This window comes from Gadus macrocephalus, chromosome 5, assembly GCF_031168955.1.
Source record: "Gadus macrocephalus chromosome 5, ASM3116895v1".
Lineage (NCBI taxonomy): Eukaryota > Metazoa > Chordata > Actinopteri > Gadiformes > Gadidae > Gadus > Gadus macrocephalus.
The window spans coordinates 9,052,025-9,115,885 of record NC_082386.1 but is presented as its reverse complement, the minus strand read 5'-3'; the positions used below and the strand labels follow the sequence as shown (position 1 = coordinate 9,115,885).

General features: G+C 44.5%; 2 protein-coding genes across 3 annotated transcripts in view; one reads left to right on the top strand and one right to left on the bottom strand.

The window, feature by feature from the left end:
* Positions 1–5,502: 5,502 nt before the first annotated feature.
* kiz (kizuna centrosomal protein) lies at positions 5,503–40,871 on the top strand. Its single transcript, XM_060052344.1, is given in 17 exon segments — positions 5,503–6,168; positions 6,646–6,708; positions 7,015–7,177; positions 8,741–8,815; positions 10,561–11,176; positions 11,394–11,652; positions 19,814–19,933; positions 21,132–21,299; positions 22,747–22,897; positions 25,588–25,780; positions 26,434–26,496; positions 28,169–28,185; positions 28,187–28,219; positions 28,254–28,287; positions 28,553–28,622; positions 37,021–37,058; positions 37,575–40,871. Coding segments are annotated over 17 exon segments (2,298 nt in total). The 5' UTR covers positions 5,503–6,040; the 3' UTR covers positions 37,682–40,871.
* Positions 40,872–62,479: 21,608 nt separating this feature from the next.
* The window catches only part of nkx2.4a (NK2 homeobox 4a), a 4,748-nt gene continuing 3,366 nt past the window's right edge, over positions 62,480–63,861 (bottom strand). Inside the window, exon 2 of one of the 2 annotated variants that reach the window (XM_060052048.1) lies at positions 62,480–63,586. In XM_060052048.1, the coding sequence (XP_059908031.1) occupies positions 62,853–63,586 (734 nt within the window). In that variant the 3' untranslated portion in view covers positions 62,480–62,852. Of the gene's footprint in view, positions 63,614–63,861 lie in introns of both variants that reach the window. The other variant, XM_060052047.1, reaches the window with a different exon arrangement.

Sequence of the window (63,861 nt, the reverse complement as noted above, 5' to 3'; positions counted from 1 at the left end):
AGAGCAAGAGAGAGAGAGAGAGAGAGAGAGGCTGTTGCCCCTAAGGGGCGTGCAATGCAGTGGGCACAAAGACAGAGAAGAGAAAGTTTGTTGTAGCCAAAGGAAATAAGGCAGATCTGGGCCAAGTACGTGCAAGGTAAAGAGGCCACATGTGGAAAAAAACGGCAGGGAAAATGGATGATAACAAATGTGCCTTCAGTGCTTCAAGTCACTCTGGTGCTTTGTTAACTCAGAGCTAAACCGCTGCTTGGCACTTCAGCTACTGCAATTATAGCTATAGTTTGATAATTGCACCAATTCAAAATATAAATTGGAGGCATCACACATCACAGGTGTAAACAAAACAGTGACGATGTGTTAACACGACAAAATCAAACAAGGGCAAAGGGAACACACATACACGCACAAAACTCATGCACAGACGAGCACGTATACATACACATACAAGGAGTAAACAAATGACATTAAAATCCCCTCAACTATAAACTACCAACTTAAGTATGCAGAAAGTCAAGAAAGGAAACCTTAATTGCATATTTTTAACATAGACATGCTATGTAAGGGAGCTTATCATCGAATGCTGAATGCTTTTATATCAAAATATGTTACTGTATACAGTGAATTTGGTTGTCAACTAGCGCGTTTACCTCGAACCCAGTAGCATTTTCAAAGATTCCGCTCAGTCAAAAATCATTCTGTGTTTGGAATGCACAAAACAATTCCTTTTGGCAACGAGAGAACAATTAAACGATGTCAGTCCTATATCGCTAGTAAACAACCAATGCTGGCAAAGCTTCCATCTAAAAAATACCCAGTTGGGACACATTTAAATTCTTCTTTTTTCCACCGCTCCTTCAACACTAATAAATGCACAACAAAACAACAACGTATGCAACATAAACATGGGCAACCTTCAGAGCCGTTCACAACCGCCATGCAAATACTGTCCGGGTGCCAGCGGTTCCTAATTGTCCTCTCTGCTTTGAGCAACACTGTCACCGTTATTACGGCCCCACTGAAGTCCTAATGAGGGGAATTGTAATCTGAAAAGATCCCCCCCCCCCCCGCTAGTTTGAATGCACATTAGATCCAGACAGCTCATTTCCATTCCCCCCGTCATCTCTCTAGAAATGACGTGCAGTGCTTCAAACTGTTTATTTCCAAATTCAGACCTCCTCCGCGGCAGCCGTCGGCTTCAATTACTAGTTTTTCCTGAGCGGAGCCATCAGGCGGTGTGACACTGAGGTCCAACCTAATTCCCACCTTCTCCAAAGTCAAGAGCATAATGTGCAGATAAAAAAGGTGGAAAATAGCTCGGCGCTCATTAGCATGCGGCGGCGGCCTGTTCATTTGCTCGCCGCGAATGAAAGTTCTGACACTCAGAGCCTTGTGCTGCGCGAGAACAGTCCTCTTCAGAACGCCTCGTGTCCTACCGCCGAAGAAAAGGTCACCAGTGGAGCTCTGCGTTCGCCCGGCCCCGGCTAGCTGCTCTCCACCGGCCCTGCTGAGAGCCGAGGGGTGAGCCGGGGGGTGGGTATTGATTCAGGGGAGAACCTCATTACCTGCTGAATCAACATATTATTGCCTGGTTGCACCCGGGCGAATTGTTTACAAGTGTCTTTAGCGCGGGCAAAAGCCTGATCTGGCGGAGCCGCGGCCGCATTCATTAGTCCCTGACCCCGGTGGTTATGTGTTATCCGATACGCTGCTAGCCGGCTTGGCCGCCTGACCAGGGGCCACTGGCCCGCGTTCGCCCGGGCCCATTACAATCCCTCCCTGTGTCTCCGTGCCTGCCCGCCATCCCTCGATCCCTTGCTCTCTATGAATCTATCCATTAGCCTGCCGATGTGTAAATTGTTTTCACCTGCACTGCGGGCAGATGGGGAGCCGTGTCTCTGACGTGATTTCCTATGCATGAGCTTTCTAATCAGTCGGAGGGTAACACGACTCCCCTGCTCCTTGCAGAGGGGAGGGGGGAAAGACAGGCTTTCTTGAACGCGCTATACACACACACACACACACACACACACACACACAAATACACATATGCAGGCTTGGGAGTGCACAATCTGCAATCAATATGCATGCTGTGTAGCAGGGATATTGGTGCAGTGGCGGCAGTGGCAGGGTTCATTATATCAGCCTGCCTCACATCACTATGATGGCTTAATACAGAGGAGAGAGATGGGGCTCACACTGATCCTTGCCTCCGCCATTCTCTATGCCGGGCCAAATTGAAGGATAATTTGACCTGAAAGACTAAACTCACATAAGCACGGCGACATCACAGGAAAGGTGTCAACCGGGCGTGACCCAGCGAGGAGGCCCCCGCGTGCAAACAAATAAAGCACTCCCTAATGCCCCAATGTGGATGAGACAGGTGCCCTGTGGGTCTCCAGTCGATGAGGTCAAATGGCCCATCCATGGCTGGATTGGCCCTTTGGATGTGGGGAGTGGTGTCCGTAATACATCGTCTACTGCTCTGTTAACAGGCAGACATAGGGCTGCTAGGCTCCCCTGGAGATGCCACGAAATGATAGAGCCTAGGACTTTTAACACAGTTTGTATATATATATATGGTAATTGCATTTCCATGTAAATGTAACAATATTACAATCAGAATAACAATACATCCCGTTGATCTCAAAATCCATAGTAACAGAAACATCTTCTCACTAAGGTGACATCTGCAAAATATAGCCTATTATAGCCCATTTGTTAGAGCTTATAGATAAGTATTCCAGAGCTTGGACTTCTTCGAAGCTAAGATCCTACACGCTTACTGCGGATGTATTACCAGACACCAGTCTTGTGCTGTGACCCACTGCATGGAGAGCGAGAGGAGGTTTGTCCCTGTGCTAACGGGGGCCAGGGATAAGTCTGGCCGACATGACCCAACAGCGAGCGATCAGGTGTCAAATCATAACTGCCAACGCGCACATGATCCAAACACACTGCCAATCACGGGACAACCCCACACACGCGGCTGTAATCCGCACTGCGCCGCATGGCGCCACACCGAAGCCGCTATCAGCCGTCACTCAAACTCCCAGGCGCACAGCCTCTTGTCAGCCTGCTAGTTGATACCGCTGTCCCACTGCCACCAACCAGAGCGTGGCGGCCAGACCGCGAGTCAACAAGATGGGTACGAATCTGGATGACACCAGTTGGGTCCGGTCGAAAGCGGAAGAGTCACATTTTAGAATGCTAATGTGGAACAAAGGATAAGGATGTGAATGAGTCCCACTTAGAACAGTGTGACATCGCAGGGGTCTGAGGGGGCAGACAAACGGACACTGTGCTCCCATCCCCTGTGGGCCGTTTGTTCGCGGGCGCCACACTGGGCCTTTGTCCGCTCAGACGGCACTCGAGACTGCCCTGATGTTTTTGCAGAACAAACAACAACAAGTGCAACCTCACAGTGCATCGGGTCTCTGATTGGCCACTGATACTGGTACGCAATGGATAACAGGGTACACAGTCATTCTGAACCCTCGACCTCTGGAGAGATAACCTATAGCCTATGAATGAAACTACATTGGTGGATTTTCAACAATAGCGTTCCAGATGGTTTGGCATTCCGCAGAGCGTATGCCTTTAGAACATCCAATCTTATCCTAATAAGCTACAGGGACATGCATTTCAAAGTAAGGCTCTCAAATTGTCTTGAGGCAATGCGCCATAGTGTCTAAGGTTGCCCCTCCCTATATTTTAGTATGATGTTTTTGGTCATCATCAGGAACTCAATCATGTATACTGTATCAGTCCATTCTTTTAAACCCGAAAGGCAAACACTGGAAACTAGCTTTCCCTCTATCCAATTTTACTTTGTCAGCTTTCTTTCCCATGAAATTATAAATTGGATTTTGTTGCACATTTTTATCCACTTGACAGCACTTAACTAATTGCGATTATCTTGACTGGAAAAAATTTGACTCGGAAATGTGCATTAAGTGCCAACATTTGGGAACATGGATGCAAATGTATCGAATCCAGAAATCCCAGTCACAATGGTGAATCCCTCAGTTGTAGTCTACCAACACTAACGTACATTGTCAGCTCAAACATTTTATATTGCTGACATCCATTTGTGAGAGAGAGTGGGTAGCTGATGAAATGGAGAAACAAGCGTGGTCGAAAATCTTTCCCTGCCAGTATCAGACAATTAGAAACAAGTGACCATTAAAATAATGCAAAGAACTTCAAAGCTTTTACACTCTGATGTCCAATGCACTCTGGGATTATAATGTCATGGCATGATTTGCATGAATACACTGCCTGGAATCTATGCAAACAATATTACAATACTGCTACTAAATGCAATATTGTGTGGTTGAAAAGCCTTTATGTACATGTGAATGGAAAATAAAGGCTTGAAAAATCAAGGCAACAGACCACCTTCCTATGCCTGGTTTTATTTTGACTCATACTTCTAGATGGATGTCAAGAATTTGAATTAACCTTAATGAACCTTTTCACTTTTGGGTGAAAAGAGTATGAAAGGTATAAAAACACAGAAAAAAAACGAGACTTATTAAAAGGAAGAAACCCTGATAACCCATCATGTTGGTCACCGTTAAGCCCATTGCTTGATTCTCCTCTGAAAATGGGGAAATTGGGTTTCTATCAGGGTAAATTGCTATTTTTGTGTAAGCTATTTAACAAATTATCAACTGCACAGATGTTTCCGACTAGCTTGCGGGCGAGAACAGGATCTGCAGGGCAGGCGAAGAAAGGTCTGAGGGATGCAAGGGAGATGTGCACTGAATATCAATTTAATTGACTAGCTGTTAATTCTCATGCAAATCGTGACCTCTGTTAAAGTGCATCAAGAGCTGTGTGTGTGGGTGGGTGCAGTGTATGATTGTGTGTGTGTGTGTGTGTGTGTGTGTGTGTGTGTGTGTGTGTGTGCGTGAGAGTTTGAACACTCACAATTTGTCTCTATTCAGAGGGAAGATGAAACAAAACAATATTGCTATATTCTGAAAAGAGGTTACGTATTTTAAAACCACCATCTCCCTGTATAATTCGAAAAATAGAAAGTATCATGGGTTAGTGAAGCTAATTTTTGGGGGCAATTGTCTAGCTGGGATTTAGGGGACCACAACTATTATACTCTGTGGTTTCGATACTCATTCCTAATGAAAGCCATTACCAATCTAATGTGAGAGTGCCTAGTATTATGACCAATGATGTTGAACACTTAAAAAATATCTTCTTTGAGTGCATGCAGAATGACATATTTCCTTCATTAACTCAATGCACTGCCTATCAGCCCTCTGCTGAACAAAGAACCCAGCGACAATATCAATTATACTTGTAGGATGCAAAAAGGGGGATTTATTTCACAACAAATAGCCTCACAGAGAGATTCTGAATAGGCTACATTAGCATGACAAATGGACAACAAAACTCCCCAGTTCAACAGCTAAAGAGCTTTATGATGGGAATTGAATTGAGGAAATTGCTTGATTAGGGTCTGCATTCTGAGGACATGCCAATTACAGCACCCTGGCAAGAAGATAGAGCAATGACAAGTCGACAAACTGCCGTAAGAAGGACAAAAAATTACATTGAAAGAGCTGTCAGTAGTGAACTTTGGAAAATAAGATAAGCTAACAGAAACAGGAAATCGAATCGGAAAATGTGCCTGATAAAGTTGTGGCATATCAGACCAATAAGCGTACAAAACTTGAAGACAAGTAGCGTACAGTAGGTTCGCATTTAGCAAGAAATCTGTAATCCTAGGTCAAACTAATCATGGGGTTGTGTGCCCTTTTCATCGATAGTTATTATAGCCTACTTACGAACGGAGATGTCATATGCAGATCAAATATTCAGGTAAAAGGTTTAGTCTTCAGGCTGAGGGCTAATTAAAACAACTGTATGCTAAAACTTCTAGATTCAGCTTATCAGTTATTACATTTAAACAGCAAAATTATTAGAAAAATTGGCAAAGTTGTGCCTTGGAGATAACATTCGAGAACTCTCCCACGTGGTTCGTTTGTTTACCACTAGGGACTTCTGGGTAGTCGTTCTCATGGTAACCAGTGTAAACACATTCTGCCGCCTCAAAGTAACACGGAGCATGAATTTAGAAAACAGCACGCACAATGAGAATCGGTATTATGAAAAGATTGGATCTATTCAGCAAAGTATGCACGAAAGGTACGTTTTAACGTTATTATTCGCTTAAATGCACGGGTCCATAACACATTCTTAGATTGTCCACCAGCCTTCTGAAACAGAGTGCTGGCTAGTTAGCAAGCTAGATTAGCACAGACAAGTTGCTGCAACTCTGGCGCTGTGCAGCACAGCTAAGCGTTAGCTCTCTCTAGAAGCAATCATCTTTACTAGGGGAAATGATTACAACATTGCATGCACGTAAAATGAATACGCAAGCATACATGCTTACATAACGTATGTATTCTACGGAAACACAGTTTACCTTAAAATAGCCAACGCATCGCTAATGACAGTAACATTAGTTAGAGCTATTACCTCTCGACTAGGGTTTTGTTTTATGATAAGCCTCGACCATAACAACTTCAAAGAGTCAAAATAAACACAAAGTGGTTTAAGGCTATATCGTGTACTGCTTAAACAGTTCGTTTAGATGATTATCCCGCTGACTTCTCCATGCAGGGAAAAGCGGAGGCTGGAGTTGGAGAGGGAGCTGTTTGCCTACTCCCTATCTGATACAAGAATGTAAGTCAATAAAGTTATATCAACCTCAGTAATTCAAGTCAACTCTATTGCAAATTCACTCATCTAGGTCCTGTCAAGAATGATATACAAAACTGTTACTCGATTATATGCCAACATACTAGATTCTCATCTGATATTAGATATATTTATATTTTACATATTGGTTATCTTATATATGTATCCATGCATGATGTGTTTATAGATAATGTGAGTGATACTGTACATAACTAGAAAAGTCTAGTCCTTGTTTTTGACAACGCTCTTAGATAATGTTTCTTTTAAGTAATGGTTCTCCACCGCCCTCAGCAAACAGATAAAGTGTGCCAAACTGCGCAGCTATCTCAAAGAAATCTGTGAGAGGGAAAAGCGTGCAAAAACGAGAAACCTTGAGCTTCTGAGAGATGTGAAGTGCATAGAAATGAGCTTGAAGGAATATGGACCTTCCCGTGCCACTCTACAACAACAAAAGGTTCAACACACTCTCGCTCACTTGCAAGCGCACACACACATGCGTGCGCACACACATAAACACACCCACACAGACCCACACACATCCATAAAAACAGACACACAGAACCATACACACCTGACTGTGGCACTCTACAACGACAAAAGGTTCAACACACTCACTCATGCACACACAGCATGCAGAGACACACCCACAGACACACATTCTCTCAAATGTGCACACACACACACACACACACACACACACGTATGCATGCATGCAAAAAAATATTATTGATTGGAACTGTAGTGTGTGCAATGTGAGCCATTTGTTTGATTTGTATAGCTTATTTACAAATGTTCAATATGAAGTTCGAACAATGTAATTGTATGCAATAGTTAAACTCTTGATGTTTCACATGGTTATAAATAATTGCATTGCTATCTTGGAGTAATTTTCAGTTTTCCTACACTACAGGAATATTAACCAGCTTTTGCTTAGTGTAGCATTAGCACCACTCAAATGTCTCTATTTATCACTGCAAGCAAATGAGCAAGAGAAAAAAACAATGAGCGAGTCAGCTTATCACTTAAAACTCAATGGCAGTGCTTGACAGCTTAATATCGAATTAACAAAATTGGTTAATTATGACTCAGTGAGATAATTGCCCAATATAGAGACTCTGAAGTGCTCCAGAGGTTTACTCCTCTCCCCTCAAGCAGTTGGTTTGCTTCCTCTTAATGCTTTTATGAGTAATACATTTTATTTATTTTTTCTGGTCTGGCTTTTCCTTATATCCATGAAGGTGTATCTTGCAAATTTGTTTCATTTTTTGGTGTTTACATGTTTCTGTGTTTGGAATTAATGTAATTACATCCACAAAAAACACTAGTGGATGTGAATACACACACACAAACACACACTCTCACACACACTCACACACACTCACACACACTCACACTTACTCTCAAAAGCAAAAACAGGGTCATCATTTTGAAGGTAATTGTTGTAATTCCTTTTAATTAATGATCCATATTACTAGGGCTTGGGATGGAGGCATTCTAAATGGTTAGCCGGAATAGTTCTTTGACTGATACTGTACTAGCTATTGTCCGGAGAAATTGACACGAAAAAGGAAATCTCAGTTGAAAGGTTAGTTGGTTTGTTTGAGTTAATCTCGCCAGTGCAATTAAGACTCTTTGATTGGAATTTGGATTAGCATGGTCAGTCTGGCCTATCAGATAATTAATTAAGAGTGTTGACAGCCTCCTTCGGGGGGGGGGGGGGGGTGGGGGGGGGGGGCATTCATGAGGGAATACCGTTTCCACTGACTTGATCCCATGCCACACGTCCCTCTGTTGGCAGATGATGTTCACCACGCAGCATTATCATGTAGACACAATCCCTGGTGTTTGCGATTGGCATGTTCAATAATGTGAGGCCCTTTTGGGAATATCGTAATCACTGCGTTACCGTTGCTAAATTGTTTAAATTATTTGGCGGCTATCTGATGTGCACAAACGGTTCGATAATGAACCGGCCGACAAAGAAAGCGGTTTTATGTGTTTTTATTTTTGTATACAGGCTGAACACTTGGATCGCATTTCCAATTTCATGGCTGGAAGGAAAAAGAAAGAACAAAAGTCAAATGAGCAAAAGGTAACCATAACCATATATACATAGCTTTAAATATAAATACGGTATGCCTCTGTTCAAGTCAAATGCATTTTAAGAATTACTAACCCACAGTGAGTAGAAATATCAGCTCAAATGTATTATTTAACCACACAAACATTAATTTGTCTGTCAAGCTAAGGGCGTCCCTTTATTTATAGCTGGCTTATAATGGCTTTGTGTAAAGAGTCTTGTTGTTATTCAAATGTTCTGGTTCAAATATAGTCCCAATTTAATGGAAACATTTTCTTTGTTCTGCATAGGCCTTTTGTTGAGTGATCACACAGAAGCCGGCTTCCTGCTTTTGGTGATCAAATTTGCACTCAATACAAGGGGCAATGCAAATCTTAAACAAACTGCCGCTGTTGTCTTTGTCGCCGTTGTTGTTGTTGTTTTGTCAAGGTTCAGCACAACAAAGAGACCGTATGGCATTATGCAGGAGAGTGTGTAAGAAGGGGCGCATACGTCCAGGCTGTGTATCTGGCGGTACGCAGGTGCCTAATCCTCGCCGGCGCCGCATCGGAGCCAGCAATGTAGTTCAAGCCCATAGCTGCTTCCTTTTTCTCCCTTCACTTAAAGCAGTTAAAGCTCTTTCAGATGAAATGTCTCAGGCATCTCATAATAACTTGGAGCATGCTGTCTAGAGCAGTCACTTGTAACTGTGTGCACACCGCCGTCCGTCCCACCCCCCCACCCGACCACCCACCCCCCCATCCCATCCCCATCCCACCCATATCCCCTTTCTCAGCCTGCCGGTATTGTAATGAGCAAAAATGGTGCCGTCGCTCCATTATGCATACAAGCCAGTGGCTGGCAGTGTGCATGTCCCTCAGGCTGCAGCATTCATTAAGGGAAGCTTACCGGGCTGAAAGCTGGAGACGGACGATAACGGGATATGATTTTCATATTTAATACATTCCTTGGAAGAGCACACGCGTGCGGCAGATTGATAGAAGAATCAATTGCTACTTTAGTGAAACACTTTCTACTTTGCCCTGCAGCTAGCGATGGAATCACTCAGCCAAGAAATTAACTTTTCCTCTTTTTTTTTTTTTTTTTACCTACTTTGTGGATCTGCTGGGCAAGGCTGCATTGGTTTACAGTGAATGTTATTAAGCAGCTAACTGTTTGGTATTTAAGACTCTTATCAGAAAAGAAACAGAAGCCGTGTTTTTTTTATTTTTTTATGATGTTTGGAAGGGGGCTGTTTACGCCGCTCTTCCTCTCCCACGGTGACATTGCAGACACAAATCAAAACTTGCTAATAAGATTAAAAGTTAAAACATTGATCCCCAAAACAATCTTTTAAGAGAAAGGGTTAGGAGGAGTCTGACCTTGGCGCGAAAAAACCGCCCGTATTTAGAAAAAATGTGAAATGGATAGTTTGAGACACTTGAGTGGAATATCTGCTGGACTAAGCTCGTAGGTTTATATTTCAGTAGGAAATCTACAGCTGTGGATTCAATGATTTTAAAACGCTTGCTGCGTTCTTAGCCGACTTGTAGAAAAGGTCTCAAGGGTTGTCAAGAAACCGACCGTTTGGTAGCAAGTACCGCGGTGCAAGCTGCCGCAGAAGACACCCTCATAGCCGTGCAGCCTTTTATGTCCGCACAGCGTTTAATGGATCTCAATGAATCCCTATTATTTTTACACACACTTTCACAGAAAATTCTCAGTGCTTAGTACTACTGCTAGATAATTGTATTAAAGTGTGTCATCCTCATTCACAGGTTGATTCTGCACACACACTAAACAAGCGATACCCTGATGCTCAGGTCACCGAAGACCTCGACCGCGTCCCACCGGGGACGTCGGCGGGACCCCTCCAGAGCTGCTCTGGCGGCGCCAAAGCTGTCGCCGCACGGGCGCCCTCACACCGAGCCTCAGCATCCTCGGCGGCGGCGCCGGCAGTGCATCACTCCCCCACTACACACGCACCCTCCCCCCAACGCCCCCCGAGTGGCCTTTTGAACGACCATAGAGTCTGCCGAGAGGCTGCCACCGTCGGACCAGCAAATCTATCAGATGACATTTATCAGGGCAACGGAGTTCGCCCCGACGGCTGTGATCCAAGTGTCAGGCGCGAAAGGCCGGCGCCCGCGCCCGCGTCCTGCCGCAGCGTGACTAGCGAGGCTGCCGGAGGTGAGGATGAGTATTCACCGTCGCCGCCGGCAACCGCCACGCGACCTCAACCGAGTGCTTTACTCGCCGGTGACCTCAGCCCCGTTTGGTACAAGAATCCCCCCGCAGACGCTGTCGCCCTTCAATCCCCGGTCTTGGAGGAGAAAGACGTGACCCATTCAGTGGCCCACACATTCACCGGAGAGGAATCGCAGGAAGTACCAGGTTTGCAGTGTGATTGGAGGAGTGTAATCGTTTTCCTGCCTTTCTAGGATCAGATCTATATCTGTATAAGAGTGGATCTGCATTCATGTAGATACTGATATAGATAAAGAAATATTTATTCATGACGTTGTATATTTTTTATATATACACTTAGCCTCTGACACTTACATACTGATACAATAAAGATGGAGGTCCTGCGTGTACATGGGGATTTCAGGTGAAGGCGAGGGGAACCTGAGAGTGGCCAGCTCTAGCGTGTTGTCGGTGAGCAGCGCCAGCGACCTGTCCATCTCGCTGACCGAGTCGGAGCCAGAGGACGAACCGGCCGACGACGGGGGCTACCTCCACGACCGAGGGTCCATGGCCAGCCCGTCCCCCGCCAGGCGTAGCCCTTCCCCTGTAGCTCCTCCACGATCGTCCACGCCCGCATCGCGGTCGGACGCAGATTCACGACCTACAGATGGCACCGCAGAAAGGTATGGTTGAAAGGAAGAAAACACGTGCGCTGCAATGAGTCAGTGGAGAGATGCTTGATTGATCCTGCAAGGTCACATGCACTCACAAAAAGGTGCTTTATTCACAATATGGTTTAAGTAATTAATGTAGAGCAACTTGATTGTAACTTTTAATTGTGAGTACTGAAATTTGCTGGGGGGGGGCAATGCTGTTGATGAGTCGCCTTCTTAACGGTGAAAACGAGAATAATAATTCTGCGACACGCACGGTGGTGTGTATGTATGGCAAATACCAGGAAGAGGGTTTCTATGGTAACGGACACAGTGAGGGGTTCGGCTCCAGCAGCTACTGGGAAAGAAGCGCATTTTTAAATAGTGAATAAAGAGATTCAAATTAACATGATATAGTGAATATGAAATAAGACCAATTCAAATATATTTGTCATATAAAAAGATATATATATGACACTACAGATAAACTGAGAAATCTGCATCGGTTGCATTCATTGTAACATTGAGTGTTCTCAATCTAACAGTAAATGTTGCTTTGTACCATTTGTAACTTGGTTATCGCAGCCTCAGCTTTCATTGACAAACATGCATTTGTATTGTTTGCGCAGTGATAGATTTACTGAGTGTGTCCCCTAATTGTGAAGGCATCACAAAGATGAGGGTTGAAGACCCCTACATTGAAGTTAATCTTTACCAATCCGAGCCAGGCGGAGGTGGATTAAAGGGGGAGGGCTGAACGGCCCCTCAAACACAGCAGTTTATGGCATTGATTGGAGGGCCAAGCTAATTGCCAATGAGCTGCTGACAGGTAGCAATTGTGATGGCATAACATTTCATTGATGGGCTGCAGTTTACCATACACTTGATTGGGATAGAGAAATGGCTAATAGGGTTTTTTGTTGCCACGGCTTTGATGCTTGCTCTGTTGTACTGAATTGTAAAAAGTACAAAGCTGCTGTTTCAGTTTTTTTGGAGTTAATAATTAGTGTAATTGTTGAAAATAATGACAATTCATCCTTTTACTATAATCTTCATGCCAAATCTGCATTATGAACGCCTAAGGTAGATTGATAAATCTGATGTCTATATTCAAAGGTTCATTGCCCACCTACTATGGTCAATAATACACGATTTAGGACAACATTCAACCTTCAACCAAAGGTTGATTCATTAACTTTAATGAAATAAACCTCACTGTAGTATAACACATATATTTTTTACTGATAGGACACTATTCTTTCCAACAATAAACATTACAGGATGTTTTGTTATTTTGTAATTTAAAGCTGGTGCACAGCTGTTTCTTTAATCATTTTCATTTGACTTGTAGTAGAACCTGTTAATGGTATAGGCTTGCCACTGATATGAGTGTATCTAGGATGTTTCTAGCAAAGGAGACCCAAAGCACAGCATTGGTATTATTCATTTATATCTTCATTTTATCAGAAGTGCGAACATTAACTGGACCACCACAAATGCGTTGACTCATTCAAAGTCTTAATACAAGGATATCTTTGTTGTGAATAAAAAAGGCTGAACATTTTACAGACATAGTAACAACACCTAATGTATCACCTAGTAAGTAACACAAAGTAGTAGTAGTATATAAATAAATACTATGGCAGAAGTGTGAAAGCATTACGCTGCTGCAGTGCTAGCATCAACTTTGGCAATAGCCGCCGCCGCGGTGGCAGCCGCGCACCTTAAACTGAGCGCTCAGGGCCCGTGACCGACAGCACTGCCATAATCCAAGATAATGCCCTAGCAGCAATTTTCTGCTCCAGAGACTTCAGGAAGTCCTCAGCGGAGGAGGGGGCAAATGTGTGGCGCCACAGAGTGTGTTCTGGAAGGTGGGCGATGTGGACAAGCTCTCACCGTTAGCTCTTGGTTAGCATGATGGCGGCTTCTGAGTTGGGGGATCATTTTGAATGGTGTTTGACCTGCCCAGAAAATACAAACTAAGAATATCCCTCCTTTTTTCCAAATACAAGCCGGTCTCTTTCCAAATACAAGCCCTCTAAGCCCTTCAAGAGAATAATAGAAAAAATGCTTTTGACGAAAAGCATTTAATTTGCAGGGTTCTTGACTTGCAACAACCCTGCAATAATATCTGACTTATTGGAATTTGATAAAAAAAAATGATTGTGTTTTATAATCAGTTACCTGTGTTTTATAAAGGTAACTGGTATACTGTGTTAATATATAAACAATATATAATAATATATACATCATGTATGCTTTATATCAGGGCTATTCAACGTCCTTATCAAGTGGGCCGAAAAGGAAAACCACTGTGGGTTCATGGGCCACACAGAGTAAAACTACGTGAATGAATAGCTACAAATAAATCGTACTTAAAGTAGTGTTAACTTAATATATATAGTACTACTACATGGAATAAACTTGTCAGACGCATTCCTTCCTTCTTCACTTTTAATCGTATCATTATAAAAGATTTTGTTCTCACATATTTTGGACACGTATTTAGAATTAAACAATGTTGTTTGAATCATCACAAAACAGAACTACTGTACATATGAGACATTTTGAGCCAGTGAGTCAGTGAGAAAGATTGCACTGCCTTGTTTGCCTCATCCTGAGACACTCATGCAGCTTCTCATAGGTCATGGAGCAACGTGCCCTTGTTCTGATGGCATTGATATGAGGAAAGCTAGACTCAAACGTATCGGTTGAGCCAAACATTGTCAGAATAAGAGATGCCAGTTCCTGATTGTGGGGTACTGATACTGGCTAGTATCACCGGCTACACACAGAAACCTGATTTGCATTCAACTATGTTTCTCCTTTATTTTATTTATTTTTTGCGTGGAACCTCTTGCGGGCCAGAAAAAAATTAAGAGGGGCGGCATTTGGCCCACGGGCCGCTAGTTGAATAGGCCTGCTTTATATAGTACACAGTGTAAACTGTAACTGTGGCTACACAGTTTTTGGTGCGATTTAGAGGGTGCCAGCAACCAAAAGCATTTCACTCCTTCACCCTCTCTTAGATGCTGTCCCATTTTATGTTTCTGAACATTACACGGAGGATGTTTGTGTTGCCATAATGATGTGGAGAGAATCTCTCTCTCTCTCTCTCTCTCTCTCTCTCTCTCTCTCTCTCTCTCTCTCTCTCTCTCTTCCCCCCCCCCCCCTTGTGTGAAGTGTGAAGAAGAATGCTTGTGGCACAGGGCCGTGTCTCTGTGTGGTCCTGCTCCACCCATACAGTGTGACCTCAGGAGGGGCCACCGTTAGCCTGTGTTTGGGAGAAAGTGGTGGTGGTGGTGGGGAGGCTGCAGCTGCCATTGTTAACACCAAGGGTCTCCGACTATGGGGAGAGAACAGCGAAAGCTTTGATGTAAAGCTCAGAATGCATGCAGTCTTCAAGGCTTACTTTGAATCTGTGCCCCCACTCCCCCCTCTCTCTCTCTCTCTCTCTCTCTCTCTCTCTCTCTCTCTCTCTCTCTCTCTCTCTCTCTCTCTCTCTCTCTCTCTCTCTCTCTCTCTCTCTCTCTCTCTCTCTCTCTTATCTGTGTCTCTCTTTCTCTCCCTCCCCTCTCCCTCTCTCTGTTTCTCTTTTATTTTCCTCTGTCAAGGTTATAATTTATATTGGTCTTTCCATTCAGCTCACAAGCAGTAAAAAACCAAGCCTGGTCAATTCATTACGTTATCCCATTATATTTCACCTCCGGCATTGCCCCGGCTGGGGCTGACATATCCCCCAGCTTTCTACAAGGCTCATCATAATAAAGCTGCACACTTTCCTCCTTTCCGACACGTTACCCCTTAATAGATGATGGTTGAGCTATAGCTGGTGTTGTTCTTTTTTTACCCCCATCTCCATGTCGCTTACCGTCCATGAAAGGCCTGTTTTTTTCTGCGTGCTGTCATTGGCTACCCGTGACAATGGAAGGCAGATGTTTTTTCGTCATTCTTTTATTGCACCGTATCCAGATTTTGTGTAGGCAGGGATGGGGTGGGTGAGGTTGGTGTCGCTGCGTTCAATCTTGCATCTGCAGTGCTCTTCTATTATCACTCGCTGTCTCTGGGCCCGTTCCTATTGTGTGCTCGTGTTTATTTGTTTTTTTTGGGGGCATTTTTGTGTCTGCACTCGTCGTGGTGTGTAAAGATCTCTTCCCAACCCCCTGACACCAATCACTCCAAAGATGAGGCCGCGGAGCGTGGGGAACCAACCTGCGACACGGCGATGCACCCTGCAGGGTAATATCACAGCCGAGCAAGGATGACCCTCTACCACTCTTACCGGCTCTCTCTCTCTATCACTCTCCATCGCCCTCTCTCTCTCTCTCTCTCTCTCTCTCTCTCTCCCTCTCCCTCTCCCTCTCCCTCTCTCGGGCTCGCGGCTAACAATACACTCCCCCAGCCATGTCGAGATGCTGCCAAACAAGCGAATCCTAAAGTGAGGTTGCACACCCAGTCACAAACTCCCCCCCTCGAAATAAAATGCACATGAATCAAGAGAGACCTGCAGGGGCACGCGACATATTCCATTTCTTTCTCCCTTTTCTCTAAAGCTCTCATTTTCAAGGGCATTGACGTGCAAAGTGGAGGCAGAAAGATGATGACTATTTCAAGGCCCACTCTGGAGCTGTGGAAGGGAAGGGACGGGAAGGGTGTGTGTGGGGCTGGGGCCGCGTCCACCTGTGCTACTTCAGCCACATGGACTCGGCTGTAGCTGGCACCAAGCTTAAGAACATCCGGCATGCATGCAAGTTAGCTTCATCGGCGTGTTACCATGAAGCGACCGGTGACCACAGAAGCTGCAATTGTCGGCTGACCCTTTTGACCCATGCAACCCATCTAAGATGCAACTCTTTTTTTATCTCCTCTGTTGTATGTTTTTGTTGACGTATTTGCGTTTTTTGTGGGCTGAACTAGGCGGAGAACGAATATTTACTCGCATAAGTCCTCTTCTTTGTTTTCCCTTCTCCCCTGCTCTCCTTTAGTAGTATTAGTAGCAAGGGCGTCAGTTTGTTTTTAGAAGTGGTGGGGACAATAACCATAAGCTTGAGTGTGGTCTGAATGTAAGCTATTCATCCATTCAACGCTGCATTACAATATGCTCTACAGTGTATTGTCAGGTGTTGAAATTATTCGAATATTCGAATACTGGTTCGGAAAATTAGTATTTGAAGCTTAAATCAGTATTCGGAGCTTCATTATTTTATTTTTTTCACGTACGTGACTTTACCAGAGCGAGGGAGGCAAACTATAAGCGTCAGCGACACCAAGCAGAGAAGCGAGAGAGGTGGAGGAAGAATAGATGTCTTGTTTCCCTTTACTTTATAACACAACATTAGCGGGATCTCTGGAGGAAAAGTAATACTTAAAACCTTAGCTTAGTTGTTTGTTTACGTTCGCTGTACAGCGCCGCGCCAATCAACTGTGACTGGCTTGCTGCAGAGCGTGAGCGTCTTGGGAATACCCGGTCAATATAATGGATATAATATGGACACATAAGACAATCAATATTCGGTATTTGTTATGGATTTATTGTACAAATTCCCTGAAAAGATGCACGTTCCAGGATGAATTGAAAAGCTCCCGTAAGGGCTGAGAAGGCAGAGAACAGCTGATTTGGAACGGAGCAACAGCTGTTCGCATTCACGGGGAAAAACGAAGGAACTTCAACCTACTTAGGCCTACTAATTAACGTTCAAAAGCTATTAAATCTTCAACAAAATATGCAGATACTGTCAAAATCGGTTCCAGGGAGTATATAAGGATTATTAATGTTGTTTTTGATGGTGTTTTTTTCTGGAACGAGTATTCGAATATTCGCTCGGAAAAACCAACGAGTATTCGAAGCCTGAAAAATGGCATTCGGGCCAGCCCTATGAAGATCCTATTCGAACAATAAAAGTTGAAAACCACAGTTTGTGTTTTGGCTTGTTTTGCAAAACGGCGTTGGAAACACCAGGGTATTGGCTCGGGATATGTAGGCCTAATACTAATACACACAGGACAAAGAACAGTGTTGGCAATTTAACACTTATCTTGACATCAACAAAGTTTACCAGACAAACAATGCCAGACTGTAAAGGGGGTACGAAATGAAACGAGGTACTGAGCATCAGCCGTTTGAAGACGAGCAAGGGCTGCTGGTAGCATATGTTATGCTGCATTAAAAAAAGAAGAAAATACAAGCACCCAGAGGAGAATTGCATCTGCCAAATCCTGACCACCAGTAAACACTTGCGAAGGACCAATGTAGACTTCACTCGTTACATCATAAGAAAATTGTCCGCAAATAAAATCCCCTTCAGTTTAGGATAGTCACACAGGTTATGCGAGAACATATTTATGTCAGGATAGGCCTACCAGGCTCAGTCGTCACATATCTCAATCAGACAAAACCAACTATAACCACATTAGCAATCGCACCGTGTGTAGCTGCTACTAGCTGCAATCTATATATACAATGCATACTAACTGGAGCACCAACCAGAATCAGATCTCAATCGCTTAGGACCGTGGGTAACCTTTGGCCAGGTCATCACGATTCACGAGCAAACAGAACCAGCAGCAAAGTTTACGTAAACCAATTTCTTACCTTATGTGGCCCTCCACATGCAGGCTAGATGACGTATCCATATCGATATCCAGTGTCACAAACATGCTTTTTATAGGAAGCAAAAGGACCGGCTATTTTCTGAATAAAAATGTCAATTTTGGCTGTCTGTCTTGAAACTTCTCCAGTGCGTTCACACCAAACGCAACGGGACGACAAGATCCCATACAAAGTGAACGTATAGACGCGTGTTGGGGAAATTTTTTTGATTTGTCGCGCCACACTTCCGCCGTGCACAGGCGAGCGCGTTCACGAGGATTTGTGGCGCGACACATTTCAACTTTGACACGAATTTCGCGTGATGACAGCCAATCAGCGTTCAACAGCGTGGCCACTGAGTGACATGTGTAACGTAACAGCCAATCAGTGTTCAACCGTCAAACTCAGCGCAGTGTAGTCCGGGGTGTACTGCAGCATGGAGGAGAAAGTGATTGTTGCCGTTTGCGACTCTCGGAGCTCTATATATAATAGTATATAATATAATATAATTGTATATATAATATATAATATCACGGCCAAAAGCTCTGTGTGCCTCCGGATGGCCGTAGCGCGGGGAGCTCATAGGGATTGGGCTTCTCGGGAGTCGGGGTTTGTTTACCGGCGTTGCTATGGGTTCCGGTCTTGTGTGTTCCAACGGTTTATTAGGTAGGCCTTTCTAATAAATGATGTCTTCGAGCGCGCCTATCACATGATTTTAGACTCGACGATTTTGGTTGAGTATGGGGGGATTTTTTCAGTCGCAATTGGTTTGCACATTTTTAAAACTGGTGGGGACAAAATTCGTATTTCAAATAGTGGGGGGGACATGTCCCGTATGTAGTAGTCAAGGCCGCCTTAATGCACGGGCTTGCCTGGGCTGAAGCCCCAGGGCCTACGCCGATCTGGGGGCCTATCATGAGCTGCAGTAAAAAAAATAAAAATAAATGTATACTGGCCCATGATAGGCCCCCAGATCGGCGAAGGCCCAAGACAATGTGATTTTTTGTTTGGGGCTTACAAAGATCAGAGGCCTATCATCAGCCAAGAAAAAAGAGGGCCGGCGGCCCCTTTACACCACAGCCACACTCGTCCCCCCCCCCCCCCCCCGTCAACAACGGCAAAATGTCGGAAATAAGTTACACATCTTCATTGTAAGATCCCCTCTCAGGGGGCCTACGAAACCTCAGCCCCAGGGCCCAATAGCAGGTTAAGGCAGGCCTGGTAGTAGTAGTAGTAGTAGTATAACTCCTTTTCAACAAATTGTACCAGCTGTTAAATTGAACTCAAACATTCTACTTTTTATGTGGACCTTGCAAGTACAAGCCGTCATTCCAGAGGCATCAATAGATATTTGAATAGTCGAAGGCCCCAACTGTGGCACCGGCACTCTAACCGCCGGATTCCTCCGGCAGGCCTTGAGAACTTCAAGGAAATCGCCTAAAGAGGGTTTCAATGAAAAAAAATGAAAAAGTGGATCGCACAAGTTTTGATCATACGCATCCTCCAACAAATAGTTGGAATATTGATAAAATAACCTCTTTTCCCTTTTTTTGTTGTTGTATAATTTCCTTTCAGCACTCTTAATGCGTAATGCTCTTTCAGACTCACCCATGAAGGACTCTATCATCTGCTGGAGAGCATCGAAGGACGCCTCAGGGACTGCCACGCCGATGCCTACCTGGCCTCTTTGATTGAGGACGGCAAACTCGACGCAATCATCAGGTGCATATTTTGCCAAATGAAATTGCCAGTGTCAACGTTTAGACGTTTCGTCCGCCGTCACGTCCTTTTCCCTTCATGCGAATATTTTGATAACGCACGTCGTCTTTTCTTCTTCCATCTCTGTGTTGTTATTTTCCCCCGGTGATTATTTTAGGGTGCAGCAGTGGTCATCGAGCCAATCTCACGCACGCAGAGGGATATGTATTACCCTCGGTGTGGAGGGCTCTCACTTTAAATGAAGTGTCCTCACTCAACACTGATAGCAACGAGACAGACACACACACACACCCACCCACCCACCCACCCACCCACACACACACACACACACACACACACACACACACACACACACACACACACACACACACACAAATAAACAAACAATAAACACTTGGTCTCCGAGGGGGGTTATAGTGTGCAGTCTCTGCGGTGCCATTGTCCTGGTAGGGCGATGTTGGCTCAATGAAGGATGGGGTAGGACATCGGTTTTCATTACCAGATCACGGCTCACTTTTTCTTCCGTCTTTTATGTTTACGACGGTCGTTCAATAACCAAAATTGGATCTCTGCTCACAAAGTGTCTGAGGATGAATGCAGCACCGCTGAAATGTCTGTCTTCCTTCTTTCGTCTTTTCTTCACCTAATTATATGAGCATTACATTTATTAATCAATGCCAAGCTTGTAAATGCCAGCATGTTAAGTGGCATAAAGATGAACATCCTAAACTCAGTACATTACTGACGAGGACTTTGATATCATTTGTTGTTTAAGCGTAATGTAATATATGTATAATAATAATATATAATAATAATATAAGATAAGATAATAATGTAATCCTATAAACCTAAAGCATGTCGACATGCCTAAGCGCAAGTTTATGTGGGTACATGTGTGAATGCTTGAACATGGGTGTTTGTGTGTGTGTGTGTGTGTGTGTGTGTGTGTGTGTCTGTGTGTGTGTCTTTTAAATGTGTTTGTGTGAGAGAGAGGGAGAGAGCCGGAGAGGGTCGTTTAGCCCAGGCTCTTAGCCTAGCAATCCACATGGCACTATCTGACTGCTCTGTGTGTGTGTGTGTGTGTGTGTGTGTGTGTGTGTGTGTGTGTGTGTGTGTGTGTGTGTGTGTGTGTGTGTGTGTGTGTGTGTGTGTGTGTGTGTGTGTGTGTGTGTGTGTGTGTGTGTGTGTGTGTGTCGGTCAGCCTCTGTAATAGGGGAGCGCTGAGTGTGAGCGATGCAGACCTGGTAGAATGCAGCGCGGTGGTCCTACGCGAGCTCCAGAGGTTGTGCTGGAGCACGGAGAGGGGCTGCCTGCTGCCCTGGGAGCTGGTGGGGGGCCAGAGGGGCAGCCCCCAGCCGCAGGACATCAGGTGCAGTGTCCCGGGCTTTGGGGCAGCGGGGGGGGACGTGGACGCATGATGAAAGACGCAGAGCAAAGACACATAAAAAGATGTTTTGTCTATTGTGTTTTGGGTTTGTTTACACCTTGTACGTTCATGTCCTGCGGTCATGAGGTGTGTGGGATGTCATGAGGGTTAAGACGTGTGTGTGTGTATGTGTGTGTGTCTGTGTGTGTGTCTGTGTGAGTCTATGTACAATTCAAGATTAGGAGATTGTGAATAGGATAGCTGTATTAAGTTGATACTTTTTACGATGCTGAGTTCATATTTGAGATAAAGGAGTTTCATGAGGGAAAAAAAGCAATTTACCAAGGTGGCAGAGTTATCGTACATCACGTCGTCAGTGCGTTCCAGTCCTCTATCGCCAACCCTCAGCTTTTTGTATCGACCCAGCAAGAGAGAGGACCCCGCGTTTACGTGAGTGCGAGTGTGTGCGTATGTGTGTAGAATGGGGACATCTCTCCTGCTTCTCCCATAATGAATATGCGCCATAATAGAATGATTCACAGCCCAGCTTTTAGCTGCTACAAAAACTGAGAGAGTTCAAGGGACCTTTTTCTTCTTTTCAAACAGTCACAAAAAAGAAAACACATTTTAGGCTGATTCAAATTTTTTTCACACCGTTTATTCAAGAGAATGTGCTTTTATTCCTCACATTCTTTATTTTATTTTTTTACACAGCAGTTTGAGAGAGGGCGTCCAGACCGGGCATTCGCTATGAGTGCCTCAGACAGCAGGGTCTGTTAACACGGCCATTTGATGCACTCCTCTTCCTGTGGCCTCCTGCGTGGAGTTCACGCCTGGGCTGGACAGGGGAAGGTCATGGGTAAATTAAAAGGCCCTATCTGTGACTCCCTAGTGCGTTTGGGTAATGAGGAGGCGTGTTGGCGGCCTCCCTCCGCTCGGCCGCCTTATTGATTCTCAGAGCGAGACCTTACGGGCATTACATGCACTCAAATCCAATAAAAAGCATTCAGCAGAGGCCAGCTAAATCCCTTCTTTTCTGCAGAGATACCTTTCTGGCTGGTGCATGTCTTTAGACTTATTATGGAGGGGTTTATATATATTTTTCGGACTGGACTTCATAGTCTTCTGTGTTCAAAGGGTATAATAAAACAGCCTTTTGAGGAAATATAATTATTCTTATTTAATGTGTTTACTTATTAAAAAGCAGACCAATTAAAAAATATATATGTACATGTATGTGTGTGTCTGTGAGCCTGCAGTGTGTGTCTGCGCGCCTGCAGTGTGTGTGTGTGTGTGTGTGTGTGCGCGCGTGCATGGCTGTGTTTGATCTCCCGACGTGTGTATCTAATGAGACACCCTCTCTTCTCTTCCTCTGTCTTTCTTTCTCCCTGGGTCTCTCGCTCGGTGCTCTGTGGGTCTCCCCCCCCCCCCCTCCTACCCGCCACCGCAGCTCAGGCCTCCCCCCTGACGGCGCTGGCCTGTGGGATCGCTGGTTCAAGCACGCCCTTCTGCTGAAGGAGCGCCGCGTCATCGGCACCGAGCGCCTGCTGCAGCTCTTCACGCCGCTGCTGCTGCCGCGCCATGCCACCTACGGCCACCAGGTAGCAGCAGCACACGCACACACAGGCACACACACACACACACATTAGGCACGCACACACACAAGCGCATGACCACACACACACACACACACACACACATGCATAAATACCCCCTCCACACACACACACAGACAAATACCCACACACAAAAATACCCACGTACACACACACAAATACCCACGTACACACACACAAAAAGAAATACCCACGTTCACATGTACACACACACAAATACCCAAATACCCAAATACACACACTGACATGCATGCACTCACTCTTATACCATTAGCACTCAAAATATAGGCACACAACAAAACTCACAAAGCACCCACCCACGCACACAAACACCTACAACAGACACATACATACATTACACACACACACAGTCAAAACGCACACACATACGAAAACCATACCCACACACACTCAACGCATCATTTTGGGTGTTGTTAACTCAAGACTGGCCTGTGGGTGCTTTTACCTGAGCCATTATAGGGTGTCGGCGGTTGTACGCCTGCTCTTCAGATTGCGGCGCACGTTGACCCAAAACCAAAGGGAAAGCCGGATCCCCCTGAAAAGTCCCCCAAATAAGCGGCGTGTCGGGCCTTTAACGGGTTATTAGGCGGTATGTCATGCCGTCGCCTAGCTCCCATTTAAACCCTCTCTTCCACAACACACATCCTTTTGATGTCCCCCCGCTCATTGAACCTGTGGTCAGATGACGGACAATTAAACACGAAAGGAAATCATGGGGAATATTAGCACGGCCAAGCACGAAGATGACGCTAGGAGCTCTCTGCTTTCGCTCTGAGCACGGGGTCTGCTTACAAGCTAAACCCACCTTTTATAATCTTGTAATCTAGATGACTATTGGCTCGGGGGGTTATGTCATTTTGAATGTTAATGATCAACAGTCTTGGAGCGTTATTTTTCTTTGGCCGTTTGTTTATTCATGAGAAATCGGTCTCCCTTGCGGCGGGGGAAGCTGTGCGGAAGCAGTTTCCTTGTGCGAGTGAGAGGAGGGACTGTAGAGGCTCTTGAAAATATGAGCTGACGAAGGAGGAGAGGGCGCCGCAATCTCCATCATCGCATCGAAGTGCAAAAGCCTAAGCAAACTCTCTGGCTATCTCTAGATACTCACGATCTCTCTCTCCTTAGATATACCTCTCTCTAGCTACCTCTCTCTCGCTCTCTCTCCTTGCTCGTTCTCTCTCTCTCTGTTTCTCTTTCTCTCTCTCTCTTTGTCTTTCTTTAACTCTCTCTCTCTCTCTCTCTCTGTACTCGTTCTCTCTCTAACTCTCTCTCTCTAACTCTCTTTCTCTCTGCTTACTCTTTACCAGCCAGAGCATGCAAAACATTCTGTTCACGTCTCTTCTCGCCGCCTGGCCACTCTGGCGAAGGGGGGCAGGCACACACACACACACACACAATCACATACTCACACACTCACACACTCTCAAAGACGCCCTTTGAATATCCAAGTGTTAATAGTTGTGTCCGTTGATATTTTAAAATGCAGTGGGTTGACCCAGTGTCCTCAAGGCCCCTGGTCCGGGGGGGTCGGGGAGAATCAAAGATATCAAAGACTATGATCAAGACCATCATAGAATTTGATTTATAAGGTATTTATTTTGTATTGCGCAACATCACAGTGAATTGGCGAGTTTGGGCCGTTTTGCATCCATTCCTTTTCCACTCCTTCTTCTCAGATAAACAGAAATGGCGCCCAGTGCCAGTTTGGTACGGCGGTTGAACAGTGTGTCACACTGTGCACACAAAGTTTGTTCGCCATCAAAGACCCCCGCCTGATCAGTCCCCTTCATATTGGCGCTCATTAAAAACCCAAAAGTTGCTAATGACCGTCTGAGACCGAGAGGCGCTCTTTGATGATGTTGATGCCTGGGGTTTGGATATGGCGGGGGGGGGGGGCTGGAGAGAACGCAGAGAGTGAGAGAGAGAGAGAAATAGAGGTGAGTGATGGAGAGGAAGGGGGAGAGGAGGAGAGAAGGATGGGGAAGGAGAGAGTAGGAGTGAGGAAGTAGGAGAGAGAGAAGGGGAGAGAGAGAGCGGGGGGGAGATGGACGGAGGGTGGGGATAATGGACAAGCGGCGCCTCCCTGCTCCTCATGTCACACACAACCGCTCCTTGTCCCCCCCCCCGGAGATACAACAACAACAACAACAACAACAACAACAACACTAGCTAGGAGAAGTAGCGGTGAGCGGGAGAGGGGGGAGGGAGGAAGAGAAAAGGGGAGCCGTTTGTCTCAATCCCCTCAGCCGAGGGATGAGGAGATCTCTGGAAGGTGTTGCACATTAACACCAGGCTGATTGCATTCTGTGGGCGCTTCAATAAGCCTATGGATGGCAAGAGGAGGGGGAGAGAGAAAGAGAGGAAGTGGAAGTGGAAAGTGTGAGAGGATGGAATAATCAATTTTTTTTGTACTTAAACAGGAGACTGAATAAGAGAGAGAGAGAGAGTGCGAGAGCGTGAAGTTATATTGTTCCCCTCACCAGGCGGTGGGCAGGGTGGTCTTCAGTGGTACCACCAGCCAGAGGAGGGGGGGGGGGGGGGGGGTGGGGGGGGAGGGGGGGGAATGACTTGGCTAATTGGCGGCGCTTCAATTTGACGCTACCCTCCAGAACGGGAAGGCAATTAAGAGAGCTGCTTTTAATTTGTGCTCTGCGCAGGCCAAAGTGCTGCTGAGGACACTTCTGTCCCGGTCCAGAGAGGAGTGTGCCAAGGAGGAAGAGCAGCAGCCGCAGCAGCAGCAGGAGGAGGAGGAGGAGGAGGAGGAGCGGAGGAGTGATTCTTCTTCGTCGCATAGTCGGAAACCGGAGGAAGCACCGACGTCCAGACCGCCAGAAAACCCGGGAGCACAAGGTCACTGAAGGCTGTTGTCAGATGTTTGTTTGGGCTGCTGGGTTTTATAGATTGGTTGCATAGAATGGGACCAAGGGGGGGTGTTATTATTATAAGCTTACTATCTCTTATATTGGTGACACATTATGTGGCATTGAGCAATACTGTTCTCTGGTTTTGTCAGGAGTCACATTAGATCCCAGCATTATCATTGCAAAGATTATAAACCAAGAGTTGTCAATGGCTCTATTACTTACATCAATAATAACAATTTGCTCGAATCTTTATCCCCCTCCCATCTAACATTATTATAAATCGTGCGATGTGGAGAAAGGCTGGTCGTTGGACATACTGTATTTAAACCTCTGCCACTTATAAGAGGCCTTCTCCACCCAGCAATTCAACTTTCCTTTATCTTTTTTTTCACTATTTCACTGAGGAAGAAAAAAAACTATTTCACTAGAGACGCTTTTCCTCTGTCTCTCTTTTAATGGCGTTCCATGAAGCCCCAGAGTGTTCACTGGACGCTATTCAGAGGTAACGGGGGAAATGAGTCCCCCCTCAGCCCTTGCCCCCTCACGCTGTGTCCCCAACACCCACCTCCCTGGCTCTGCCTCTCACTGTGGACGGACGGTCTCTCTCTCTCTCTCTCTCTCTCTCTCTCTTCCTTACAGCACTACAAAGTGGAGGAGAGGACAGCCAGGACGAAAGCCCCGTTGAAAGTATTCCTATTAGAGGTAAAAAGGCAGCTCCAGGTTTCCCCCCGGATGTATTCAGCGTGCGTTGTGTGGTTTTGTTTTCTTCTCGCCCTGCTGTGAATAATGGTATCCCCCCCCCCCCCACACACACACACACACACACACACATACACACACAGACACACCCGCCCACCACCCCCTTTTGATTCATTTTTAAACCCCGGGAAGGATTATCAAGGTGAATCCGGGGGTCAAAGTCCCACCTCAGAGCGCCACCACGGCTCCTGCTAATTATCTCTCAGAGAACTCAGGGAAAAAAAAATCAATTTCAGAAGCCCACATATTATTATTCTTTTGGGACATTGTGGAGAAAAAAGGGATGATTCCCAGGTCTCCCCCTGGCATAATGTGTCCCTGCTTTAATTGTCAGAACACCGGGGGGCTGCGGGTGCCCGAGATCTGTCGTCGGTTCTCATTATTGACCAAACAATGTCCGGGGCGATGCTGGACATGAAACGGCCCTAGATATGAAGGCATGCTGAATCCCCCCCCCCCCCTCCTATAGTTGACTTCAGCCGTCAGATTTCCCGCTGAGCGTTTCAAGTCGACTACGCGCACTTCCCAAGGTGTGTGGAGCGAACAAATGAAGCCAGCTTCCTATCGCTATAATGAATCCCCCCCCCCCCCCCACCACCCCTCCCAAAAAGAAAAGGGACAGGGGCCTGATGTGCGTCTCATGGCGTGTGTAAATCTTTAGTTGTCATCAAGCCTTCGATCTTAGGACGGACTGTTATCCCTCAATTACATTTCTACCTGGAGACCCAGCTTGCCTGCTTTAAATGAAAGCAGTTAGCTTGAAAGCAAAAAAAATAAAGAACAACTGGTCGATTGATGCGTGTGGGGGGTCAAACTACAATCACACGCAAACGTGCAATGTAAACACCACAGTGTTCAGGGCCACATTAGAAATGTTGAATACATTTTGGGTAAAGCTTGTGTTGCATAATTCAGCCGGACGTTAAATGTTACAATAACATAACGTCCAAAAAGTTGTTTAAATCCACGACAAATTTGTTCAAAGATATCCCAAAAATGTACCAGTTGAATCCACATCATCGCCTCGCCATACTTTGATCAGCGACGGCGTGTCCCGGAGAGGACTGTGGGATTTACTGCCCATTTGCCCCTCCGTGTTGATTGTTTAGCCAGTGCTGGCGTCTGCGTGCGCTCCTCAAATACGATACCTACTCTAGGACAGCGGGTGGGGAAGTAGTCAAGAGTGTTCTTAAAACCAAAAATCAATCCCGAGCCCCCTTCCCGGCAGCAGCTGTAGTGGCGTGTAACGCACAGAGGTGATTGACCGTCTCGTGGAAACTGCTGATATAAACACTGAGGGCTTGAATCAACAGCTTAGCGCCACTGCCACCGGGTTGCACCTCCGTCCCCTCCTCTCCCGCCTCCCAGGTCAGCGCTGGAAAGCCAAAGAAGCCAAATGAAGCGTGTTGTCTCTTCAAACAGAAACCTCTGAAAGTTGGAAACCTGGGCTCTGAGCAAATATTTGACGTGTGTGTGTGTGTGTGTGTTGTGTGTGTGTGTGTGTGTGTGTGTGTGTGTGTGTGTGTGTGTGTGTGTGTGTGTGTGTGTGTGTGTGTGTGTGTGTGTGTGTGTGTGTGTGTGTGTGTGTCTGCTCGTGTGTGTACCCTTTGAAAAGAGACGAGAGCATATCAGGCTGCTTAAACAATCCGCCGCGCAGAAGTGGCTTGCCGGCTTCTGGAGAGGTGGAGGATGAGGATGAGGAGGAGGAGGAGGGAGAGGACAATGCACTTCCAGGTAGGTGAAGAGGTCCGATCACACGTAGTTAAACACCGGAGCCTAACCATGGGTAAACATTGGCCTTATGTTCCCCCACCACCCCCACCACAGTAAAACAAATCTAAGCGCAGAAAAAAAAAACATATGGGGTTAGCACACTGTCTGGTGATTCCCGGGTAAGAGCAAGCTGTCGACGGGAGTTCACCGTGGGGGTCCGTGATGTCAACGCGAGCCGTTGTGTTTTTTGGTTTTGTTTTCATCCGGCCGTGTTCGCTCTTTTAAGGAACAAACGACGGCGGTGAAGAGGACCCAGGGTGGGCAAAGCACTCGTCACATCAAGACCCTTACCCCTGGTAAGAACACTGTTATTTTTCTGGCCGGCCACCAGCCACCAAAGTGGCTAATGTACATTTGCATGGCAACGTAATTCCCTGTTCATTTACATCAGATCAAGGGGTGCTCCCCATTACCTGGTGCACAAAGACAAAAGAACCCCCGATCCCCTCCCACCGCCCCCCCCCTCTACCCAAAGCCCCCCCCTCATATATCTCTCTCTCTCTCTCTCTCTCTCTCTCTCTCTCTCTCTCTCTCTCTCTCTCTCTCTCTCTCTCTCTCTCTCTCTCTCTCTCTCTCTCTCTCTCTCTCTCTCTCTCTCTCTCTCTCTCTCTCTCTCTCTCGCCACGCGCGCTATTTGATAATAATATTTGGGGGTTACATTTTTTATGATATTTCTTTTTTTTGCAAAACTCGAAGGGGGCTTTCTATTTGTCGAATTTAAAGTGTTTCTGTGACAATGAAGGACGCCTCTGTGCGCCGAGCCTCGACCCTCACACTGTGCGTGATGAATAAACAGAAGAGATGTGTGGAAACAGAATAAACCTCAAGTAGTGAAGGGGGCAAATTCATTTTTTTGGATATTCTTGAACCGCGTTTAGGACGCTCAAATCAAAGCCACCGAGTGGCTGTGCAGAGACCCAAGATCTTAACACTTATATCGCTTTTGGCAGAGAGGGCCCTGTCTCTCTCTCTCTCTTTCTCTTTCTCTTTCTCTTGCTTTACCTCTTTCTCTCTCCCCCTCTCGCCCTCCATCTCTCTCTCTGTCTCTGTCTCTCTTCCCGTCTCTCCCTATCTTTCCCTCTCCCCCCCTCTCTCCCTCTCTCTCTCTTCCTTTCTCTCTCTCTCTCTCTCTCTCTCTCTCTTTCTCTTTCTCTTTCTCTTTCTCTTGCTTTACCTCTTTCTCTCTCCCCCCTCTCTCCCCCTCTCGCCCTCCATCTCTCTCTCTCTCTCTGTCTCTCTTCACCTATCTTTCCCTCTCCCCCTCTCTCTCTCCCTCTCTCCCTCTCTCCTTTCTCGCTCTCTCTCACCTCACATTTGAATATGAACATGACGACTTCATCAAATTTCCAATTGCATGTTTGGTCCTGGGAGCGGCTCTTCAGCCAGGAGACCCGTTTGAAACCCCGGTAATGGGTGGGTAAACGTTATGAGGAATAATCTTCTCTGATTTCACCTGATTACCGGGCACCATGCTGACACGAGGGTCCGCGTCTTTACTCCCCCTTTAACCTCCCCCCCCCCCCCCCCCCCCCAGCCGGGCCCGGGCCATATCCCTCCCGTCTGCCTATTAGACCCAGGGAAAAGGGCATAATGGGCCCCCGATCCATTGTTGCACTCGTTGCCGCTGACGATGGTTGTCATCCCCCCCCCCCCACCCCCACGATGACTGCCCCTCTTTAATAAACATGAGCCAATTTTGCAGAGAGCCGGTCTCTCTCTCTCTGCGACGGCGCCCCTGGTCGTGCCCGTCATTAGGGGTGCGAGGGGAGAAGCGACGGGCCACTGCTTAGGTGACACAATAGAGACACAAACCCTTCACCGAGCCACCAAGAAACCCCACAAGACCACAGCACTGGATGGCATGGAAACCTGAGGGTGAGCAGGTTGGGGGAACACATGAGGCTGGATGGGGAGGCGGGGTGCTAATGAGTTTTAGGCATGTCTGACACAGAACTCTTATGGCCCCGATACACAAAAGGGAAGGGATATCGTTATGAGAGCTATGTCGGTCACTGTATCCCCGGTCTCATACGTTGATATGCTCCTCGTTCTTTTCTTTGGTCTTCTTCCTTTATGTTCTACTGGTGTCTTTGTTCAAGCGCTCGACCACAGTCTCTTCTTTATCGCTGTATTGCTGCCACAAGTGGTCTGCAAGCCCTGCACTCGAGGGAGAAGCTGAACGCTGTGGCATGGCTGGCCCTCGCTCCCTCCTCACTCTCTGCTTACTCTCTCTAGCTCTCCCACTAACCCTCTCTAACCCTCTCTAACTCTCTCTCTCACTCTCTCACTCTCTCTAACCCTCTCTCTCTCACAGTCCCTGGCTCTCTCTCTCTCACACAGTCTCTCTCTCTCACAGTCTCTGTCTCACTCTGTCTCTCTCTCTCTCTCTCTCTCTCTCCTCTCTCTCTCTGTCTCTGTGTCTCTCTCTCTCTCCCTCTCTCTCTCTCTCTCTCTCTCTCTCTCTCTCTCCTCTCTCTCTCTCTCTCTCTCTCTCTCTCTCTCTCTCTCTCTATCTCTATCTGGCCGATCCCTGCTTGCTGTTTGCTCGCCCCCTCTCTCCTTGCCCGCCTGTTAATTATTTGCAGTATTTTGTCAGTGAGCTGATGAGTGACATCAAACGGAAAGGGGGAAGGAGCCGGACTCCCAAACACAAAAAAAAAGTCTTCCTCTGTGTTGTCTTAGACAATAATTATGATTTTGCCCGTTAAGCCCAGAGACTACAGCCCCGGGGATTGTAGTTTAAAGCAGAGGCTTTGGTGCAAAAATGCATTTATAGCCCTTTGTGTGGCTCCTCATTATGTGTGGGCTCGATTCATTAAGTAATTGGTTTGCAGTTGTTTACATGAGTATTAAGGCCCTCTATTCAGGGGTCTTTGAGAGATACATTGTGCAAATGTTGCATGTTATGAATGCAGAATGAGAGGCGGGGGAGGCAGGGGGGAGGCAGGGGGGAGGCGGGGGACTGGGGTGGGGGGACAATCCCAGTGGCCAAACACTGCACTCGGCTGAAAGGCGAGAGGAAAGCGCGGGGCGCTGCCTTTGCATAGCAATGACGAGGGGCTTTAATAAGCTTTACAGATTAAATACATGCAGTCTATACAAGATGCAAAGAGATACTCTTAACACATTTATATGTGCTCATTTCTCCATTATGGCCCTCGGGGAGAGCGGATCCTATAGTCTTTCATATGTGCTTGTTTCTTGTTCGTCTTGTTTCTCACCCTCCTCCTCCCTCTCCCCTTCCCATCTTTCTTTCTCGCAGACTTAAACATTAATAATCATGCGGATCCCTCTAATAAATCGAGCTCTTTTTCCAATGGGGTTCCAGGTACCGGGTTGCATCGTGGGCTGCCGTGCCGTCCCGGGCAACATCCGCAGAGGACGCGTCCGTTAGAAAAGTCTCGCTGCCTCTTGCGAAGCAGCAAACAAAATCACTTTGTGGCTGAGTGGGGATGAAAGGAATAACGCACGACGGAGCGAGTCTTAATAAGCAGCTGCACTCCATGTAAAGACCACTTGTTCCCCCCACCCTTTCTACACCCCCCTCACCCTCCCTCCCTCCCCCCTTCTCCACCCCCCCCCCCACCCCCTTTGTAAGCGGGTGCATGCCACTGCTTCCTCCTGCGCAAAGCGCCATTGTGCGCCTTTTATACTGTAGGCATTTCATACGGGCACGCCTTTCTTATGCCATTATTTTCCTTTTATACTGTTTTGTTAAATTGTGTCTTTTTTGGGTTGGGGGGGATCTTTTGGGGTTTTTCTGGGGCCTGACAACAGGGCAAACTGTTCACGTTCCCCGGATTTCAAATTGCACACAAGCGTCTTCTCTCTTTTAACTTGTTTTTCCTGGATGGGCCCTCGCTTGACGAGCCCTTGACTGAACAATCGTAACTTTATAAGCAACAGGACGTAGTCTCAGGGCCATGTGGCCCCTCTGTCGCTGCCAGACAAGATGTCCTGCTCAGAACTGGGGCTCAACCCTGCATACAACCGCCTCTATAATCACCGCCCGCGCTCTCTCTCTCTCCCTCCCTCTCTCTCTCTCTCTCCCTCCCTCTCTCTCTCTGCCGTCCCACATTGGGCCGGGAGGGGAGGACACAAACTGCAACACGCTTGGGCTGAAGTGGGTTGCATTCTTTCAGCTCGCCAGTAGGAGGGATCGAGGTACAGGCAGAGACCGTGAGGGGCGAGCAGGGGGGGGGTTCAGCCAGGATGGAGTGTCGGGAGCACCACAGAGAATGAAAGCACGAGATAGAGGGAGACAGAGGGACGGTGCAAAACAAAGAGGCAAAGAGACGGAGGGAAGAAGGCACCCAGTATTTGCCTCAGGCAAATAAAACTAATAAAAAACACAACCAACACTGATGTTTACGACGACGAAACAAAAAGCGATTGCTGCAACACACTTGCATGGGAAGACCTCGTTGTGCCTCACGGGGACAATTGAAACAATGTAAGGATCCCATATGTTTTGAAATGGTGAATCTATTAGCCCCACTCCTGTATCTTAAAGTATGATATAACTAGTGCATATTCTGCAGTCAGACCTGTGGATGCATGCATGATCCACGTTGAAGTATGATATAACCAGTGGATGTCGCGCAGTAAGGCCTGTAGATGCATGGTCTAAGAGTCCCAAGTAGCAGACATTGACTCCAGAATTGTAGGCAGCATTTATAGGACCCTGCCAGTGGAGGTCACTGTCAGGCTCTGGATTGCTCCAAACATTAGCATCACTGATCTACGTTTATCCTATAGGGAGCATGGGATGAAGTCAAGCACCACCGGGTCATACATGACTACCGCTACGTTTCACAATAGTGATACCTCTTCCTGTTTCACTACATTTGATGACCATTGACCATGGTCGGACTCATCCTGCATTACCTCTATCCCGGTCAGTAGCCTCCTCCAGTCCAGAAAACCTGCCTTCCCCTTTGAAAGCCGTTCCCTTTTTGCCTGGCTGGCTGGCTGGCTCTCTGGGCTGCAGTACTGCCTTACAGCCAGCAGAGGGCACTCACATGTTAAAGAGGGTCTCTCCGGGCTCCTCCTGGCTGCCTCGCACTTTGAGTGGGTTGGCCCTCCCCCTTCCTCCCTGCTGCTCTGTGGGCTCCACCCCGGAGCCGTTCAGGCCTGTTTGGAGACCAGCCTGAGGAGTGCTTCTGTCGGGTCGCCGGCAGGGCAGCAGTAGGAGTTGATGGGGACCGGTGGGGTGATGGAGCTACCTGTGCCTTTAGACAAGCGCCGCGGAGCCAGAGAGCCATTGTGCTATTAGCATTTTGCGTGTGGGTGGCAGGGAGATGTAATAAAAAAAGACAGGGTAAATAAAAGCATTGTACCGACTGTGAACTATGCATCTGTATCGACGGGGCAGGACTAGTATGCTGGGTAAGCATTCGCTGCTCAGACTGAATCCCCTGTTGGCTCGGTGGTGGGGAGTGAGACCAGAGGAGGTCCAGTAAGACCAACAAGGTGTGCTTTAAGACGAGGTTTAAGGGGATGACACTTCATGACATGTAGTGTGCCTCTTCGTGTCGGACTCCAGATCTATTTCATAACCAACTCTGAGGAGGTAGACGGTTGAGTTGGATTTGTTAATGTATGATTAAATATATTGTTGGTGTATCAGCTACTAATGTGGAAAAGTGGAATAAATAAAGGTTGTTTTTAACAATCTGCATGGTGATATTCGCCAGAATAATATAATGAGTATACTAATATGAGGTTTGAGTAGTACTTTAGTCATACTTCTGACGAGTCCTTGTGCTTGCAAGGTCATTCGCCTGAGATTTAACAACTGAATGCACTTATAGGCAAATAATAATCAATAATTCCACCAATGTTCCCTGGATATACAGGCACATGCATGCTACAGCCTTTCCTCCACTGTGGCTTTAAATATGTAAATGATTGCAGTACACCTGTACTGCGGCATCCATAACACATCTCCTGCATTACCACATAACGGGATGAATCAGGCAACAATCTGAATAACTGTGGAAAAATGCATGGGATGAGGCTGAAAAATGTACCTCATGTAAAGCAAACCCTAGAAATACTGCTGTTTCGCATGCAGATATGCAATGCACACAGTTCTGTTCAAACTGTTAAAACGAAAGTAAACAACAATATCCAGCAATTTACCACCACCCCCCCCCCCCCTCCCAAAACAAAAAAGAAGATGAAATGAAACAGGCGCTGTGAAATAGTGTGTGTGTGTTGGGGGCGGGGGGGGGGGGGGGGGGGGGGGCAGGGGGGGAGGTATTACAATGGGCTGTAATTTGCATCATTTTTCACATTACGTTCACCCCATGTCCGTCGGAGTCTGCGAAAACAGTGGGCCAGCCGAGTCTTACATATTCAGATCATTGCCTCAATTAAGGGAAACTCAGCAGAAGATGAACTGGCATAAATGTTTATAGAAACAGGATATTAGATTGGAGGGGTCACATCCAGATTGGGCTCTCGTGGTAATAGCCCCGTCTTGAAATCAGCCCCATCCCAGCGCTCAAGTGGAACAGCTGATAGGCCATTCCCATCCCAGGGGGAAGTTGGAGAAAAGAAATGCCCAATTTACTCCCTTCAACGGCTATTATTGTGACCACCGAGAGAAGTAATTGTATGGATTATATCGCGTTATTTATTTATTTTATTCCGGGGGATTCGCAGAGATATGTTTGCCATAACAGTTGTAAATGTGCACACTTCTTCCCCCAACGCTGTGTTTGCACAACTTCTTTACTCCTGTTACCAAAACTTTTAAATGACGTGATTATACAAGAAGCTAATGGCTGGTGCCCTCGGTGCCAACTTGATGCTGCCATCAAAACAGGGACGTTTCTCAACATGCCCATGCATTGATGTTTTGTAGGCTGACATCGCCTTTCTCTTGTTACATGATGACAGGTCTATTATACCGTTAATGCCATGCATACCATTCATATTATGATTATAGTATGAACGATACCCCCAAGGTTATATTCATGTGACCTGGGTACATTTTGTCATGCGGGGCGGCATGCTGAGAGACTTATAAGCTGAAGAGCCTGTGCGTCACGTCACTCTGAGAATTTGATCAAGGGAAAAATAAGTGAGGCTGACATTACCCATGTAAAAGCCCAGGGTTATTAATGTAAATCCACCTGCATATCCGCTCTAATGAAACCTCAAACACTGCAATTATGTAGTCATACATTACGCTGTTCGGAGCTCAAATTCAAATAAGCATTCTCTTGCATATGTGAGCTAAATGTAAGAGGTAAAATATGAGGATCGTTTTTCAATGTATAAATATTGGTATACCCAGCATGTAATCAATCGAGTAATTAATCAACGCATTTTGCGGCAAACATAATCCAATGTTTGGTGCAGGCGTGAACAGACAGCGATTCTCACTAGCTGGTTAATGTTTTACCTGAATGGCTGGTTAATTGAAAATGACCCTTTTTATCCTTAACTGCTGCTTTTGGAGGATAGCACGTTGTCTTGTTGACATTTTCGAGCTTTTTCATTTAAATATCATAGAAATATAAGAAGGAATCATCCTGTTATCCTGTTGGAAACTTAGGACCGTAGGGACTAAGGACTATCAAGGTTAGCCTGCAATGACTCCCTTGTCTATACGGTGTCACGTGTCACGAAGCAATCTGTGCACAGTTATGATCGCGGCCCGCGACCCACGTCGTCTCATTGGTTCATGTCGCCTCGAGTGGTTCATGGTGGCAGCAACCTATAGTTTGCAAGAAAGCAATTGGAATATAGCCTGGGTCATTTACTGGGGATACTGTTGCATATAGTCACGACTCACACACACACACACACACACACACACACACACACACACACACACACACACACACACACACACACACACACACACACACACACACACACACACACACACACACACACGGACAAGGTCATCCGGGCCAAGCGCAAGAGATGGGAGGGGGGGGGTACTATCAAAGAGGGTCTTGGGTTTGGAAATGATGTAGATGGAGGCAAACAATAGGTGATTGTTTGTACTGGAGCTCATCTGTTAAAAACTGTGTAGCAGGCTGTGCCCCCTCCCTCACCCACTCGTCTTTCCATCTCTAATAAAAGCATTTCAACTCGCCTCTGAATATTAAATAAATAAATACGTCCAAACAAATGAGCCATATGGATGATGTTTATGCTAACCTGGGAGGAAGGATAAGGATATATTGTCGGGCTTTGAATGGACCCTGTGATGATGTAAATGAAAGAGCAGGCCTGAAAAAGTAGATGTAAGAGGAAGGGGGTGGGGGCGGGCTTATTGCATATGCATTGAGCTAGATCAAAGCCGTTTGGGGGGGTCACACATTTCCATAGCGATATCGCCGATGCTATGGGAACCTGGCAACCCGTGTCTTTGGACCACTTCTATATAAAGAGGGCCTTGTGGAAGTCCTTCAGCACGATTACAACAGGAGTCAAGGAAGTGGCAGCAGCGGCTGTCTTAGCTCGGTCGATCACAACACTGTCTGCAGGGGAGCGGGTAGTGCATCTTTTACACTCAATGATGCAGATGTGTGTGCATGTTATTTGTGTGTGTTAGATGTTTTTGCCTGTGTGTGTGTGTGTGTGTGTGAGCAATACTTCAATACTTGCCGCAAGTTTTAAAGAGAATGCATGTATTGGTTTCTTCATTAAATGTGTATGTTTGTGTTCTAGGAAAAAGATTAACAACACCAAACCTGGACTATCAAAAGGTTTGATTTGAAAACGTCTTATGAGTGTGCATGTGTCTGTTGTGTTGAATTAGCATTACAATGGAGTAGTTTGAAAGAATACAAATTAAGTAGTAGCCTTTTAGACCCCATTACCAGTTTTAGGAGAAATATTTTGTAAATAGGTAGCACCCAGTCTTAAAGATCTGGTTACAATTGTCCAGAATGAGTTAAAGTCAAACTAACTGTGTTTAATTACATAGCTAATGTATTGGGCTCTAAATGAGTTGTTGATTTATTCATGTATTTAATTTTTTCAAAAACCAAAACCATTACTTACATTAAACCAAAACCATTACTTACATTAAATGACATTTAATGTAAGTGACAATTATTAAACTGGCACTTAACTAATATTAGCATATACAGGTGTGGATATATAAAATCCTTACCTTTCATGTCAATCACAGTAAAGGGAATGACCCACATGATAATATAGAACCAACCAGAGCCGTTCTAACAGGAATATGTTGTTGTTGTACTCTGTCTCACACACAGCGGTCTGGGGAAATTCCGACGACAGCAACTCAGACATCGAAGCGGCGCTGCGTCCTCCAGCCTTCAACGCCAAGAACGACGACGACTCCGATGACTTCTTTGACTGACGACTGGCCCGGCGTGTGGCTCCTCCTCCTGTACACACATGCTTCATACATGCCGTGCGTTCCATCCTGAAGCACTCCCTTCTCACTGCAAAGCAGACGTTTATCGAAACGACACCCGTCTCCATGTAACGGGTGTTTCATGGAGACGGGTGTAAAACAGGATTCCATGTGAATCCTTTGCACAGTGTATTGTGAAAAAAAAAAAAGGACCACTGATAAAGTTGATGGCTCTCACGCCTGCTAAAGTGTGCACAAGAGTTGTCCAGTGCTTTGATGTTAACCCTGCTTCAGTCTCTTGATCTGAACAACTCTTGCGGGGCTCACAACAACAGCTTGAAATAGATTTAACAGATCTTTTAAAGCGATTTCTTTGCACCGGGCTGAACGTCAGGCATTGTGAACGCCGCGAGCATCTCCCGAGTGCGCCCGGGCTCTGGCGTGCTCGAGTATAGTGATGTGAGTCACCTGTAAAAAAAAAAATGACAAAGCACAATGGCCACTCTGGAGGCTAGCGGGCGACCCGTTAGCCCGCCGCTGAAGAGCCCCTCTATCTCCTAGGGCAACACGCACCAAAATATAAAAAAATAAATGAAGTATTCTGCCATTCTCGCCAACTCGTAACGGAGCCAGCAGCAAATTCTAACCCCTGAGGATATTTTTGGGGGGATTTTCTTCAGCATGTGTCTCCTCGTCCGGCAGGAAGTGATGGAAAAGGAACGTTTTCTGACACAGTGCACTGTGTGAACATGTGGCTTCCTTGTCTCTACACAGCACAAAAATAATGTGTGACAAACTATTTGATATATTTAGATTTGAAGTATTTACACACCACCGCGGCTGTAACCGTCACACGGTGAGTAGGGGACGGGCCATATCGAATGTCTATCCTCTTTTGCGTCGTTGCACATTACATGCCCATTAATTAGCCAAACTTCCTGTGTAGGCGGACACGGTCTGAAGTTTACATTTACAGTTCATTATCTCTGCGCGCAAGCAGCCCCTAGCGTCCCGGCGTGTGTCAGCAGCAGCCCATTAGTTAGCTCTACAGGTGACTTCACATACCTGAACCTTCTAAAGTAGGCCTCCACACTCATTACCAGTAATGGCACCGGAAGCCACCACTGACGCACACCACCAAATAACATGCACCAAAAAACTAAAACCCAGCAAAGGACTGGGGTAGAATACATTTTGGTGTTAGCTAAAAGGCTCCCCTAGCATAATACCCATGTTAAGGAGCGTGTCAACAGACACTTGTGTGTGTGTGTGTGTGTGTGTGTGTGTGTGTGTGTGTGTGTGTGTGTGTGTGTGTGTGTGTGTGTGTGTGTGTGTGTATGTGTGTGCGGGTGTGTGTGTGTGCGCACGTATATGAAGATAATTTCCTAATGCTCTTATGTTTAACAACACAATAAACATTTTTTAAAGAACCACACAGACATTATGATGTGGTATTCTGCTTTCGCAGACCTGTTATGTAGGCACAAAAATGCGACGGTGACATCACACAATACCATGCGACAATAACAAACCCAGTGACATCTCCTGTTCGTGACATCAGAATACAACCCTGTGGACATGTGTAGGAAGGAAAGGATTTATATCAGTATGTAAATTGCCTGAACAATGGCAACCCTAGCCAGCACCACTTCTGATTCACATTCAAACTGTGTATTTTGTTTTGGTGTAGAATGAGCTATCTTGTTGTAGATAGGTGGACCCTATCAGGGTCCACTGCTAGTTTATCAATGTACCCTGCTATCATTCAGCTTGCAAAACAGCCTGAGCTGTCTATCCCATGATATTTTTGATACTATTGCTAAAGATCTCATTGTATACATTTCTGAGGTCACGTTGAATATTGGTGCATATTAGGGTTTTTTGCATTAAATAGAAAACTGAAGTAATGACCAGTTCAATGACCAGTGTACGATCACACTATTTTGATGTACATTTGTAGGACCTTCTCCCTCATCATTCCATGCACTATACCTGCAGATCACAAACATTCAAACCGTCTCCATTGTACAACGCCATATCCTCTCAAACTAAATAACGGCAATTCACTTATAACTTCAAAATTCAATGGACACCGAAAATTGTCCCTTTTTTCCTCTAAGAAATTTAGCTGACATTTTAAACACTTCCGGTTGAATATGTCTCTTTGAACTCAAATTTTTCATTGAATATGAACCTTCCGAGTACAAGGCGTGTAAAGTTATCTAACCTTAGGACCACTTTCTGATACCTTGAATACCAAAATGTTAATTCTTTCATTATTAAGTGCAATAGTAGCAGACACTTATGAATATGAAAAGCGACATTATTAAAATAAGAGGATGCTAACAAATTGTGAAAATAGATGAGAGCAATTTTCTGTTGTTATCATTGGCTCTTTGTATCTATTAACGCAACTCAAGGCTCTTTGTCTGTCTTCCTTTGTCAGCAAACTGGTCATTACAAAGAAACTCGGAGTTGCTCATGATCAAAGAGGTAGTTTCCATTTTTTTATTTTTACATTCTGAAATGTGTTATGTTTTCTCTCCCTGCACATATAGAAAGAAAGAGACAAAAGCATTGCGACGTCTGTAATTACCTTTCGGCTGGATGAAATAAACCCTTTCTGATTGTTACAGAGAAGGGACCCGCCAGACACAATTATTAGAAGTTATTTTATTCAGAGATTCCCTACTAAGTCATTCAATGTATTACATTAAAACATTGGGATCCAGTATCACACACTGGCTTGATTAGCCAGTGAAACCTAGACCTACCCTAGATCTCCAGTTATCCAGCCTCTTTACCCTGTGTTAACTAGCCATTGGTTACTGGAGGTGTGCGTAGCCAGTCATGTTATATTTATGTGCGTTAGCATAGCATTGCATTCAGCCTTCAACAGCCGCCAAAGAATGCCTTCCACAGTGTAGGCGGCAGCAGACACACACAATGATCATGTCCATTGGTAATACAACTATGTAGGAATAGTTCTCATCTTTGACTTTGAGTAAGGTTTGTCAGAATATGTTTTGTTAAAGTGGTTGCTGCAGCTGAAGACATAATGGCATACCAGGCATTACATTCCAGCCTTTCAAAATCATACAACAGTGAGAAATGTTATTATTACAATGGGATGCTATTACAATGGTTGACACTTGAACTCAAGACTATTAACAAATAAACCGCATATAAGTTCCCACGTCTCTACCTCAACTTTTGGTCCTCATTACAGCCAGACAACACCAACCGACTGACTTCCATTGACAAGCTTGCAATTTAAACAAGCTGTATAGTACAATAGTCAGAATTTATAAGAGGTACATTATCTAAGTTAAGAATTTGAAGTGAATTTAGTTCTCGGTACGCAAAAGCATGTTGTAAGCTATTTATAAATGTTTTGTTGCCTGCTCTGTTGTGTCTTGGTGCGGAGAGAGTGCATACATATGAAGGGGGAAAAAGCTTTCTAGCCCAATGAAGACTTTAGACACATACTACCACATTATCACATTCAGGGGGGTCAAGGGAGAATTATATTGATACTTTTTTTTATTAAATTAAATTAAACTCAAGAACTTAATTTTCCGATAGGAACTTTGTATGCATGCTACTAAGTGGATGTTAAAAGCCTTGTGCCGTTTCTGAATCTGGTTTCAAATGTGGTGCAAGGTCCACTAAGTGGTTTGAAAACGTTTCACTTACCCAAATGCCTTATAGGAGTGGAGTAGTATGACAGAAGTTTGGACCAAAGTTGTTATGGCACGATTTGTTTGGAATGTGAGTCATCTTAATTCCCGATGGAATCTAATGGCACCTCTGTGTACCTGATAATTAACTTTGTTTGAGGACCTTGGACACAAATTAGTATTACATTTTACTCCCCACTGCCATGATTGACAGCTGAGCCTTCAAAACCCAATCCTAGTTAAACAATGCTGAATTGCAATTTTCTATTTCTGTCATTACCCAGTGGCCAAGGTTATGGAATAGAGTGATATGAATACTTTTGCTCTGGGTTGCTTTAATTAAGCACTAATTGTTTCTTTATTGGGTGTTATGTGTGTCAGCGTCGGGACCTTTGACCTCTCCCCCTTTCAGGTTGCGTTGCAAGAAAAGAAATATGCCTCATTTCAATGTTTCTTTATTTTGACATCAGCTATCAAGTATTTAGGATTGGTTATGGGTAGTGCATGTGAATGTTTGAGTGTGTGCGTGCGTGTTTATGTGTGTGGGTTTATGTGTTTGCCTGCCTGCCTGCACGCGTGCGCCTGTTAGTGTGTGTGCGTGTATATGTGTGCGTGTGTGTGTTTTTGTGCATTGTGGTTGGCTAATCCTCAAGTGAAAAAAAACACATTAAAAAAACAAATTATGTTGCACAACTGTAGCCCCAGTCTGTACCCTAACAATTGGCTAGATGTGCAGACTTCCTACCCTGCCTGCACACATTGAGATCATGTCAATGGGATGCTATCTACATCCCAACCTTACAACGTGGTGTCATTTGAAAGCTTTTAGCAACCCCTTTTAGCTTGTGCCGTTTTAGGGCGAATAGAAGAATTCTGAGGTTGAGCCTTTTGTTGTTTTTTTTCAGAATAATTTCAACATTATCTGTAAAAGGCAGCCGGCAGATGAAAGTGAACTGTAAAGGTAAACGCAATCATAAACAACGATATGGTTTTGGTCTGACATTTGAATACTGGATGTTTTGTTGTAATGTATTCTTGCTTGCTGGACAAGCTCTGGTACTTAAGTGTGTGCCCGCTATTCTCTCCCTTCCCCCCCCCCCCCCTCCCCTTGCACCATTTTTTTTTTTTATCGAAGCATGATTTAAAGCAAGGTCATTTTGATCCTCTGGCTCAATAGGCCTCAATTAAATATTCATTCATTCCGGTCTGGCGTCTACGGCAGCTTCTTTGGGTGTGTACGTTCAGGAGACAAAAGACTGCACTTATGATCATACACGCATGGACACCGGGCCCGCCATCATTTTCGAGTTAAACAATCTTTTTCTTTTTTTTCTAAATATTAAACAGTGATTTTTCAAGAGTTGTTTGTACAATGCTTACTTTGGCAAAGGGTTTTTCTGTTAGTGTTTTGTCCTTGAAAGCTGAAACAATTAGGGCAGTGTGAAGAGCGTCTCCTCCGAAGGGAGGCATCTTCCCAAAGTGTTCTGGAAGTGTCGTGGAAGGTTTTTTATTTATTTTTATGCAACCGATGGTTTTTATTTGGAGCCCATGTCTGCCGTAATTGTAGTGGCAGATATGCAAGACATTGGTGGCTGATACTGTGATCTGGAGAATAAAACAAGCTCCGTGGACACAGATCATCCACCTTAACATGGATGCGACATTAGTGTACCTCTCCTTTTTCCGAATGAATCGTCAGTATCAAGTGATTATCAAAAGCCCAATAATATGTTGATTAATATAGTTGTATAAGCAGCCATTTTTGTGCTACAAACTCACTGAACTAGCGATTGCAAAGTGGAAGGCTGCTAGGCCCTTGGTTGCATTGGTCAGCAAAACAAACCCATACAAAGGACTAGGAGTTCTTCACCTTGTGTCACTATGGTACCAGTCTAAGGAAGGACTTCCCTCACAGTAATGAATCAATAACGCTGAAATACAGAACACAACATACGTTACAAGTTAGCTGCTTGCCACTGAACCAACCTGGTCTGATCACTTTGCTATACGGAACATAGTCTTTTTTTTTTTACATGTGTCGGCTAATTTAGCAAAGTATCTTGAAATGCATTTTGGATGAACAATGGTCCCTGGGGGTAATTTGCACATGAATGGCGTCTGTGAATGAGAGCGTGGGTTACAGAGGAAGGCCGTCTCTCCCTAAGCCGAGGGGGCGCCCGGCCAGGCCAACAAGGTTTCCTCGCCCCCCCCCAACCCCCCACCAACATCCCCCCTCTCCCTCCGACCCCGATCCCCCCCAACCACCACCACTCCAAAGCCCAGGTGAGATTCTGTGACACAAAGAGCCCAATGAAACTGTGTTTGGCGTGACGTCTGAGCTCGTTATGGCGCTGCGGCGCTCTATAGAGCTATAGAGGACTTCATGGAACGGCAGCGAGTCGCCTCTCTATACCGCTCTGAATACCTCGTACGCAATCCTGTTGCATATCAATCCTCCCTGGGTACGATAAACAACCAACGTTTTTGTCATGTCTAACAATTGGGCCGCAGAGAATCCTGGCCCACGTTTTCAGGGCCTAGAAAAAAACAAAAAAACATGTATGAGGCCCCAGTTTAACCTCTTAACCACCACTGTCCGGTATTGTCCATGAAGGTAGGGTAAGCAATTTGGGGGAAATATAGCCAGGGTAGACTACATTTTTTAAAATTCCAACCGAAAACGATCCCACCCCTCCCTTAAGGCCTCCCTCTAAAGCCACCCCCTTAAAACACACTTGCAAGCTTTATTGACAGGTCTGCCTACGGCTCTAGTCCTGCTCAGTGTGTCCATGAGCAGGGTGTGGTGCATACTGGGTAGGTATCAGCTATGCCGTCTAATCATGTCATTCGGGCCGAATGAAGTGAATGAACAGGCTTATTACAGACCTGTAACTGTTATAATGATTGCTGTGTGTTTGTAAAGAGAGCAACAAAAAATATGACTTCCAAAAATGCTTCTAAAATAGATGGCCTACCCTAACTTTAAGTTGGTAGTCAAGAGGTTAAACCAATATCCATTTAATCAATATGTCATTAAAAAGTAAATCTCTCCACCCGACGTTTGTCACTCACATATTTCCAAAGGTGTATTTACGAGCCCTTAATTTCTCCTGGAAAGCGTCTGGTTAACATTATCATCTTGGTTAGTGCAGTGCTGGGGTTGAGAGGAGAGGGCTTTGTGGGCCGCCGTAATGAAGAGACCCAGACTGGAGCCGTAGGCAGAGAGCTCCAACTGTCGCCTGCCAGATTCCAGCTTGAGATGCTTCAAATCACATTATAATTAACCGTATTTAGGATGGAGCAGAGAGTCCCTGCTTAAAGCGATTCCCATGATGCAGCCTCTCTCTCTCTCTCTCTCTCTCTCTCTCTCTCTCTCTCTCTCTCTCTCTCTCTCTCTCTCTCTCTCTCTCTCGCGTTCTCACTCCCTTTCTTCACTTTTTCTCGCTCTCTGCTCTCTCTCACACTTTCTTTCTCTTGCTCTCTTCAATCTCTCTCTTCTCTCTCTCTCTCTCTCTATCCTCTCAACTATTTCTGTTTCGCTCACTCTCTTCTCTCTCTCGTTCTCTCTCCCCCCCTCTCTATCTCTCCCTCCCTCCCTCATCCCATTTCCATCACACACCGCATGATGTGTGGTGTGTGTGACGACGGGGTAATTAATATGGAAAGGCTTCCTATACAGCCCATTCCTATGAGATGGGCTTTCCAGTGCTGTTAAAGCCAAGTAGGGGGAATTAGTATTCATGCCGGTTTTTCCCTGTTGCAAGTCACTTTTCCCGCAGGGACCGCGGTAGTAGATTGGGTAGCCAGGCAAGCGCTGATCCTTCATTATAGGAGCAGAATGCCACCACATTGCCCAAACACAGTTGGGTGGGGGGAAAACCTTCCTTCGGCAGTAAATCAATTTATGTGACCTGCTAAGTGGAATTGAGTACAGAGTCGTCCTTTGACCCCCTCCCTTCCCCATGTGTGAGGGAGAAAACACATCCAGGGGTGAAATGATTACTGGTTATTATACAACAGATCCATGCTTTCCCTATCAGTTAATAACCTTTTACAGCGGAATGATACGCGCGCCGCGATCCAGCCTCAATAAACAATTGCTTTAATGCACTAGTCATGTCTTTATTTAGACAATTAGCCGTATCTCAGATAACCCAGCTATTATTTAAAATGGGAGGGAGGAAATGGCTTGGTAAAGAGTTTCTGCTTTTAAATCCATGAACATTTTATGTAAATTGTAGATTTAATGTTTCTGCTGGTAATGAACTGGGTGTGTGCTTTAATGTTACAGTTCATACGCCATGAAATTCCTTGGCACGTTTCATGTTGTCACCGTACACAAAGTGCTTTAGGCGGATGGGTCCTCCCCATTACCTTTCAAATCAGAACATAAATACAGGCAAAGCTTTTAATCCATGTATATTATATTGTCAAAGGTTTGTTTACAGCCAGGTAATCAACAACTGGGATGTTGATACCCATTGTAGTGGAGCGAGGCAATACCTTGAATGAATAAATCCTAATTTTCCTTAAATCGTATGCACTCAAACTACTACTGTGCCAATACTTTTACCCTATAGGTTCAAAAGTAATCAAAAGTAATGTTCTGACCATCCACTGAGATTCCAAATCATCTGAATGCACACGCATCTCCCTTTCCAGACTTGAAAAATAAAAAAGTTATCCCTGTTCTCAGACCAGTGTTCGGGACTTTGGGGCCGGACTAATTAACAGTCCATCTCCTTCATCCAGTTCCCCCAGACCTATTAGACCCCTTCTCAGCAATCTGGCAGAAGGCAATTCGGTGGTCCGTGCATGCGGGGCACTGCGCTGACACCTTATGCTTCCTGATTGAAGGCAATCTCCCGGGGAGAGAGGCAAATTTATTCATGGTGTGCTCTCCCGTTCGGCAAAAAGAGACATGCCTCTGCCCGCCCCGACACACAAACAAACAAGCGCGCGCACACACGCAGGCACTCGCACGCACACGCACACAGGCAAGCAAACACACACACACACACACACACACATGCACGCACCCATACGCACGCAGGCACATACATGCATGCAGACACGATGCAGGCACATACACAAACACACGCACACACTTACACTTGCAGCACACACGCATGCACACACACGCATACACACATATCCCCACTCTGCATCTTTTTCTGAATGCACAAATACTAATGCTAAATGATCCGAGGGAGTAGCCACACGTCTTGCAGTTTCCCCTATTCCCCTACCCCTATGTTGTGAGCTGGTGGGCTTATGGGGTGGGTGAGAGGCACCTCCTTCTGGTCGGGGCCTCTGATGAGGAAGAGATGGGCTGTTAGGGGGTGACAGGACGGGGGAATGTTCTGCTGCATTTAAACATCTTCACCCTCTCAATACATCATCACTTCATCCCTTGTCCTGAGAGAATTACTGCACATGAACACACGCACATACGTGCTCCCCCTTGCACACACTTGGACAACACGCATACACATGCACGCACAAACATGAACGCATGCACGCACGCACCCACACACACACACACACAGGCCCATGCACGCACACAAACGCACACACACAGGCTCCTACACACACTCCCACACACACACATATGCTCCCACACACACACACACATACACTCGCGGACACACAGCCGCTCCTACACACACATATGCCAATGTAGCATCGAGGTTACCCTGTTGATGGCTGAAATCTGTTGATGATGAGAGATGTTAGACGAGGTGATTAGCGAGGATTAGACCCAAGACACTGATTGATTTGATATTTGAATCATTAGCAGAAGATGTTGCATGTGGGCCCGGCATGCCTGTTGGGCCTTACTATAGGAACACGGGGTCGGCCATTAGGGCAGAGGAGAAAGGCTAATACCTTGACTTAAATTAACAGACACACAACTGCCTGCCGCCATTCACTTAGCAGGTTTGATGTCTCAAAGCCGTCATTAGCCTATATGTCACAGAGCATTCTCACATGTTCACCTGTGTGTCTCCTGTTAGCACTGTAGAATGACGGAAAGGATGGGCAAGGTAGTCTCTTTATTGTGTTCATCACAAATTTCGGTTCATGCGCACATTCTTTGTAATATATAAATCAATTTTTTCCACCAAATTGTTCTCTCAAGTATGAAATGAGAGTCTCACCAATGTTTTAATATCTAAAGTCTGATCGTAGACAAGCCCAAATCTGTGTGGAATCAACCACTATTCATTACCTCCTCACCCCAGAATCCTCTTCTTCTAAAGCCAGACACAAGTTCAACGCTTCTCTTTATTGACGTAAGCCAGTTACAATGACAAGTCTCCAGCACCATCCACATTGCAGTCAAGGGGGTGCAGTCAGTGTAACGTCATGATAGTATTGGCGAAAGGTTTTATGGATCGCTCTGAGCTCTCACCGTGATAAAGACAAGCAGCCAGCCAAGGTACAGCCACACAAGAGCCATTACTCCTGAGGCAGAAAACATGTTTGGAAGGCATTGTATCATCCCAGCAGAAGAGGCAAAGAAGTACCCTCAAGGCTCGCTGCGCACGGGTGAAAAGAGGCGTTGTAGCAATTAGCCCTACGGATCTGCCCCTCCTCTCCCCCCAACACACACCCCTGTTATCGAAACATGAGTGCTATCAATAACTTGATGTACAATACGCAGACATGCCACACAGAACACACTAACCCTCACACAGGCTGCCGGCGACACAACTCAGTGGATCACCCGATGGCACTGCAGAGAAGCTGCAAAAAAAGCATTTTTTGGCACAGAGGGAAGATGCTTTGGAACGACACTGACATTGTGCCGCCACCGCCGCTTAGCTTCAGTAAGGGTAGATGTAGGCTGAACTATAGTCGATGACTGGAGGAAACAATGCCCTTGTTGCTACTTTACACATTTTTGTTACTTTATTAAGGAAAGATTTTTCAATAGTCGAGATACATACACCACATTAAAAACTGGGCTGGGCTCTGCAGTTCTAGGAATATTTAACCTTGTGACCTTGTAATGTACTTTTGTTAATTTATTTCTTTACACTAAATGTTGAATGCTTATATTGTGTCATTCATCATTAATGTTGTCCCTCAGTGATAATTAAAATCACTTCATTGCAGTGACATTCAAACTCATATACTATCACACTGGGATTTGTGTCAGAGGGGATTGAATAATTTGTTAATATTTCCACCCATTTTGTTTTGGTCCCACCTGTATTTGCGTTATCAGATTCAAACAGGGAGAGATTCAGCTGGTATTTGGGTTCGCTGTATGAGGCGTTTGAGCTTTGAAGCACATCTTTTGTGGCGGCTTGTGAAAGCAGACTCCAACTAAATTTGTTTAGCCAGCGGCAGAATCAATCTAGCGTAGAAGAATTGTACCTCTTTGTATGCAAACACTGACATGAGCACAACGATGTATGCCATTCACTTCTCTTTTCAAAAGCCCCGCACTCTGCGCTTGAGTGAAGGAAGGCCAAGCAGCATTCATTAGTCCTCCACTTTGACTGGCATCTGTTACTGTACCGGGATAATGCCTTTCAGAAAACAGTTTCTATTGGCACAACATGTTTTTCCTCTATTTAATTGTAGTCGTTCAATAGGAATACAAAAATTATTAGTCCATTCCCAGTTATCGAATAACCATTCACGGCTTCTTTGAAGAAGGGTCAATTTACGCCGGAGGCAAACTTTTTTTTCCGTTTTTTTTTTTTTTTTTTTTTACCATGGGTACCACTACCCACCTCTGTAGTAGTGTAGCTTCTCTGTTGTCACACTCTGATTCACAACCATCAACCCATCCATTGATCAACCATGTCGACAAGATTGATAAAGATTAGGGCAGGATAAGCGCGTAGGAGGATAACCACCGCAGTGTCCACATTGTTGATAGAGCATGCCTTTATGAATGAAAGATCACTTTATACCTGATACCTGTAAAGATGGACGTGCATTACATATATTGCCTTTCAGGTTCATGGAAAGTCCTGGATATTTGTGAAAGCGCTTTATATATTTGTTTGATAATTGTTATGGGGGTCAGGTAAATCTTCACGAAGCAAAGAGAACATTGCTCCAAACAAGATAAAGAGGCCTTGGGCTAGAGAGGCAATGGTAAATGGACCTTTCCAAATGTCTTTCATATAAAATAACTAGAATACATCGAGATCAACACATCTTTCTATGAATGTCGTTTTAAAATGCTGACGAACCTTTTATGCTTGTGGGGAATCATGTCATTGATGTGGGAAATTACGTTTTTTAACAGCACTATAGCAACAAATCATTATTTTATTAAAATGGACAACGAGGAGAACACTTATGAAGCATGATTATTAAGGAAGGCCTCTACAGATCTCACATGTGGAGATCAAACAAACCTTAAAAAAGTGATTCTCAAATATCAAGGGCAACAAAGTGAGATCATCAAATTCAAGCATTTTTGTTTTCTTCTGTGAAGAGAGAAAAAAAAAGTCTTCCTGACTTTCAAACACTGAAACACATCTGAGCTGTCTTTTGTTCCTTCAGATTCATATCATCTCTCTAGAAAGGAACATTGAGTGTTGTTAGGATTCAAGATAACATTGTTTGCACAAAGAGCACTGAGTCATGCTTATGTAACTGATCAGCTCAATGATATGCTTCTGTCTCTGTATTTTTCCCCATGCAGCTCCAAGAAAAGATACATATCAATATTATTTTTTTCATGCATATACTTAAATGGATTCAAGGGAAGTCATTTACACAATGCTCTCATACAGCCAGACTATTTATAAATGAGTGGCTAATCTTCTTGAAGTTCCCTAAACATTAGCATTCTGTCTTAACCTCTCATCGAGAGGGTAACCACCAAACATAGAGTCAATAAATAAATGTTATGCATTTAATACAAACATGTAACTCTTGTTTAACTTGCTGTTAAATGTTCCTCTTGGTTTGCAATCCTGGTCATCACTTCAATATTGATCTGATAAATATTCCTAATTACAGCCAATGTCAAACAGAAATACCTCATAACGGTCACAAACGTAATCACGAGAAGTTATGACTCAAGTGGAGGGGATTTATACATTGTATCTCATACCTTTGGTTGAGCATCCGTATAAGAACAGAAGGATGACAAGCTGTGTCACTAACACTAGTGTTACAGAGACATGAGGAGAAGTGATTGGTTCCAGATACAGATTCCAGATACAGACGCTATCATCAGAAATGGGGTGACTGGCTTATGACTATAGTGTTAAACTGTGATCTGTGTGTAGGGATGTTAGTGCTGTGGGCCAGTGCACCTGCCATGCAAGACGGGTGAAACTACTGAATAGGATGCCATGTCTGCCATGCCTGATCATGTCTGTGAAACTCACTAACTTACCTGAAATCTAAAAACGAAACTGAAACTCACATCACATTCAGGAGGAGAACATGCAAACTCCAAGAATTGATTTAAAATCACATGTGTGTGATGAAGGAACATCCCTGATTCCTTCTGTGTAAAATGTTTTTACACAGAAGGACTTTTTGGTGTTTTACCAAAAGTTTAGCTTTGCTGAGCTGTATCCGGTTTATAGTCATGTGGACTTTGAAATCAGTTGGTTTTTCGGTAAGGGTCCCCTACCTAATCTTTTTAGAATTACCACCCTTTCCCTTTATGGGCTCAGGGGGATTTTACCCAGTGTAGACATTTATATATTATTTTGCACATAGCGCAGAGGATGAACCTAAAAAAGTGAACCAAGAAACTCATTCACCTTACCTTCATTCAGCTCCATATCTTATAGGTTCCAATCCATGCTCCCTTTGTTGTTTCCCCATAAGATCTCTTAATAATTGATAATAAACGTTCATGTCTTCTTAATGTTTTATAGTGTATAACGTCATCCAATAATGCAATTATGCAGAAAGGACTTTCTAGTTAGCCTACTGTTACAATATTTTCCAACATTCCTTTGGATATGATTTAATTGATTCCCTGATGCATGGGCAACATCTTCAGTGTGTCCAGAGCCTTTTTAATGAACTGTAGAGAATCAGAATACGAATTAAAATTGACGACGGTGAATATGAATATTGAAAACGTATGTACGTATGTTAATGTTTCATGGTGTATAACGTCCAGTGTTGTGCCTGAACGCGTTCATTAAACGATAGCTCATGAACTCGTTCATATTTTGGGCGAACGTGAACTGAATGTACTGTATTACTGCCTGATGAACGTTACTGTGAACTTGTTCATTCTGGTGTCTGTGAACGGCACGCTCACTCAGTTTAACTTCGTTCAATAGGGGGATTATTTGTTTATCAACACGGCAGATGCGCGAGCAGAATGATCGCGAAAAGATAATTTGTTTGACCGGTTGCCATGGTTATCTCTGTGTGGTTAATTTGCAGTTGCAGTGTTTTCAGCTTATTAGTCACGATTCCATCTAAAAGGCGAAGCGAATCTTTAGAAAGTTCGCAAAAATTCGAATTAGGTGCGTTTCAATCAAGTGGTTGGAGTGGAAAACTACACACATTCCAGGGCTTGTCGTATCCTTTTGATAACATCCTCTCTTAGGTCTTGATATATAGTGGAATTGCGTTGTTTTCCATCTAAAATAGCTGTAATGTTTTTTTCTTCGATAAGAGCAAGGAAAAGTTTTTCCTCTTCAGCGGTCCACACACCCACCTATTATTCACATTGGCCATCTGTTCCATGGACGTATTTAAAGGATACATTGTACATATTTATGATCGAAATTCATCGCCGTCTTTATACCACAGATACTCCAGGGTCTATAGCATATAACCGCATTGTCTGATTACAGTTTAATTCATTTTTCACAATTTACCAGCTCTCGTTTTGAAGGCTGAACAGACGATTTGACTGGAATTATTTAGTAGGTGTCCATATATCAGGGATTAATGGACACGGTATAATTAAAGGATATGTAAACATAGATATCCTATATCATATATGTATGATATAGGATGTCTATGTATACAAATGCTTAAAACTTATATATATTGACGCTACAAGTTGATGTCGGCAGGGTTGCTATGGCCGGTCGTTATGCGGAAATCGGAAGGACGTTGTCAGTCCTGTGTGTTCAATGTTCGCTACGTCACAGCTGTTTCGAAAAGTGTTTTTCCATCTCCCATTTTGCGCATTTACTCTCTTTCACATGTCTCAAAAATCCACCTCAAGCGAGCGGATAAACTTTTTTGCGAATTAGAGGATTTTTATTCGAATTTTGGTGTTTCCCTCACCGCTTACTGATTTGATTCTTCAAAATTCGCATTAAATCAAGGGGATGGAAACGCAGCTACTGTTACACTAAACTGTCATCAGAAAACGTGGTTATATGCTATAGACCCTAAAGTATCTGTGGTAGAAAGGCTGAGACGAATTTCAAATTATTATATGCACACTTTATGTTGAAAGTATAGACCGTCGCGATTCCCATTGAAACGAATGGTGCGGTGATTATTCTTCAAAACGAGAGCTGGTAAATTGTGAAAAATGAATTAAACTGTAATCAGACAACGCGGTTATATGCTATAGACCCTGGAGTATCTGTGGTATAAAGGCTGGGACGAATTTCGAATTATAAATATGTACACTCCATAACGTTACTTCCCTCTCTGGCTCATAGCTCAGCGTTCTAGAATACCTCCTAGACCCATTGCTTGTTGGCCAGAAACGGAAAGGGGAGGCTGTTTACGTTTGGTTGTAGTCTTTTTGCTCGGTTCTCCGTCTCAACAGTGGGGCTAGAACCGAGGGAAAAGACTACAACCAAACATGAACACCCCCCCTTTCTGTTTCTGGCCAACGAGCAATGAGTCTTCCAACAGAAATCAATGGGATTTACAAAATGAAATAAATGTGCAATAAAACACGATAGAAACTGTATTTCGCTAAGATACTTGATTCTCTATTTCATCCTAGACAAAACAGAAAGGGGCTCAATGTTAAAAATACCGGAAAAAAAATAATAGCTCACAGCAACATATTAAATAAAAGAACTATGAAATAGTTCATTTTTGGAACTGTGAACTTAGTTCAACATTTTGAATTATGAACGTTTAACTGAACTAGTTCATTTTAAAATTTGTGAACTGAACTTTGAACTAGTTCACGTAGAAAGTGAACTTTTCCAACACTGATAACATCATCCAATAATGCAATGCAGACAGGACTTTCTAGTTAGCCTACTGTTACAATATTTTCCAACATTCCTTTGGATATAATTTAATTGATTCCCTGATGCATGGGTAACATCTTCAGTGTGTCCAGAGCCTTTTTAATGAACTGTAGAGAATCAGAATTAAAATTTATGACGGTGAATATGAATATTGAAAACGTTATGTACATTGATTCCATTTTTTTGTTGTTTCAGTTATGTTTGTACTTCTGATATCTGTCAGAGATAGCCTGTAGCGCAGTTGGCATCAAATGGACAACGCGCAAGGCTTAGGGAAGGGTAACGCGGTCAATCAAAGACAACCTTTCTTCTCCAAGCCTCTCGTCGCCAGGGTCTTCCATGGCGGTAAGTCCTCTGATTTGACTTTGATGTGCCAATTTGTGTCTGATGAATAATTGTCTGGTTTGCTGATAACTTGTGGGAGTCAAGTGTATTCTGGTGGCACTCAATGCAAATGGCAGATATTTGGGTCCCTCAAATCACGATAGCGGGCTCTCCAAGTTTCCCTCTTGGTTCCGTGGGTAAACTGGCCAATTAGCCTCGTTTGAAGAATCCATTTTTGATTAGAGCAATCAGTAAACAGCAAGGCCTCTGTGTGATTGTTCCGCTGATTAGATGAGTTGTCACTTGAGAAGTTGGTAGAGATTTTAATTTATGGCCTTATATCTGTGGAAAGTATGGTAATTACCTAATCCCGTCTCCATAGCTCACATACTTGGATTATAATGCAGCCATACTGTCAACGCCAGCAACCTCATTTTGTGACTCACTACTAAAGTGTCTAAATAGCATGCCTCCCACCGCAGTGAGTACATGTAGTGCCATGTGTTTCGCAAACACCGCCAGAAAGAGATTGCAAAGACAGCCTGTGAGCCTGGGATGGCAAGATGTGTCAAAGTGGTTTTGGAAAAATTAGCCGGCAAACCACAATCTGTGGTTTGTCCGAACATGTTCTATTTATTCCTGTTTATTCTTATGCCCATTAGTGAAAGGAGACTCCTCTGCCGTGTGAGAAATATGCAATATACTGTATATTGTATCTATCTAATGATTAAAATTGTGTATATATATATATATTTATATATATATATATATATATATAGAGAGAGAGAGAGAGAGAGAGAGAGAGAGAGAGAGAGAGAGAGAGAGAGAGGAATAAGAGAGGGTATATGTTGTATGCATAAATCAATATATATTTATGCAGTATCCGTATGATGGAACAAACCTAGTTTACTCATCTACCACCTCTTATAATTGCGATCACATTATGCCACATTAAATGTTACCTGCGGGCCATGCAGACCTCTTCTTTATCCTAGATGCTATAGATTGCTGTGTATTGACCACCAAATCCCACAGGATGATGGCGTAATCAATACGCCAAACAGAGTTAGTGAAAGGCCTGTCTGGGCGCTGGTTGATGACACAAAGGCCTGATTAGGGCAGCTTTAACATTTCCGCGTGATTAGGCTGCGCTGTGTGGGAGCTGACCACTAATTAGCTGTGAAGTGTGACCAGTCGGACAGACAGAGGGGGGGGGGGGGGGGGGTGTAGGCAGGAGGGGCAGGCAAGCCACTGTGGCGCCTTAGTCCCTCGCTCCCTCTCTCCCTCTCTCATACTCTTTCTCCCTCTCTCATTCTCTTTCTCCCTCTCTCGTTCTCTCTACGTCTATCTCACACACTCTCTCTCTACGTCGCCCTCTCCCTGCAGTCTCTCTCTCTCTCTATATCTCTCTCTCTCTCTCTCCTGCTGCTCTCTCTTCCTCCTTGTCGGGCTCATCACCGACCCAACAAAAGGGGTCTTGGGGGAGATTCTTTGATTGGAAGTTGTGCTGCATTCTGGAGAAAGAAGTTTTGGGGGCGGAGGGGGAAGGGAGGGGGAGTGTGGCGGGGGGGAGAATAAAGGGTTTCTTTTCTCTTTCTTTTTGGTTGGGCCACTACCCCCTGCGGAGTGGAGTCAATGTATCCTTTCTGGATCTTCGTATGGCCAGCTGGTTAAAGAAGGGCAAATAAACACTCCAGTATATTCACTCGCCAATATGGCTGCCATGCGAAACACAGCCTTTTGTCCAATGCGGATTGTGCCCTAAATGGTGTCCCAACACAAATGCTTTGTCCTATTGTGATTCGTATTGATGAGGTTTTAATGAACACATAATAAGGCAAATAACCAAAGTTACAAGCCAAGTGATGGTCTATGTTATTAAATCGTGTACAGTTTCTGCAACTGTATACGATTTAAAGTAATCTTTAAATCATAATGAAAGGATTACTTTCAAATACGATTTACATGTACCGTTGTCCTTCATTTCGTACTTAATAAACCACTGAATCCATCATTTATTCTTAACTTCAAATGAGTCATAAAATCATTCAAACAAACACATTTTGCAGCGTTAATTCTTTCATAGAGCTCCCCTACATTGTAGCCAAACAAAACGAGTGACCACTAATTCTGCAACCACTACATACACAAGGGGTACCTTGTGACAGCTGACACGTTCTGCTCCTCTTTCAGCCAACGTGGTAGGGAAGACCCCTGACCGGAGGGACTCAATACAAGGGGAAAGGGAACGTGGGATTTGGGACGTAATCCTGTTTGTCCTCAGGGTCGCATGCTCTGCAGACTGCTTGCTTGTTGGCTACAGTCTGGAAGTTTATTGGGGAGAACAACAACGCGTCTAATTGTTACCACCCCCTGGAGTACCGTCGGTGTCTGGGGCTGAATACTGGAGAGGAGACAGGTTGCTGCAAGATGATCATTGAAAAGAAAGTGGGTGGTCCTTTTTGGCTCTTTGGCCTTCTGGGTCAGCCATAATAAGACCTCTCTGCTTTATAGTGGAAGGGGACGGGGGGGGGGATTATCGAATGCTATATTTGTAGAAATGATTAACCCTTGGGCTTGATTTGACAGACATTACTATCGGCCAGGAGCTCGTTGTTTAACAAGTGAGTGTGTGTGTGTTCTTGGATTATTGCCTCTACTTAACTAGTTTAGTAAATGGTTTTTGCATCCCCAGGGCATTTTACAAACTGATCAAATAATTGTCAGAGAAAGTGTGTGTGTGTGTGTGTGTGTGTGTGTGTGTGTGTGTGTGTGTGTGTGTGTGTGTGTGTGTGTGTGTGTGTGTGTGTGTGTTTGCGTGCGTGCGTGCGTGCCTGTGTGTTTGTGTGTGAATGTGTGTGTTTGCACACAGAATACAGATAATCATTGATACACGTACTGTTACACTTTTCTATACTTTTTTATCTCATGCACACAAACACACACACATACACACACATATACACTCTGTCTCTCAATCTCTATGTCCCTTCCTCTCTCCCACACAAGCATACACACACACACACTCACATGCACACGCACACTCTTTCTCCATCTCCATCTCTCTCTCTCTCTATCACACACACCCGGACACAACCATGCACATTGATAAAAAGCTTCCTTTAGCCACCACACCTTATCCATTGCCTGCCTTTATTGAGCCACTCTCCAGGCTCAGTCGTATTAACCAATAATCCAAAGACCTGCAGCCGGCAATTACCTTGGTAACAGTGAGGTGAGAAGGAGTGCGAGGAGGCTACTCTGTTGCTCTAACTGTTACACACAGTGTACTGAAGGACGACAAACAGAACTCCATTCATCTAGCCACACACACACACACACACACACACACACACACACACACACACACACACACACACACACACACACACACACACACACACACAGAAATTAAATACCAAACATTTTTCAAATTGAATGGGCTTTGCGGTTGAGTCAGATATGAGGCAGAATTTGAAGGACTGAAATGTTGACACTGCTCTTAACATTTATCTTGGCCGGAGGTAGGTTAACTTTAGATGAAATTATGACTTTCATCGTCAATGTGTAATTAAATCTCATTGAATGATTACATAGAGTTCTGAATAGCCCCTTAATGTGTTAAAAGCTTTATCCTTCAAACTTGATATCCTAACAATTGTCAAGAGGGTTAAACAATCAAGATTACACAGACGTAAAGTTAAAAAAATGTCTGCATGCTTTTTTTCTTCTTTGATACATTTTTATTCAAACTAGGATTCATTGTTGTATGTAAATAATGTATTTACATACGACCACTAATTAATCACTTTCTACCTTTTCCCTCTCTTCTCACTTCTCCAAAGTACTGTCTGGTTATGTCAGATCCAATCAGTCTTCGTCTACTCCAGCCACTATGGGACTCCCTGCTTTCCCCCGCGCTAACATGTTAGCTCTAGTGCCCCAGTACAGCAGCAGAGGCTCTGCTGACAGTCGTGGAGTTCAGAGACATGCCGGCCTAAACAAACCTCCCCCGGGGGAGAGTTTGCGGTACTTAATGAGGCATAACTAATGGAGGTCCCACAATTATCAGCACCATGCTGGAAGCACCATGTCGGGACAGAGCCGCCATTGATTCTTGCTTGAAACCCCTTGAGTTGCTAATCAGCTTCTTTGGCGGAGCGTCGCGGGCCTGACAAACCTATTGAGGCGCCGTGTCACCGGGGGTCACTAGTTATTAGTGGCCACTGAAAACAGTTTCTCTAACTACTTACGAGCAAACTAAATGACATGCATAGGAGGACTTACTGCTGCTGTTGGTGGTGGTGGTGCTTGGTGGTGGGGGGGGGGGGGGGGATTACTGACAGAACCGTGTGCCCGGGCCCAGCACTGAATAGAATGTGACATGGTTCTCTAATAAGGGATGCTCGCCCGCTCTTCTCGCTCTCTCTTCTCGCTCTCTCTACTCGCTCACTCTCGCACCCTCGCTCTCACTCTCTCACTCAACACCCCCCCCCCCCCCCCCCCCTTCCTCCCAGCCACTTCTACTGATGACATAGAATACATCTTCTAAAGGTTGCTCTGAAAGCCGCATATTGTGAATATACTATTCATAACGGGCAACGGAATGAGTCGGTTTAAAAATAACACCTTATTCTGTGTGTGTGTGTGTGTGTGTGTGTGTGTGTGTGTGTGTGTGTGTGTGTGTGTGTGTGTGTGTGTGTGTGTGTGTGCGTGTGTGTGTGTGTGTGTGTGTGTGTGTGTGTTTGTTGGGGTAGTTATCTGGGTTTGTGTGTGGGTCTGCTTGTGTATGTGTTTTGGAGAGCTGTATGAGTGTACATTATTGATGTTAACGATCGATAAAAACTGGTTTCATTCATTGAATTGAATGTTATTACACTGTACTGCTTATTGGGTCCTTGAGTTCCATTTAACGCTTTTTTATTCAGTGAAAATGCACGTATTTCTGAAATCAATCAATGAATCAGAAATATTAGAAAACTTGTTTCTTCCTGAATCTACTTTGAGCAAACTTGCAATGATGAGATTTTCTTTACCAGTTCATTGTTAAATGCACTTTCACACTTAAAACATGCCGAAGGTTGTCATAAAAAAAAGGTGGATTGCTTGTCTCCTTACCAGAACTGGAGGGCATTAAACTAATTAAAAATCTTTCAAAGCATTTCAAAGCATCCTTTCGCAAAGCGAGAAGAAAGGCCCCTGCTCTGCTAATCAGTTAGCATGGACAGGATCCCTCTAAAACAAGACAAGATGGAGGAGTAAGGTGGACCCCACTAGAGACCGTTTCCACTTTGAAATATTTTTGGAAGTTTTATTACACCCACCTATAATGAATTATATCCTTATAATATGACACTCGATCCATTCAATTGAACAGGTTGGCTGTGTGCTATAACTAGTAACTAAGCTGTAGTTTGAAGTTTATAACCAGCGGCTGCCTGGGCTGGAAATATAATTCTGCAAGGGCTCAAGCCAGATTCCCTGTTTACGTTTACATTACCTGTTCACTGTTTTCTGTAACACTCTGTTAACATACCAGAAGAATATGTATTTTTTCACTTTTTGAAGAAAGTATACTCGACAAACGCAATTCAGTTTGATAAAGGTTCTACATCCCTGTGCAAAGTAAGCAACCTAATCTGTTAAGCCCTTGCCAATTAGTGCTCTCCAGGTTCCTGGGTCGCTATGGTCAACTGAGGAGCGCATCAATAGGACTTGAAAAGGTTTCTTGGCGATCAGACCTTCCAACATATTAAGTAGGGTGATGGGGGGAGGAGTGGGGGGCCGCGACAGAAGCAAAGGCCCCATGCTCGATTCAAATGAGCGCAACATGCAATTACCTGAGCCGAATGGAGTCCAAGAAATGCATTTTTAAGAGTCACATAGAACATCCCTTATTTCACACCCTATAGAAGTGCATCGCGCAAGTGGACGTGTTTATGCACTGTTCCATGTCCAACGCATCTAATGCATGATTCATATTCCCCTGGTACTGTGTTTGTGTGTGTGTGTGTGTGTGTGTGTGTGTGTGTGTGTGTGTGTGTGTGTGTGTGTGTGTGTGTGTGTGTGTGTGTGTGTGTGTGTGTGTGTGTGTGTGTGTGAACGCGCAGTGTATGATTGCCTAGTTTTCACAAACGCAAGCTACCATTAGCTATACCGTAACGTAATAGTCACAACCAACCCGAAGCATATGTAACTTCGCACACACACATACAGACACAAACACACACACACACACACACACACACACACACACACACAAACACACACACACACACACACACACAAATGATGATGCTACTCCAAATTACAGCAGACAGACATACCCCCAATATATCCCGACAAAGAAAGGTGCACCCCGATAAATTGAGAGAAGCAACAGGCACAATAGCCAATGATTACCAGGCATGGTCTATTAGTGTGCTCTGACTAGGGTCATTGAAACAAGAATAGGATAGCTTCCCCTCCACTCTCATTTCATGCCGTCCATCATCAAAAAGCTTTGTGAGCGCCTCATTGCTGCCTTCAATTTCAACACAGAAAAAAACAATCACAAAAAAGCATCTTGCTGTATCAAGGTGCATCCGGCCCGAAAGATACACAGCCCCTTCTAATACACTTTATCAACATGGACTCAAAGCAGAGTTTTTATCTCTAGCCCAAATGTCAGGTGCTCACTTGCATGGTTGCTTTCTCTCCATCTCTCTCTTTATCTCTCTCTGTATCTCTCTCTCTCTGTATCTCTCTCTCTCTCTCTCTCTCTCTCTCTCTCTCTCTCTCTCTCTCTCTCTCTCTCTCTCTCTCTCTCTCTCTCTCTCTCGAGTGTGAGAGCTAGCTGATAGCACATATACATACAGCTGTCAGGTAAGTGAAGGGCAACGAAAATGGAGACTCTCTAGGTTTCTATATAGAGACATATGGATAGCCAGCATCATCATCGTCATCATCATCACACCACATATTATGGAGAAAGCGATTGACAAGTCATTTTCAAAGCTGTGTAAGTGAACACAAAAAAATTGAATGTGATGAACTATTGTCAGACATTACTAAAAAAGAGAAAAAGAACAATCTCGAAAACAGCTTGGAGAATAGGCTTAAGTGTTGACCCTAAACACTGCAGTTTGTTTGCACACATTATTCATCTGAGAGATTGTGTGTGTGTGTGTGTGTGTGTGTGTGTGTGTGTGTGTGTGTGTGGTTGTGTGTGTGTGCGCTTATTATATCAAAGATGAACAAAGGTGGTTGTGTCTAACCTTACAACATATTTTAATTCTGACCATAAAATGTATTTCAAAAAAGGCAAAAGAATTAAGCATTATAAATATGTAATTACACATTTTGGATAACAATAATTGTACTGAGAGCCCTTTTAGAAAAATAGTAAAAAGGCAATATTTGTATGGTATTTGCGAATTTCTTTTGAGCCTAATTGTAAGGTGCATGAAAACTGATAATGGGCTTCTGTCTCGCAAAGCTATTGGCTCACTCAATTTAAACTTTATTTCCTCCATCTCGCTTTATTAAAACTTTCCTTAACAAAATAGGCCCACTTTTGTGGGTTAGGTTAAACGACATACCTTTAAAGTAAATTAATGAAAATAAAAATAAACCAAACGGCTATCATTGTCCCTTTTGCTATGTTTAGGGTAATGGGGAGTAGCCTACATATAAATGACGCTGCAATGCCAGTTTTTTGTCAATAATTAACTTGAACAGTCATTATTTATTAAAGAAACTTTAACAATGTTTTTTGGGCAGATTAAAAGCCACAAAAAAAGCCAAAACATAATGGTATGACCGCAAGTCTTATAATGAGTATAATAATGGCATGGCTTTAATAATATTAATAATAAAAATAAAAATAATAGGCCAAATAATAACAAAGATATAATAATTATTAATAACAATGATAATAAAATATTTTCAATAATTATTTGAATGATGATATAACTCATTAAAACCATATGTCCTGGCGTAGGAAAAGTATATTTAAATCCTCAAGGCTTAGTTAAAAAATGTAGCCTATTGCGCACATACACCAAGGCGATACTTCAAACCGTTTTAGTAAGGCTTTTAGTAGGTTCATTGCTTTTAAATATTTTCTATGACAGACAAGCTCTCAGAAATCTAATTTGAACGATGCTGTCCCATCGACCTTGCGTTCCATCTCCATTTTCGTCTCAATGAAACAATAATAAAAATGCACTCCAAATAGGTCCCATTGACAAATTAATTCTTCAGGAATTGCTAGCACACTTCAAGTTATTTATTGTTAACGTTCAATTGGTTTGAAACATATACAGCAGCCATCACGCATTTTTCCTTTTAACTTACAAAAGAATAAATGAAACATAAAAGTGGACGCAATACGAATAGTGTAGTACAGTTAAACGCATTTTTCTTTGTTAGCCAAATATACAGTTCCTACATTATTTAAGTCTAAATGAATACATTAGTTTACAATATTAATAAGATAAAATGTCAGGTTATCACCGCAAAGGAGTAGTGGCTTAGTATACTTTAAAAACTTCCATCCTGGTTCCACCCATAGCACCCCTCCATCCCAAGACCCCCAGACCCCCCTCCCAATCCCCCGTCCAAGTCCCCCATCCCAGTCCCCACTCAAGTGAAAGCAGCATTCTTGTCGATAAACCACATAGACTAACGTCTAAAACACCATAAGGAAGTCCATAACATGGATTTGGAGAAAAAAAAAAAGGTCCAGAAACGACGTCACTCGTTTCAAGGGCAGCCATTTCGTGTAATGTTCCAAAATAGACTCCCTCCTCCTCTCCAAAATGTCAAGAAAACGTGCCCTGATCAGCTGTTGCGCCTGTTGCGCCGTTGTCCATTCAACCACCACAAAAAGTGTCCCCCCAATGGTCTCACTGTGGTATATCAACATGATATATTGAGCTCATCATCCAGCAGGTTAACATATAGAAAAAAAACACGTAAAAAGGACTGATTGTTGTACAGGTCCTACCACGTTCTGCCATACAGGAGGTTTGAGCTGACCATGTTGCTGGTGTAATCTACAGCAGAGCTGTCCATCTGAGCCATGCTCAGTTGGCTGTGCAGTGAGGGAGGACTGGGGGACATGTCTAGGTCCTGGGCCTGCTGCACCAACACGTTGACGTTCTGCTGGTTCTGCTGGTGCTGGTTGATGCTGTTAGTGGACGAGGCGAGTCCGAGTCCGATCCCCGAACCGTTCTGTTGTTGCTGCTGCTGCTGCTGCTGCTGCTGCTGCTGCTGCTGCTGCTGCTGCTGCTGCTGTTGCTGTTGCTGTTGTTGTTGTTGTTGTTGTTGTTGGCCCGGTGTCGGTGTGTTGGAGCCGTTCTGGCACGGTTTGCCGTCCTTTACGAGCACGGGCACTGCCACGCGCCTCGGGGACTGCGACTGCTGGCACAGGCTGCTGCTGTCCTGCTGCTGCAGCTGCTGGGCCGCCTTGTCTTTGGCCTGCCGCTTCATTTTGTAGCGGTGGTTCTGGAACCAGATCTTCACCTGGGTCGGCGTCAGATGGATCATGCTGGCCAGATGCTCCCGCTCCGGCGCCGACAGGTATTTCTGTTGCTTAAATCTCCTCTCGAGCTCGTACACCTGGGCCTGCGAGAAAAGCACGCGGCGTTTCCTCCTGGGCGCCGCGTGGATGGCTGGCATGGATTTGGAGGCGTCGGACATCCCTGTGAGGCTCCCCATCCCGGCCATGTTCATACCTGTGGAAGGTCCCATGTATCTAGAAACTTAAACATATACACACGGTCGTTCAATAAGCAGGTGTAAAGGCGTCCCTTTTCTTGATGATTATGATTATAGATTAGTATTGAGTGTTTTTTAACTTGAAAGTTTACTATAGCCTAGGGAGTTTTGGCTCCAGTAAATAAGGCTGGAAAATAACAAAACTGATGATATAAACACTCATGATAATGATAGTCATAATAATAATGTTATCATTATTGTTATTATTATTAATAATAATATTAATAATAAT